Source organism: Triticum urartu, chromosome 5, assembly GCF_003073215.2.
Source record: "Triticum urartu cultivar G1812 chromosome 5, Tu2.1, whole genome shotgun sequence".
NCBI lineage: Eukaryota > Viridiplantae > Streptophyta > Magnoliopsida > Poales > Poaceae > Triticum > Triticum urartu.
Window position 1 is genome coordinate 128,459,399 of NC_053026.1, and position 72,089 is coordinate 128,531,487.

Sequence of the window (72,089 nt, forward strand, 5' to 3'; positions counted from 1 at the left end):
GGTGGTGGGTGGGCTTTGAATTTCTTCATCGTCCGTACCCCAACCTTGCTGACCGTAATCCGGCCATGGCTCTCCTGATAAAGAGAGAGACTTCAGTGACTTCAGGGTATCGCCGAGAGGCAAGTGCTGAAAGATGTCCGTGGCAGTGAACTCCATGATCGGCGCCCAATCGGATTCGATCGGCAGGGGCGCGGAGGGTTCAGAGTCCGGAGAGGAGTCCGGCTCCTTGGAGTCACGAGTCTCGCAGAGTACGGGGCTGGTGTTCGGCTCAACCGCCGTTGGGGTCGCAGCCCCCGAGGTGGCGTCCAACCGCCCATCCTCGATCGGCGCAGTTGGCTCCGAATTAAGGGTCGGAGCTGACGCGGGTGCGGCCTCCAGGGCACTGTTCGGCAGCAGAGCTAAATCATGCTCGTTGTGACAGTGCGGCGCGCTCGGCAGTGGCTCGAATCCGTCGAAGATCAAGTCCCCGCGGATGTCAGCCGTGTAGTTTAAACTTCCAAATCTGACCTGACAGCCGGGGGCGTAGCTTTCGATCTGCTCCAGACGGCCAAGCGAATTGGCCCGCAGTGCGAAGCTGCCGAAGACGAAGATCTGTCCGGGGAGGAAGGTCTCACCCTGGACTGCATCGCTATTGATGATCGTAGGAGCCATCGAGCCTGATGGCGACGACACAGAGGAACTCTCAATGAAAGCACCAATGTCGGTGTCAAAACCGGCGGATCTCGGTTAGGGTTTCCCGAACTGTGCGTCTAGGCCGGATGGTAACAGGAGACAAGGGACATGAAGTTTTACCCAGGTTCGGGTCCTCTCGATGGAGGTAAAACCCTACGTCCTGCTTGATTAATATTCATGATATGGGTAGTACAAGAGTAGATCTACCACGAGATCAAGGAGGCTAAACCCTAGAAGCTAGCCTATGGTATGATTGTTGATGTGTACGTTGTCCTATGGACTAAAACCCTCCGGTTTATATAGACACCGGAGAGGGTTAGGGTTACACAAAGTCGGTTATAATAGTAGGAGATCTTCATATCCATATCGCCAAGCTTGCCTTCCACGCCAAGGAAAGTCCCTTCCGGACACGGGACGGAGTCTTCAATCTTGTAACTTCATAGTCCAGGAGTCCGGCGGAAGGTATAGTCCGGCTATCCGAACACCCCCTAATCCAGGACTCCCTCACCTAGTTATACCACCTCCAACTGGATTAGGCTTTTACCTTCACCGCAAGGGGCCGAAACTCCTCGTGTCCTTTGTCCTGATTAACCCTTTTAAGCTAACCTCATCGCGATGGCTCCACGACTAAGTCCTCACACTACGACATCTGTCATGACAATTCCACGACAGTTGGCGCCCACCGTGGGGCTATCGCACGATAGTTTCAAGTTCTTAGAGGGCAACTTCGCAGGGATCAAGGGATACGCCATGGGCCGGATGACCAAGAGTCGTCGCAGCAAGCTCTACATCGACGACGCAGGATGGGGCCCTGTGGCCGGTTCAATTGAGTACGGGTACCGGGTCCCCTTCGGCGGAATTCACGTCTTCATCGGCAAGATTGGCTAACCGGGACCTGAGCCGGACATCTGCATCGACATCATCGAGACGGCTCAACGTGCGAGACCCGCCCGGGTTCAGCCTGCCATGAATCATATCTTCGTAGGATTTATCCATGGAGCGGAATCTGAGGATAGATCGACATTTGGTGGTGAGACGGTCGTTTATTCTGATGGTGAGTTGTCCACCGGTGAGACCGAGTCATTGTATCAGCTGCAAGACGGTCGGCTTGGGGGCTGTTCCGATGGCGAAAGTATTCCGGACCCCTACGAGCCGCCAAACCAGGTTGTGATCTTCATGGCTGGTACACAACCCGTGCAGCACTCGTTGACTGCGGCAGAGCTGGTTTTCGGGTCAGCAGCGCCAACGGCTGCCGGGGCAGGAGGCCTTGAACGCCCACCGGCTCAGGTTTTAACTGACTTGCTGGATAAGCTAACAAAATTGTTAACAGCTGTGGTTAACCCGGCAGATCAAGATCATCATAATGCGGCGATTGCAAAATGGCGTGATGAGATAGCACAGGCAAAGGAGGAGCTAAGCGTAGAAAACACCAGGATGGCCGAGGAGCGGGCTGCTTTGGATGCTCAGGCGTTATGGATTTAGTCGCAGTCTTACCGGCCCATGCTAGATCAGAACGCGTCAAACGAAGTCATGAGGAGGAGGCATCAGACTCGTCTGCCCTCGGGTTATGAGGCAAGAAATCTCTTTAATACGCCAGGAGCAGGAACCAGTAACCCGGTAGTGGTAAACCGGGTCGAAGCACCTGGGACGGGAACGCCGGTTTAGCCACGCACGACGGACCCGCCTTGTCAGAACAATAACCCGCCGTAGCACATGTCGACGCCACCGGGTCATTACTCTAACCCTTTGGATAACATGATCGCTGCGGCGTCACGATTGGCGGATCTCCCGGTCGAAGGCGAGTCACTGATGGCGGTTGAAACACGAAGGGCTAGAGAGCTCCTTCAGACATCACTGGTATAGCAGCAGGCTTATTCTTACAGTCATGATAGGATTCACTCCACCCCACGCCCGAGCCAGAGTTACAACAGGCATATCGATGAGCCGACTGTGTCAAGCAGTGGGCGGAATCATAACCCGCCTCGTGGGCATGACCCGGCAGGCGGTGGCGCTGATGCTCAGAATGTAGTGGATCAAGGTAGAGCACGTCGAGAGGCCGAGCTGGCGGCACAGTATGCGGCCCGTCAACCTACTCCGATTCATCCAACCACCTCTTTAGAGCCAGTGGTAACCTTCAGGAATTTGGGTGTGCCATGTTTAGTGTTGGCTCTATGTAATGAGCGTCTACCCAAGGATTTCAAGGGCCTCGCAAGGTGCCTAACTATACAGCTGATTTACCTCCTGAGGCATGGATTGAGAGTTATGAGATGGCCATGGAATTGCTAGATGTCAGCGATGCTGCATGTGCTAAATATTTCCCCTGATGTTGGAAGGAATGGCCCGCACTTGGTTGAAGGGGCTCCCTGCTAATTCCATTTGGTCATGAGCCGAGTTAAAAGCCCGGTTCATCCACAAGGATACATGTAAGCAGCCCATGTCAATTGTGGATTTAGCCTCCTGTGTCCAAGAAGAAGGTGAGTCGACAACCCATTGGGTGCGCCGGGTCTCAACAATCCTGCACTCGTCGGATCGCATCAATGCCGACTCAGCAGTATTGATGTTGGAGAACAATTGCCGTTTCATGCCCCTAAAGCAAAAGTTAGGGCGGCTCAAACGCCACTGCAATGACATGGGGACCCTGATGGCGGCTCTGGTTAAATATGCTGACTCTGATGGTACCAAGGACCCCGAGTATGATGATGAAATGCCGGGAAAGGGAAAGAAGAGCAGCAACGCCAAGGGGCAGCAGCATAACCCGACCAACCAGGGAGGCAACGGTAAGCGCCAAGCTGATAATAGTTTTGACTTTGTGGCTAACACCAATGCGCAGAACAATGGTCAGCGTCGTAAGGGTAAACCGCCCCCATGGACCGGAGGATCCGGCTTCAATCTTGAACAGATGCTAAATCAGCCCTGCCCAAAACATGGTACGCGAGAAAGACCATCCGGGCACCTGTTGAAGGATTGTTACATTATGAAGGAGTACAAGAATTCCAATATTTTTCAAGACAGTCATGGGCCAGGTGGCGGTTCAGGATCCGGCTCTCATGGACCAGGTTATGGCGGTGGTAGCTCTAACTCTGGATTCCAAGGAAATCAAGGTAATCACGCAACCAGGGTGGTTACAATCAGCAAAGTAGTCAGGAGAATCAACAGCAGCAACAGTCTGGTTATCAGCGCAACCCGAAGCAGTTGAATAGTGGACAATATGATGTCTTCACCACTAGCTTATGTAAGCATGACCAGAAGCTTCATAAGAGGGCAGTCAATGCCGTTGAGTCGGCGGTTCCTCGTTACTTGCGCTGGTCTGAGCAGCCCATTGTGTGGAGTCGGGAAGATCACCCACCCCGGGTTGATAATCCGGGTCTCTTGGCTTTGGTGGTCGCACCTCAGGTCGGAGGGTATAAGTTTACAAAGGTACTCATGGACGGAGGGAGCAGCATCAATATCCTTTATTATGAAACTTTCCATCGCATGGGACTGACTAATAAAAATCTTAAGCCGTCAAACACTGTTTTCCATGGCGTGGTGCCTGGTAAGTCGGCGTACCCAGTTGGTAAGATAGCTCTGGAAGTTGCTTTTGGAGATGATCATGACTCTAGGTCAGAGACATTGACCTTTGAAGTAGTCAAGATTCACAACCTGTATCACACTCTGTTTGGACGGCCGGCTTATGCCAAGTTCATGGCACGGCCTTGTTATGTTTATCTGTAGCTCAAGATGTCGGGTTACAAGGGGACCATTACAGTGCATGGGAGCCGTAAGATAGCTCTGGAATGCGAAGAAGGTGATGCGGCTTATGCTGAGTCGGTTTGCGCAACGGTGGAGTTATAATTCTATAAGGACAATGTTGATCCGGCGGATATGACATCTTTGAAAAAGCCAACTACAGAGCATGATCCGGTCTTAAAGTTTAAATCGACAGATGATACCAAGATGGTTGATTTTGTTCCTGGCAGTTCGTCCAAGCAGTTCAGTATCAATGCTAATCTAGATCCAAAATAGGAAAGCGCGCTCATCGAGTTCATCCATGAGAACTGGGACATCTTTGCATGGAAGCCTTCAGACATGCCGGGTGTATCGAGAGAACTCGCTGAGCACACTCTTAATATTGATCCAAAATTTAAGCCAGTTAAGTAGTTTCTCCGCCTTTTAATGAAGAGAGGCGGAAGGCCATTGGAGAGGAAGTGGCCCGGCTCTTGGCAGCCGGGTTTATCATTGAAGTTTTCCATCCTGAGTGGTTGGTTAACCTGGTGCTGGTACTTAAGAAGAACGGCACTTGGCGTACGTGTGTTGACTACACGGATTTAAACAAGGCTTGTCTGGCTGATCCTTTTGCTCTCCCTCGTATTGATCAGATTATCGAAGCTACGGCGGGTTGTGAGCATTTGAGTTTTTTGGATGCTTATTCTGGTTATCATCAGATCAAGATGGCGGTTAAGGACCAGGAGAAGACAGCTTTCATAACTCCCTTTGGAGCCTTCTGCTATGTGTCTATGCCTTTTGGGCTCAAGATTGCCCAGGCGACTTATCACAGATGTGTGAAAAATTGCCTTCATGATCAAATTGGGCGCAATGTTCATGCTTATGTGGACGATATTGTGGTGAAATCCAGAGAGAAAGAGACATTGATAGATGATTTGAAGGAAACCTTTGATAATCTCCGGGTTTATAAAATGATGCTTAACCCGACCAAGTGTGTTTTTGGTGTGTCCTCAGGCAAGCTCTTGGGATTTTTGGTTTCTAACAGGGGCATTGAAGCTAATCCAGAGAAGATCAAAGCCATGTGTCAATGATGTGCAACGTCTGGTGGGTCGTATTATGGTACTAAGCCGATTCATAAGCCGGTTGGGAGAGAAGGCCATCCCTCTGTATCAGATGATGAAAAAGACAGATAATTTTGTCTGGAGTGATCCCGCTAATGAAGCATTTGAGGACTTGAAGAAGCAGCTGGCTGAGCCGCCTATTCTGGCTGCTCCTGTTGATAAAGAGCCATTATTGTTGTACGTAGCAGCCAATGCCCGGGCCGTTGGCGTAGCTATTGTGGTGTAATGGAATGTCCGGTTGAAAGGCCGGTTTACTACATCAGCGAGGTGCTTATTGAGTCCAAGCAGAGATATCCACACTGGCAGAAGCTTGTATATGGAGTGTTCATGGCCAGTCGGAAGCTTAAGAAATATTTTTTGGGTCATCCCATCACTATGGTTAGTTCTGCTCCTTTAGGGGACATTATTCAGAACAGGGAAGCCACAGGTCGGGTAGCCAAGTGGGCCATTGTGCTTGGTCCTCATGGCTTGAAATATATGCCTCGTACAACCATCAAGTCTCAAGTGCTGGTGGACTTTATCAATGACTGGACAGAGCTGCAGATGCCCGGGGAAAAGCCAGATAACACATATTGGAGTATTCACTTTGATGGGTCCAGGAAATTGGAGGGCTCGGGGGCTGGAGTTGTGCTCGCTTCCCCTCGAGGTGATAAATTTTGTTATGTTCTCCGTTTGATGTTCCCTTGCACTACCAATACAGCTGAATATGAGGTCTTACTCCACAGTCTTCGGATGGCTAAGGAGATGAACTTAAGCCCGGTTTGGTGCTTTGGTGACTCAGATTTGGTGGCTCAGCAAGTCTCTGGTACTTGGGATTCTAAGGATCCACTCATGGCGGCTTATCGACGAGAGGTGGACATTATTGCTGGTCACTTCAAGGGTTATCAAGTTGAGCATGTTGATCGGCGGAAAAATGAAGCGGCGGATGCTTTAAGCTGGTTGGGTTCTCAACGTGAACCAGTGCCGCCTAATATCTTTCTTGACGTTTGTCATAACCCGTCGGTCAAGTTAGCTACAAAGGAGGATTTGGCTATTCCTGACCCGGAAGCTCAGTTGGTGGGGGCTCTTCATGTAATTCCGGATTGGACAGTCCCTTATTTGGCTTATATGACCCGGTGCGAGTTACCTGAGGATGAAACCTTAGCCAGGAAGATAACCCGGCGGTCTAAGTCAATGACAATTGTTAATGGAGAGCTACATCATCGCAGTGTCACAGGGGCGTTTCAACATTCTGTTTCTCCAGAAGAGGGCTATGAAATCCTACGTGAGATTCATGAAGGAGACTGTGGTCATCATGTCGGTTCAAAATCTCTCGTGGCTAAAGCTTTTTGTCATGGGTTTTATTGGCTAACAACTCATGCTGATGCGGAGGACTTGGTCAGCAGGTGTGATGGGTGTCAAAAAATTTCACAACGAGCTCATGTGCCGGCTCAAGAATTGAGGATAATTCCAATTACTTGGCCATTTGTAGTTTGGGGGCTTGATATGGTTGGACCTTTCAAATGATCCAAGGATAAGAAGACCCACCTTTTGGTGGCGGTTGATAAGTTCACTAAGTGGGTAGAGGCAGAGCCAGTCAGTAAGTGTGATGTAGCGATGGCGGTTCAATTCATGAAGAAGGTGATCTTCCGTTTTGGCTTTCCACACAACATCATAACAGACAATGGCACTAATCTCTCTAAACGTGCTATGGAAGAATTTTTTCAACGTGAGCATATTCGGCTTGATGTATCATCAGTGGTTCACCCCCGATCTAATGGTCAAGCTGAGAGAGCCAATCAAGAGATCTTGAGAGGCATTAAACCCCGGCTTATGGTTCCCCTGCAGAGGACGCCAGGTTGTTGGGTCAAGGAGTTACCTTCCGTGTTATGGAGCATTAATACCACCCTAATAGATCTACGTGATACACGCCTTTATTCATGGTTTACGGAGCAGAGGCGGTTCTCCCTAGTGACATCCGTCATGATTCACCTCATAAGGCGGCTTATGTTGAAGCTGACAATGAAAAAGCACGTCGGGAAGCACTTGACCTGTTAGATGAGGAATGTGACATAGCGGCGGCTCGTTCAGCGATTTACCAGCAAGATGTGCATCGTTACCATAGCCCCCGGGTGAAAACCAGAACTTTTCAAGAAAGCGATCTGGTGCTCCGGCTTATCCAGGATCAGACTAATATGCATAAGTTATCCCCACCTTGGGAAGGACCCTTTGTGGTCAGCAAGAATATGAACAACGGGTCATATTACCTTATCGATGCTCGAGACCACAAGGACTCATGCACGTCAGAGGAAGAGACCCGTCGGCCGTGGAATATTGCTCATCTTCGGCCTTACTACACTTGAGCCACTTGCTCTTATGATGTACATATTTTTGACAATGTATATATTATGATCAATATAATAAACTGGTATCCCTGCTAAAGCAGGGCCTCTCTCGCTTTTTTCTTTTAAAACAATGAATTTTTGATCACTTGGGGGCTTTTGCTTTATAGAGCGAAGTTACGATTACCCTTTGATCCGGCTTATTGGCCACACATAAAAAACTTGGGGGCGTTTACCCAAGTTAAAGGGACCAAAGAGAGTCTGTTGCAACAGCACAACTCAAACATAGGTGCCCCTTGAGCACAGCTCAAATTATTGCTTGGGGGCTCTTTTGTTCTAAAGAACAAAGAGTTTTTATAACCCTTGTAATAGGCTTAAAAGCCAGGCTTGGAAGCCAGGTGTATTCACCTAAATCCCCGGGTTATCCTGCCTTTTTAAGTAAGCCACTCCGCCCAGGTAATCCGGGAATGACCCACCGAACGTTTGACAAGTCAATCTTATGCAGACACTAAACTTGTCAAAGTTAAAACGACGATTGGTTATGTGAGGTCCATCTTATAAGGTTTGTATATAGCTTTAACTCAGTGGCTGTGCGGCCCGTGAAAGCACTCGATTTTTATTATTATAATCCTAGCCCATGAAAAGCCTCGTTTTTCATTTGTTTTTATTTGAAAGATTCTTTCTTTTTGAGGTTTATTTGTTAAGGCTTATAAATTTTTATGATTATAATTCAGCGGTGCTTATTAACCCGGTCTGGCTTCTGACTATAAGTCGCCAGTATGAGATGAGATAATATCCGGTGTTTATTGACCCGGCCTGGCTTTTGACTATAAGTTGCCAGTATAAGATGAGATAATATCCGGTGTTTATTAACCTGGTCTGGCTTTTGTTCATAAGCCAGCAATAAATGATAATTACTAGTGCTCAAATTTTGGGTTATCACCCTTATTACACTAGCTTGGTAAACCAACAACGTGATCCAATATCACAGGTATGTTATTTTCTTAACAGTTATCAGACCGGCCATGGTTATGGACTATTTGTCCCCATCGGTTTTTATAGGGTATCATGACCCGCCCGGCGGTAAGCCGCCAGGACCCTTGTGTTTTTTATTTGTGTGTAGGAGTACAATAAACATCTGCATCAGTCAAAAATTATCATACAAAGAGTGGTTATTTAAACTGGAGGATCATCAGTGTTACGGAACACAGAAAACATGCACGATGGCACGGCCAGTTCAAAGTTTTAACTACTCTATTACATAGCTCCATTGAGCCAACATAAGATCAAGTGTTTTATTACAACTATAAGTCTTTCAGCCGCCTGGCGGTTCAGTCTTCTTGACCTTGCTGACGGGAGGCTTCCGGATCATCCCTTGCCGGTTCTTCCTCCTCCTCCATCGTCTGGAATTTCGGTTTAGACCAGTAAAAGCCACGCAAGGCGAACAATTCAGCTTCATCATCAATCAGATTGGACGGGTCAATATCAGGGGCAAAAGTGTGCTTACGAATCAGTGGAATTAAGTCCATCACTTTATATGCAGGCGTATGCATCTTCTGATTATCCTCATCGTAAGCCGGCTGATATTTGGATAGATTGGTTTCTTCGGCGATGACTGTTGCATGAGGACGAATCTCTTTGACACAGGCAGCAAAGTCTTGTTGATCGAAGGGGGTTCCATCTTCCTTTAAGCTAGGATACCCGCTAGCTACATCTGCCGGGTCTAATTCTGGTACCCATGCTTCGGCACGGCTCAAAGCCGTTACAGCTTCGGCTCTAGCACAAGACCATTGGATTTCTTGAAACCTGGTAGGGAAGATGGACAGTTTCTTCAAAACATCACTTAACTGGTTTAGCCCTTGATTCATTGGGGAGATAGAGGCGAGAGTCCGTTGTGCTCCAGTGTATAATTGCTCAACAAGAGTATAAACCGCCTTCAGCTTCACCGGTGTGTCTTGGCTAAGGTTGCTGCTCCTTGGACCTGAGTAAGTTAAAGATTGGTTAAATGGCGGTTTACATGATAATGACAAATACTCACTTTGGATAAGTAACAAGGCGCCTCATCGAAGATAGCGGAAACCATCTGAGACACACGGTGTTTTAAACCGGAGTGCTCTGTGGTAACCTCCTGAAGAGCAACTTCTGCTTTCTCAGCATGCTGTATCAAGGCAGTTCTTTCTTCAGCCCAAGATTTTTTCTCCTCAGTAAAACTGGTCTTCAATTTCTCTGAGTCACACACACTAAATTGGAATTTTGATTCAGCTTTTCGGGTCTCATTTTCGCCAGCCGGGTCTTAGCATCGTTCAGTTGAGATTCCAATTCAGTGGTAGCAGCCTGCAGGCAGCACAGATTTATCAAACATATTTCAAGGTGGATTACAACAGTTAAGTCCCAAGCACTTTGCAAGGGAAACCACTTGGCACTTGGGGGCTAATGTCTGTCAACGCAATTTTTCAACGGAAATGGTTTTTCTAAAGTCCCAAGTGCTTTGCAAGCAACAACACTTGACACTTGGGGGCTAATGCATATTGCTTGTCTCTTCCTAAAGATGAGTCAGGTGAGCTGTCAACAGTTTCAGCCGACTCATGGGGGCTATACAGTTCAGTTATGTTCCTTTACAGTGATCAATAGGACCGGCTCATTCATACTAATTAAACCGGCCCTTGGGGACTACAGATGCAATGAACCAATTGCTAGTGAGTTTTGTGCACTAGATTAGCTTTATGAAGTTTTGCTTGAAATTCGTGAATTTGAAAATTGTGATGTAGTACTTTATGGAGTGATTCACGATGGATCTTTGAATAGAAAGCTTGATTGCAATGATGATAGTATAAACTCTATTAATGTCAATTGTGCTTATAATATGCAAAACCTCAAGCTTGGGGATGCTAGTTTTGCTATGACTACTATTTGTTGCAATGATCATGATTGGGGTGATACTTCTTTTGATCTTGAAAATTTATTTAAGCCCCATGATGAATATGAGATTGATAATGGTGTTTGCAATATTATTGGAAGTGGGTTTGGAAGAGCGTCAACTTTAGATCCCACATATTTGGAGAATGTTCAATCTTATGAAGTTTTTGATAAAAGTGGGTTTGGAGAGGTCATGACTTTAGTTAATGTTAATCCCACTATTTTGGAAGAGTGTCAGCTTTGGATACATGTGGATCTTGTTAAGAATATGTTTTGTGATAGCTATGTTGTTGAATTTTCTTGTGATCCTACATGTAATTATTATGATAGAGGAAAATATGGTTGTAGAAATTTTCATGTTACTAAATTGTCTCTTGTTATGTTGAGATTGCTATTGTTTCGTTCTGCTTCCTTGCATATGCTAGTTTTTGCTTGCCTTTATAATTTGTTTTCCTATAAGATGCCTATGCATAGGAAGTATGTTAGACTTAGATGTGCTTGTCACATGTTTTATGATGCTCTCTTTGTGCTTCAATTTTTGCCTTTCATGTGAGCATCATTGAAATCTTATGCCTAGCTATAAGGCTTTAAAGAAAAGCGCTTGTTGGGAGACAACCAATATTTTTTCTTGCTCTTATTCAATAAATAATTTATCTAGCCTCTGTTTTGGTTGTGTTTTTTTGTGTTTAATTAGTGTTTGTGCCAAGTAGAACCGTTGGGAAGACTTGGGGAAATTACTACAGACTATTCTGTTTTTGACAGATTCTGTTTTTCATGTGTTGTTTGCTTATTTTGATGAATCTATGGCTAGTAAAAGAGTTTATAAGCCATAAAGAAGTTGGAATACAGTAGGTTTAACACCAATATAAATCAAGAATGAGTTCATTACGGTACCTTGAAGTGGTGTTTTGTTTTCTTTCGCTAACGGAGCTCACGAGATTTTCTATTTAATTTTTGTGTTGTGAAGTTTTCAAGTTTTGGGTAAAGATTTGATGGATTATGGAACAAGGAGTGGCAAGAGCCTAAGCTTGGGGATGACCATGGAACTCCAAGTTAAAATTCAAGGACACCAAAAAGCCTAAGCTTGGGGATGCCCCGGAAGGCATCCCCTCTTTCTTCTTCATCTATCGGTAACTTTACTTGGAGCTATATTTTTATTCACCACATGATATGTGTTTTGCTTGGAGCGTCTTGTAAGATTTGAGTCTTTGCTTTTTAGTTTACCACAATCATCCTTGCTGTACACACCTTTTGAGAGAGACTCACATGATTTGAAGTTTATTAGAATACTCTATGTGCTTCACTTATATCTTTTGAGCTATATAGTTTTTGCTCTAGTGCTTCACTTATATCTTTTAGAGCACGGCGGTGGCTTTATTTTATATAAATAGTTGATCTCTCATGCTTCACTTATATTATTTTGAGAGTCCCTTAGAACAAAATGGAAATTTGCTTTTAGGAATAATATAAAAACTTTCATAGAAGTGCATTGAATACTATGAGAAGTTTGATAATTGATAATTGTTTTGAGATATGGAGATGGTGATATTAGAGTCATGCTAGTTGAGTAGTTGTGAATTTGGGAGATACTTGTGTTAAAGTTTGTGATTCCCGTAGCATGCACATATGGTGAACCGTTATGTGATGAAGTCGGAGCATGATTTATTTATTGATTGTGTTCCTTATGAGTGGTGGTCAGGGACGAGCGATGGTCTTTTCCTACCAATCTATCCCCCTAGAAGCATGCGCGTAGTACTTTGTTTCGATAACTAATAGATTTTTGCAATAAGTATGTGAGTTCTTTATGACTAATTTTGAGTCCATGGATTATACGCACTCTCACACTTCCACCATTGCTAGCCTCTCTAGTACCGCACAACTTTCGCCGGTACCATAAACTCACCATATACCTTCCTCAAAACAGCCACCATACCTACCTATTATGGCATTTCCATAGCCATTCTGAGATATATTGCGATGCAACTTTCCACCGTTCCGTTTGCTATGACATGCTTCATCATTGTCATATTGCTTGCATGATCATGTAGTTGACATCGTATTTGTGGCAAAGCCACCGTTCATAATTCTTCATACATGTCACTCATGCATCATTGCACATCCCGGTACACCGCCGGAGGCATTCACATAGAGTCATATTTTCTTCTAAGTATTGAGTTGTAATTCTTGAGTTGTAAGTAAATTAAAGTGTGATGATCATCATTATTAGAGCATTGTCCCAGTGAGGAATGGATGATGGAGACTATGATTCCCCCACAAGACGGGATGAGACTCCGGACGAAAAATAAAATAAGAAAATAGGCCAAAAAGAAAAAAGAAAGAAGGCCCAAATAAAAAATGAGAGAAAAAGAGAGAAGGGACAATGTTAATATCCTTTTTCCACGCTTGTGCTTCAAAGTAGCACCATGATCTTCATGATAGAGAGTCTCCTATGTTATCACTTTTATAAACTAGTCGGAATTTTACATTATAGAACTTGGCTTGTATATTCCAATGATGGGCTTCCTCAAATTGCCCTAGGTCTTCGTGAGCAAGCAAGTTGGATGCACACCCACTTAGTTCTTTTGTTGAGCTTTCATACACTTATAGCTCTAGTGCATCCGTTGCATGGCAATCCCTACTCATTCACATTGATATCTATTAATGGGCGTCTCCATAGCCCGTTGATACGCCTAGTTGATGTGAAACTATCTTCTCCCTTTTGTCTTCTCCACAACCACCATTCTATTCCACATATAGTGCTATTTCCATGGCTCATGCTCATATATTGTGTGAAGATTGAAAAAGTTTGAGAACATCAAAAGTATGAAACAATTGCTTGGCTTGTCATCGGGGTTGTGCATGATTTAAATATTTTGTGTGGTGAAGATAGAGCATAGCCAGACTATATGATTTTGTAGGGATAACTTTCTTTAGCCATGTTATTTTGAGAAGACATGATTGATTAGTTAGTATACTTGAAGTATTATTATTTTTATGTCAATATTAAACTTTTATCTTTAATCTTTCAGATCTGAACATTCATGCCACAATAAAGAAAAATTACATTGAAAAATATGTTAGAAAGCATTCCACATCAAAAATTCTTTTTTATCATTTACCTACTCGAGGACGAGTAGGAATTAAGCTTGGGGATGCTTGATACGTCTCCAACGTATCTAAAATTTTTGATTGCTCCATCCTATTATATTATCTGTTTTGGATGTTAATGGGCTTTATTTTACATTTTTGTATCATTTTTGGGACTAACCTATTAACCGGACGCCCAGCCCAAATTGCTGTTTTTTTGCCTATTCTAGTGTTTCACAACCTTCTAATTTTTGATGTTAATGGGCTTTATTTTACACTTTTGTATCATTTTTGGGACTAACCTATTAACTGGACGCCCAACCCAAATTGCTGTTTTTTTTGCCTTTTTATCATTTACCTACTCGAGGACGAGCAGGAATTAAGCTTGGGGATGCTTGATACGTCTCCAATGTATCTATAATTTTTGATTGCTCCATCCTATTATATTATCTGTTTTGGATGTTAATGGGCTTTATTTTACACTTTTGTATCATTTTTGGGACTAACCTATTAACTGGACGCCCAACCCAAATTGCTGTTTTTTGCCCACGAAAACCTAATTCCACCGCCGCAACCTTCTATACCCGAGAGATCCCATCTTGGGGCCTTTTCCGGAGCTCCGCCGGAGGGGGCATTGATCATGGAGGGCCTCTACATCAACTCCATGGCCTCTCCGGTGATGTGTGAGTAGTTTACTTTAGACCTTCGGGTCCATAGCTAGTAGCTAGATGGCTTCTTCTCTCTCTTTGGATCTCAATACAAAGTTCTCCTCAATTCTCTTGGAGATCTACTCGATGTAATCTTCTTTTGCGGTGTGTTTGTCGAGATTCGATAAATTGTGGGTTTATGATCCAGATTATCTATGAACAATATTTGAATCTTCTCTGAATTCTTTTATGTATGATTGGTTTATCTTTGCAAGTCTCTTCGAATTATCAGTTTGGTTTGGCCTACTAGATTGATCTTTCTTGCAATGGGATAATTGCTTAGGTTCGGGTTCAATCTTGCGGTGCTCGATCCCAGTGACAATAGGGGAAACGGCACGTATTGTATTGTTGCCATAGAGGATAAAAAGATGGGGTTTATATCATATTGCATGCGTTTATCCCTCTACATCATGTCATCTTGCTAAGGAGTTAGTCTGTTCTTATGAACTTAATACTCTATATGCATGCTGGATAGCGGTCGATGTGTGGAGTAATAGTAGTGGATGCAGAATCGTTTCGGTCTACTTGTCGCGGACGTGATGCCTATATACATGATCATTCCTAGATATTATCATAATTATTCGCTTTTCTATCAATTGCTCGACAGTAATTTGTTTACCCACCGTAATACTTATGCTATCTTGGGAGAAGCCACTAGTGAAACCTATGGCCTGGGGTCTATTTTCCATCATACAAGTTTCCAATCTATTTTATTTTGCAATCTTTACTTTCAATCTATATCATAAAAATACCAAAAATATCTTCTTATTATTATCTCTATCAGATCTCACTCTTGTAAGTGGCCGTGAAGGGAATGAAAACCCCTTTATCGCGTTGATTGCGAGGTTCTTATTTGTTTGTGTAGGTACGAGGTGACTCGCGCGTGGTCTCCTACTGGATTGATACCTTGGTTCTCAAAAATTGAGGGAAATACTTACGCTGCTTTACTACATCTCCCTTTCCTCTTCAAGGGAAAACCGACACAGTGCTCAAGAGGTAGCAAGCGTATATTCCAACTCCGAGATGCTTGCACTAGTCCATAAATGGATCACTCATGCTCACATACTTTGTTAGCATCTTTTGGATTGACAAAACCTTCTGGTTACATCATATACAACTCTTCTTTAAGAAATCCATTAAGGAATGCAGGTTTGACATCCATTTTCCAAATTTCATAAAATGCGGCAATTGCTAACATGATTCGAATAGAGTTTTAAGCATCGATACAAGTGAGAAAATCTCATTGTAGTCAACACCTTGAACTTGTTGAAAACACTTTTTGCGACAATTCGAGCTTTGTAGATAGTAACACTACTATCAGCGTCCGTCTTCCCCTTGAAGATCCATTTATTCTCTATGGCTTGCCGATCATTGGGCAAGTCAACCAAAGTCCATACTTTGTTTTCATACATGGATCCTATCTCAGATTTCATGGCCTCAAGCCATTTCGCGGAATCTGGGCTCATCATCGCTTCCTCATAGTTCGTAGGTTCGTTATGGTCAAGTAACATGACTTCCAGAATATGATTACCATACCACTCTGGTGCGGATCTTACTCTGGTTGACCTACGAGGTTCGGTAGTAACTTGATCAAAAGTTTCATGATCATCATCATTAGCTTCCTCACTTACTGGTGTAGGAATCAATGGAACTGATTTCATTCATGAACTACTTTCCAATAAGGGAGAAGGTACAATTACCTCGTCAAGTTCTACTTTCCTCCGACTCACTTCTTTCAAGAGAAACTCCTTCTCTAGAAAGGATCCATTCTTAGCAACGAATATCTTGCCTTCGGACCTGTGATAGAAGGTGTACCCAATAGTATCCTTTGGGTATCCTATGAAGACACATTTCTCCAATTTGGGTTCGAGCTTATCAGGTTGAAGATTTTTCACATAAGCATCGCAGCCCCAAACTTTAAGAAATGACAACTTAGGTTTCTTACCAAATCACAGTTCATAAGGTGTCGTCTCGACGGATTTAGATGGTGCCCTATTTAACGTGAATGCAGCTGTCTCTAATGCATAACCCCAAAACGACAGTGGTAAATCGGTAAGAGACATCATAGATCGCACCATATCTAATAAAGTGTGGTTACGACGTCCGGACACACCATTATGCTGTGGTGTTCCAGGTGGCGTGAGTTGCGAAACTATTCCGCATTGTTTCAAATGAAGACCAAACTCGTAACTCAAATATTCTCCTCCATGATCAGATCGTAGAAACTTTATTTTCTTTTTACGGTGATTTTCCACTTCACTCTGAAATTCTTTGAACTATTCAAATGTTTCAGACTTATGTTTCATCAAGTAGATATACCCATATCTGCTCAAATCATCTGTGAAGGTTAGAAAATAACGATACCCGCCACGAGAATCAACACTCATTGGACTGCATACATCAGTATGCATTATTTCCAACTAGTCTGTTGCTCGCTCCATAGTTCCGGAGAACGAAGTCTTAGTCATCTTGCCCATGAGGCATGGTTCGCAAGCATGAAGTGATTCATAATCAAGTGATTCCAAAAGCCCATCGGCATGGAGTTTCTTCATGCGCTTTACACCAATATGACCCAAACAGCAGTGCCACAAATAAGTTGCACTATCATTATTAACTTTGCATCTTTTGGCTTCAATATTATGAATATGTGTATCACTACGATCGAGATTCAATAAACCATTCACCTTGGGTGTATGACCTCAGAAGGTTTTATTCATGTAAACAGAATAACAATTATTCTTTGACTTGAATGAATAACCGTATTGCAATAAACATGATCCAATCATATTATGCTCAACGCAAACACCAAATAACATTTATTTTAGGTACAACACTAATCCCGAAGGTAAAGGGAGTGTGCGATGGTGATCTTATCAACCTTGGAATCACTTCCAACTCACATCATCACCTCGCCCTTAACTAGTCTCTGTTTATTTTGCAACTCCCGTTTCGAGTTACTACTCTTAGCAAATGAACTAGTATCAAATACCGAGGGGTTTCTATAAACACTAGTAAAGTACACATCAATAACATGTATGTCAAATATACTTTTTCCATCCTTCTTATCCGCCAAGTATCTAGGGCAGTTCCACTTCCAGTGACCATTTCCTTTGCAGTAGAAGCACTCATTTCCAGGCTTGGGTCTAGCTTTGGGCTTCTTCATGGGAGCAGCAACTTGCTTGCTATTCTTCTTTGAAGTTCCTCTTTCTTTCCCTTTGCCCTTTTTCTTGAAACTAGTGGTCTTGTTAACCATCAACACTTGATGCTATTTCTTGATTTCTACCTTCGCCGATTTCAGCATCGCGAAGAGCTTGGGAATTACTTTCGTCATCCCTTGCATATTATAGTTCATCAATGAGTTCTAGTAACTTGGTGATAGTGACTAGAGAACTTTGTCAATTACTATCTTATCTAGAAGATTAACTCCCATTTGATTCAAGAAATTGTAGTACCCAGACAATCTGAGCACATGCTCACTGGTTGAGCTATTCTCCTCCATCTTGTAGGAAAAGTACTGTCAGAGGTCTCCTACCTCTCGACACGGGAATGAGTATAAAATACCAATTTCAACTCATAGAACATCTTATATTCTCTGTGGCATTCAAAAACATTTTTGAAGTCTCGATTCTAAGCCATAAAGCATGGTGCACTAAACTATTAATTAGTCATCATGCCGAGCTTTGTCAAACATTCATAACGTCTGCATTTTCTCCTGCAATAGTTATGTCACCTACGGTGCATCAAGGACATAATTCTTCTGTGAAGTAATGAGGATAATCCTCAGAACACGGATCCAATCCGCATCATTGCTATCATCATATTTCTATTAGGACTAAGTTCATGATAACTTGAAGTTCAATTTAATCATATTACTTAAGAACTCCCACTTAGATAGACATCCCTCTAGCCATCTAAATGATCACGTGATCCAAATCAACTAAACCATGTCCGATCATCACGTGATATGGAGTAGTTTTCAATGGTGAACATCACTATGTTGATCATATCTACTATATGATTCACGCTCGACCTTTCGGTCTCCAGTGTCCCGAGGCCATATCTGCATATGCTAGGCTCGTCAAGTTTAACCCGAGTATTCTGCGTGTGCAAAACTGGCTTGCACCCGTTGTATGTGAATGTAGAGCTTATCACACCCGATCATCACGTGGTGTCTCGGCACGAAGAACTATTGCAACGGTGCATATTCAGGGAGAACACTCATACCTTGAAATTTTAGTAGGGGATCATCTTATAAAGCTATCGTCGAACTAAGAAAAATAAGATGTATAAAAGATAAGCATCACATGCAATCAAAAATATGTGACATGATATGGCCACCATCATCTTGTGCTTTTGATCTCCATCTCCAAAGTATTGGCATGATCTCCATTGTTACCAACATGACACCATGATCTCCATCATCTTGATCTTTTATCAACATGTCGTCGTATGGTCATCTCACCAGCTATTGCTTTTGCAACTATTGCTATCGCCCAGCGATAAAGTAAAGCAATTACATGGCACTTGCATCTTATGCAATAAAGAGACAACCATAAGACTCCTGCCAGTTGCCAATAACTTTAACAAAACATGATCATCTCATACAACAATTTATATCTCATCACGTCTTGACCATATCACATCACAACATGCCCTGCAAAAACAAGTTAGACGTTCTCTACTTTGTTGTTGCAAGTTTTACGTCGCTGCTACGGGCTGAACAAGAACCGTTCTTACCTACGCATCAAAAACCACAACGCGTTATAGTGATTGCTTTTTGATCTTCAAAAAGAACCCTGTTCATTGAATCCGATTCAACTAAAGTTGGAGAAATTGACACCCACCAGCCACCTGTGTGCGAAGCACGTCGGTAGAACCAGTCTCATGTAAGCATACGCGTAATGTCGGTCTGGGCCGCTTCATCCAACAATACCGCCGAATCAAGAAACAACTAGTGACGACAAGCAATATGTATATACCCATGCCCACAACTCCTTTGTGTTCTCCTCGTGCATATAACATCTACGCATAGACCTGGCTCGGATGCCATTGTTGGGGAACGCAGTAATTTCAAAAAAATTCCTACACACACGCAAGATCATGGTGATGCATAGCAACGAGAGGGGAGAGTATCGTCTACATACCCTCGTAGACCGTAAGCGGAAGCGTTATGACAACGCGGTTAATGTAGTCGTACGTCTTCACGATTGACCGATCTAGTACCGAAGTTACGACACCTCCGCGATCTGCACACATTCAGCCCGGTGACGTCCCGCAAACTCACGATCCAGTAGAGTTTCGAGGGAGAGCTTCATCAGCACGATGGCATGATGACGGTGATGATGTTGCTACCAGAACAGCGCTTCGCCTAAGCACCGCTATGATATTACCGAGGTGGATTATGATGGAGGGGGGCACCGCACACGGCTAAAGATCAATAATCAACTTGTTTGTCTATGGGGTGCCCCTTGGCCACGTATATAAAGGAGCAAGGGGAGGAGGCCGGCGGCCTCATAGGGTTCGCCCCAAGGAGGGAATCCTACTCCTACTAGGAGTAGGTTCCCCCTTTCCTAGTCCAACTAGGAGGGGAACGAAAGAGGAGGAGGGGAGAAGGAAAGAGGGGGCCGGCCCCCAAAGCCCTAAACCAATTCGGTTTGGGCCTAGGGGGCGCACCCCACACTTCCTTGCTTCCCTCTATTTCCACTAAGGCCCATGAAGTCCCATTGACCCTCCCGGCGAATTCCTGTAACTCTCCGGTACTCCGAAAAATACCGGAATCACTCGGAACCTTTCCGATGTCCGAATATAGTCTTCCAATATATCGATCTTTACATCTCAACCATTTCGAGACTCCTCGTCATGTCTGTGATCTCATACGGGACTCCGAACAACCTTCGGTACATCAAATCACATAACTCATAATACAAATCGTCATCGAACGTTAAGCGTGCGGACCCTACGGGTTCGAGAACTATGTAGACATGACCGATATTCATCTCCGGTCAATAACCAATAGCGGAACCTAGATGCTCATATTGGCTCTCACATATTCTACGAAGATCTTTATTGGTCAAACCGCATAACAACATACGTTGTTCCCTTTGTCATCGGTATGTTACTTGCCCGAGATTCGATCATCGGTATCTCAATACCTAGTTCAATCTCTTTACTGGCAAGTCTCTTTACTCGTTCCGTAATGCATCAACCCGCAACTAACTCATTAGTCACATTGCTTGCAAGGCTTATAGTGATGTGCATTACCAAGAGGGCCCAGCGATACCTCTCCGATACACGAAGTGACAAATCCTAATCTTGATCTATGCCAACTCAACAAACACCATCAGAGACACCTATAGAGCATATTTATAATCACCCAGTTACATTGTGATGTTTGATAGCACACAAGGTGTTCCTCTGGTATTCAGGAGTTGCATAATCTCATAGTCTGAGGAACATGTATAAGTCATGAAGAAAGCAGTAGCAATGAAACTATAACGATCATAATGCTAAGCTAATGAATGGGTCTTGTCCATCACATCATTCTCCTAATGATGTTATCCCGTTCATCAAATGACAACACATGTATATGGTTAGGAAACATAACCATCTTTAATAAACGAACTAGTCAAGTAGAGGCATACTAGGGACACTTTGTTTTGTCTATGTATTCACACATGTACTAAGTTTCCGGTTAATACAATTCTAGCATGAATAATAAACATTTATCATGAAATAAGGAAATAAATAATAACTTTATTATTGCCTCTAGGGCATATTTCCTTCACATCTCACATGGTAGCTCCATACAAAATGTTATGCTCGTTGAATCTCTTGGCTACAATTTACTTTATGTATCAAGACTTGCTGACTTTGCTTTCAATGTCCTATTTGCTGAGGTAGATTGCCAAGTGCTTTCATAGAGATAATCATAAAATGGTCTTTACCGGTATTCGTAGAGGTGATCTTTACATTGTTGACTTCACTAAAAGGGCTCAACGTAGAACTTGCTTAATTGCTAAATCCTCTAAAGGCTGGTTGTGGCATAGAAGGTTAGGTCATGTGGGCATGTGAAATCTTGATAAGCTTATTAAAGGTGATCATATCCTTGGAGTGAAAGATGTTATACTTGACCAGGATAGATTGTGCAGCGCTTGTCAAGCAGGAAAACAAGTTGGAGGAAGCCACCCTGTGAAGAACATCATGACCAGGAGAAGACCGCACGAGCTACTTCATATGGATATCTTTGGTCCCAATGCCTACGAAAGTCTCAGTGGAAACTCATTTGGTTTAGTTATAGTTGATGATTTTTCAAGATTTACGTGGGTGTTCTTTCTTGATGATAAATCGCAGGTCCAAAAGATCTTCAAGAACTTTGCTAGGAAGGCCCAAAATCAATTTGAAGTGAAAATCAAGAAGGTTCGCAGAGACAACGGAACGGAGTTCAAAAACACAAATGTGGATACCTTTCTTGACGAAGAAGGGATTTCACACGAGTTCTCGGCTACGTACACGCCTCAACAAATTGGAGTTGTTGAGAGGAAGAACCGGACTCTTATTGAGATGGCGAGAACAATGCTTGATGAGTACAAGACGCCAAAACACTTTTGGGCGTAAGCGGTTGAGATAGCTTGTCATGCAACAAATCGCTTGTATCTTCACAAGCTACTTAGCAGGACGGCATACGAGCTTCTCACCGGTAACAAACCCCAAGTTGGATACTTTCGGGTATTCAGCTCAAAGTGCTATATTCTTGATAAGCATCGTTGTTCTAAATTTGCTCCTAAATCTCATGAAGGTTTCCTACTTGGTTATGGCTCAAAATCTCACACTTACCATGTCTACAACAATTTAAACTGAAAGATTGAAGAGACGGTAGATGTGAAGTTTGATGACTCTAATGGCTCACAAGTAGAGCAATTGCCAATTGATGTAGGAGACAAAGACCCTTCGGAAGCAATCTAAGAATTGCCTATTGGCAATATTCGTCCAACGGAGGTGAAGGAGAGTACCTCTTCCATCCAAGTGGAAGCTTCTACCTCACGGCAAGGTGAACCAAGAGCTGACATGGAAGTATCCACAAGTGGGACATGCCAAGATGAAGAGAAAGAGGAAGTACACCAAGATGAACCTCATAAACCTCCTTCTCCGCCTAGACAAGATAACGACAACGTCAACAATGAAGAAGGCCAAGAAGAAGAACAAGATGATGAAGAAGATGCTCCACCCCGACCCAAACAAAAGCTCCCACAAGTTCGAGCAAGAGTTTCACGAGACCATCCTGTTGAACAAATCTTCAACGACATCCAAACCGGGGATATCACTTGCTCTAAAACTCGGTTGGCAAATTTTTGTGAACATTATTCATTCATCTCTAGCATTGAACCTATGAAGGTTGAAGAAGCATTAGAAGATCCGGATTGGATAAATGCCATGCATGAAGAGCTACACAACTTTGAGAGAAACCAAGTATGGACATTGGTCGAGAAGCCCGACAACAACCACAACATCATCGGTACCAAATGGGTGTTTCGCAACAAGAAAGACGAAGATGGACAAATCGTTTGCAACAAAGCACGTCTCATCGCCCAAGGCTACACTCAAGTCGAAGGTATGGACTATGGTGAGATATATGCCCCCGTTGCTAGACTTGAGTCCATCCGCATATTACTTGCCTATGCTAATCACCATGATATTACCTTATACCAACCAAATGGACATTAAAAGTGTTTTTCTAAATGGTGAAATTGAGGAGGAAGCTTATTTTAAACAACCTCCCAGCTTTGTTAATCCTAAGAAACCCGATCATGTTTACAAACTTCAGAAAGCCCTTTATGGTCTTAAACAAGCTCCTAGAGCATGGTATAAATGCTTGACCAAGTTCCTTATTGAAAAGGGCTTTGAGATTGGAAAGATAGATTCTACTATTTTTACTAAAAGGGTTAATGGTGAATTATTTGTGTGCCAAATTTATGTTGATGATATCATATTTGGTTCGACTAACCCTCATTTTAGTGAAAAGTTTGGAAAGCTAATGTCAAAGAAGTTTGAGATGTCTATGATGAGTGAACTCAAGTTCTTTCTTGGGCTGCAAATCAAGCATACCAAGGAGGGTACCTTTATTTCCCAAACAAAGTATACCAAGGACTTATTCAAGAAGTTCAACATGCAAGAATGCAAAGGTATGAATACGCCCATGCCTACTAGTGGACATCTTGACTTGACTAAGGACGGCAAACCGGTTGATCAAAAGGTTTATCGCTCTATGATTGGTTCATTGTTATATTTATGTGCCTCCTGTCCCGACATTATGCTAAGTGTGTGCATGTGTGCACGATATCAAGCGGCCCCCAAAGAATGTCATCTTAAGGCTGTGAAAAGGATAGTGAGATACTTAATTCATACGCCAACTTTTGGCATTTGGTATCCTAAGAGGTCTTCTTTTGATCTTGTTGGCTATTCTGACTTGGACTATCCCAGAGACAAGGTTGATAGAAAGTCCACTTTGGGTACTTGTCAATTTCTTGGTAGATCTCTTGTGTCTTGGTCCTCCAAGAAACAAAACTCGGTATCCTTATCCACCGCCGAAGCAGAATACATTGCCGCCAGTTCATGTTGTGCTCAATTACTTTGGATGACCCAAACTCTTAAAGTTTATGGGATATATGTGAAACATGTTCCATTGCTTTGTGACAATGAAAGTGCTATTAAGATTGCTCACAATCCCATGCAACATTCTCTAACTAAGCATATTGAGGTTCGTCATCATTTCATTCGAGATCATGTTGCTAAAGGGGACATTGATCTTAAGCATGTTTGTACTGATAAGCAATTGGCGGATATATTCACCAAACCGCTTGATGAGAATGTATTTTGCCATTTGAGAGGTGAATTGAACATCATTGATGCCTCAAACTTGCAGTAGAAACTCCATTTGGATACATGCAAGGCATGAGCCTTTGACTAATCCTTGATATTTCTCTTATGATGATGATCATATGTCTTGGATATATTTGTACCCTTGCATGCTATCTAACCCTTGTAGCTACTTGGGTAAGCCAAATTCTATGAGATTGCAAGTCAATCACATCTTGAGCAATCTCTACATCACCAAGTCTCTACAACATGGTGATTGAAAACAAGGAAGCATGACACCTTTCAACATATCCTTTGACAAAATCTTTATATCAAATTTCATTTGGTATCAAATTTCATGATTGTCATTTTGGATACACAAGTGCTTTTCTTTGCAAGACTAACCCATGTAGGTAGATGAACTCAAACTACAAGTGGTGCTCCCAATTCTTGATGAGCTACATCAACCTTGAGCATCCTACACAAGTTCAACTACATGATCAAATCAACACCACCACCCAAGGTATGTTATTCCATCTTAGAGAAGCTTTACCCCAAGTCACGGGTCAAAGCAGCTCAACAAGATGTGAATACATCAAAATGCTTAAATGAAAAATGGTAAGCCCATTTTGAGCTTAAACGATGAGTATGACCTACGATCAAGTGTTCTCACTTGACTCCTCAGTCAATATACTCTAACATAGGTGACTTTGTCGCCGACCAATTCTAGATGAAGTTCTCTAATGTTTCATCCAATTCATTGCAAATCCTTCAGTTAATTCCTTGCAGATATTTGTGAGATCTTGTTTGCCTAGTGAGCTGAGATGACAAGTGTTCTCTCTGTGTTAAACTCGGACACACCGGCTTGCCTCTTTCGGTCTTACCGAACCATCCCGGTGCTACCGAAGAAAACAACTCGGTGCTACCGATCTCAATGCTGAGAAGACACTTTGCCATTTGCATCCTGCATATTTTTTCCAGCTCCACTCAATGATTCTTGTCCTCTACCTGCATCACATTCTATATGCTTCTTTGCTATGTGACTCAAGGACCAAAGCCATTCGACTCAAACTCCAAAAGACCCTTCATGGAAATTGATGTGAAAGGGGGAGAGAGAGATCACATCAAAGCTTAATCACTTCCAAAGGAGGAGAATACTTCAAAGGGAGAGAGAGAGCCACAAATGCTTGGTGTTAAGGAGGAGAGAGGTCACATGTCTTTAAGAGGGGAAAGACGTGTTAGTTTGTGTTGTGATTAGTTTGCTCTGATTTGTCTTGCTCTGATTTCTTTTCCCTATACTCTCCCGTTATCCCATATAAGATTCAGGGGGAGAATGACTTCTAAGTGAAGGAAATCTTTGAATTCAATGCATATCTTTACCTTTGGGGACATGTCTATATCTAATAGGGGTACCTAGTACTCACTCTCTACATGTCATCCCAATCTTGGTACTCTTGTGGTTTGCTGTTTTTGCTCTGTTTAGTAGATGTTTCTGTGTTATCTAACCTTGTTTACTCAGGTTCATCTCTTCCAAAGCCAGCTCAAGACCACAAGGTAAGTATATTCATCACACTCATGTGCATGATGATCTCTTGCTAATGTACATATTGTTTGCAACAAGGACTCATGAACATGAAGGTATATTTCTTGTATCCACACCATTTGCTCTGATGCATATAGCCAAGATACATGTAACTCACTGCTTGCTCTGTCATGCTCATGCATTCACATGATTGCATACATTTAGGGGGAGCCTATGCATGTTACATGTCTTTCCAAAGCTTTACTTGCTTGTATTCATATATTTATCTAGAGCTTTGATGTATGTTGTTATCAATTACCAAAAAGGGGGAGATTGAAAGAACAAGTGTTCCCTGGGTGATTTTGGTAATTAATGTCAACATATCTCTTGTTGGACTAATACTTTTATCTAGTATATTTCATATAAGTTCAACAGTGGAGTGGTGTGGACAAAAGGATGTGGAAACCCCTTTGAGATGCTAAGGACAAAGATCAGTTCAAGCTCAAGACTCTACATTTTTATTTTAGTGATCCAAGATCACATTGAGTCCATAGGAAAAGCAAATACTATTAAAAGGGGATGAGGTGTTGCTTAATGACTTGCTTGCTCAAAGTGCTTAGTGATATGCTCCAAAGCCCTCAACCACTTTCTCATATCCACATATGTCCCAAACCAAAAGTCAAACTCGGCCCTACCAATTTGATCTACCCGGCACCACTGAGTTCTCTTGACATAGCCACTGCCAGAAACCGTAATCAATTCGGTCTCACTGATGGGATCCCGGTCTCACCGAGATGGGCTTGCAAACTCTCTAGTTCCTGTTGCAATAATTTTGGTCTCACCGAGATATGTAATCGGCCTCACCAAGTTTGCTTGACCAACTCTCTGGTTAGCTTATTCCAAAATCGGTCCCACCGAGTTTGTGTAATCGGTCAAACCGAGATGAGGTTTTACCCTAACCCTAGCTCATGGGTCCCACCGAGTTGATCATATCGGTCCCACTGAAAATCCTAATGTTCACATTTTGAACTAATCGGTCTGACCGAGTTTTATGATTCAGTCCCACCAAGTTTGGTAAATTATGTGTAACGGTTAGATTTTGTGTGGAGGCTATTTATACCCCTCCACCCACTCTTCATTAATAGAGAGAGCCATCAGAATGTGCCTAAACTTCTACCATTCATTTTCTGAGAGAGAACCACCTACTCATGTGTTAAGACCAAGATATTCCAATCCAACCATAAGAATCTTGATCTCTGGCCATTCCCAAGTTGCTTTCCACTCAAATCATCTTTCCACCAAATCCAAATCTTTGAGAGAGAGTTGAGTGTTGGGGAGACTATCATTTGAAGCACAAGAGCAAGGAGTTCATCATCAGCACACCTCTATTACCTTTTGGAGAGTGGTGTCTCCTAGATTGGTTAGGTGTCACTTGGGAGCCTCCATCAAGATTGTGGAGTTGAACCAAGGAGTTTGTAAGGGCAAGGAGATCGCCTACTTCATGAAGATCTACCCAAGTGAGGCAAGTCCTTTGTGGGGAATGGCCATGGTGGGATAGACAAGGTTGCTTCTTCGTGGACTCTTCGTGGGTGGAGCCCTCCGTGGACTCGCGTAACCGTTACCCTTCGTGGGTTGAAGTCTCCATCAACGTGGATGTATGATAGCACCACCTATCGGAACCACGCCAAAAATCTCCGTGTCTCCAATTACGTTTGCACACTCCAATCCCATCCCTTTACTTTCTAGCAAGTTGCATGCTTTACTTTTCGCTGCTCATATACTCTTGCCATGCTTGCTTGAAATGTATTGTGAATGTTTAAACTTGTGCTAAAACTCCACCTTAACTTAAAGAAATTAAAAACTGCTACTTTTCTTTGTTGAGGGTATAATCACCCCCCTCTAGACACCTCTTCTCGATCCTACAAAAATACTTAGATCTGAAAGTTTTTAAATAAAATAGAGTCCTCAAATAGTTACCAGGGAGGCTAAGTAAGCGACATTCACATCCCGTCAATGAAGCTCTTTTCTATGGAATTGCTCTTGTACTTCACTTATATCCTATGAGTAAATTGTTGAATAAAATGAATGTCATGAAGTTGAAATCATATCATGCCTAGTAGTAGCTTCACATTGGGTTTAGAAAGCGAAATCTTTTGAGGCTTGACAATCACAATATTGGTCATACAAGCAATTCACGAATAATTAGTATAAGGAAGAGAACTTTCACATGCAAATACACTATCATGGAAATCTTTTGTGATTGTGAGCCCCCATCAAAATATTATATGCCAAAATGGTTGACGTTGGACAAGGAAGACAACATAATGGTTTATGTTTGTTCATATTCACATAGAAGTTATATTGTCATAGATCCTTCAACATGTGGTGCTTGCCCCCGATCCTTGCTAGCCAAAAATTCTGTACCAAGTAGAGATACTACTTGTGCATCCAAAAACCCTTAAACCCAAATCTTATCTTCAAGAGTCCACCATACCTACCTAAGGATTGAGCAAGATCCTTCAAGTAAGTTGTCATCGGTGCAATAAGGCAATAAAAATTGCTTCTAAAAGTGTGAGATCATTTAGTGTAAGAGAAAATTGAGAGTTGTACGAACTTGTGATGGCAAAGAATAAAAGTGACATAATGCATAATAAAGGTTGCTATCATAAGGGGCAATATAACGTGATGTTATTTTTCACTAAGGGGTTGAGCATACAAACAAATAAGCGCATGGCAACCTCTACTTCCCTCTGCAAAGGGCATATCTTTAACTTTTCAGTATTTACTTTTATGCAAACAGTCAAAGTATTTCTCTCTATTCCTTTTTATTTTTCTCTTTTGGCAAGCATCATGTGGTGAGGAAAGATCTAGGCACATATATCCAGATGGATATGGGTAGCATGAGTTATTATTGTTGACATCACCCTTGAGGTAAATACGTTGGGAGGCAAAATTATAAGCCCCTATCTTTCTATGTGTCTGGTTGAAACATTTTGCTCATGTGTATGCGTGAGTGTTAGCAATCATAGAAGACTATAAGATGGTTGAGTATGTGGAGCTCTTACTTAAACCCTGTCGAATAAGTTGAATTGTAATTGCTTGATGACTGAGAACATAGGTTGTTGAGTTTCAAGAGAATTCATTGTTTGAACCTTAACATGTGAATTGGTTGCTACTTGAACATGAGAAAATTTTATGAGAAAATAATTGATGTCATGATGCTAGGAAAAGTGATTGAAATTGTCATTGATCAAACTTGTGCACTTTGCTAGCATTCACACTTCATAAATTATTTCTTTTACCATTTACCTACTTGAGGACGAGTAGGAATTAAGCTTGGGGATGCTGATACGTCTCCAACGTATCTATAATTTATGAAGTATTCATGCTAATATATTATCATTCTTGGATGTTTTACAATTATTTTATAGCAACTTTATATCATTTTTTGGGACTAACCTATTCACCCAGTGCCAGTTGCTGTTTTTTGCTTGTTTTTTACATCACAGGAAATCAATATCAAATGGAGTCCAAACACCGAGAAACTTTTTGGAGATTTTTTATGGACCAGAACACCCAAGATGGGCCAAAGAGCACCTGGGGGTGCCCCGAGGGGGGCACAACCCACCAGGGCGCGCCCAGGTGGGTTGTGCCCACCTCTGTGGCCTCCCGCACCCCCTCTTTACCCTATAAATTCACAAATATTCCAAAAACCCTGGGAGTTAACCTAGATCAGAAGTTCCGCCGCCACAGGCCTCTGTAGCCACCGAAAACCAATCTAGACCCCGTTCCTGCACCCTGCCGGAGGGGGGAATTATGTCTGGTGGGCATCTTCATCATCCCGGTGGCCACCATGATGAGGGGGGAGTAGTCCACCCTCGGGGCTGAGGGTTTGTACCAGTAGCAATCTCTTTAATCTCTCTCTCTCTCTCGTGTTCTTGAGATGTCACGATCTTGATGTATCGCGGGATTTGTTAATATAGTCGGATCATATGGTGTTTTCCATTCTCTATCTTGTTGTGGTCAATTGAGTTTTTCCCTTTGAGATTTCGTTGTTATCGGATTGAATACTTCAATGGATTTGAGAACACTTGATATATGTCTTGCAGTTGAATACTCATGGTGACAATGGGGTATCGTATTGATTCACTTGATATATGTTTTGGCACTCAACTCACGGATTCCCGAGGTGACATTGGGGCAATCTATGCATAGTGGTTGACGCACGTTCTTGTCTTTGTTTCTCCGGTAGAAATCTTGGGGCACTCTTTGAAATACTTTGTGTTGGATTGAATATTATAAATCTGAATTTGCTTTGGTGTTATTTTAGTACGAACTCTTGGTTAGATTGATCGGAAAGAATAGCTTCGTGTTATTTTAGTACAAACTCTAGGATAGATTGATCAGAAAGAATAGCTTTGAGGTTGTTTCGTACCCTACAAACAATTTCATCTTATGTTCTCCACTAGATAGGAACTTTGGAGTGATTCTTCTTTGCACGTTGAGGGATGGTTATATGATCCAATTATATTAGCATTGTTGAGAGGTTGCACTAGTGAAAGAACGGACCCTAGGCCTCATTTTCAAGCATTACAATACTGTTTTTGTGCCCGTTTACTATTTGCTAGCTTGCTGTTTTTATTTATTCAGATTATAAAAATATATTTCTACCATCTATGTTACACTTTTATCACCATCTCTTCGCCGAACTAGTGCACCTATACAATTTGCCATTGTATTGGGTGTGTTGGGGACACATGAGATTTCTTGTATTTGGTTGCAGGTTTGTTTAAGAGAGAGACCATCTTCATCCTACACCTCTCACGGATTGATAAACCTTAGGTCATCCACTTGAGGGAAAATTGCTACTGTCCTAGAAAACTCTGCTCTTGGAGGCCCAACATGTGTCTACAAGAATAAAGTTGCGTCGTAGACATCAGGCGGCAGTACCGCTGATAGCCTCAAGCGGTAGTACCGCTGTCTTGCAGTGGTAGTACCGCTCATGGCCATCAGCGGAAGTACTGCTCCAGTTCTGCACTAGTACCACCTCGATTCGAGACCGTCGCTTCTCGTGTTTGGTTGGGTAACAGTAGGAGCGGCAGTAGGCGCGGTAGTACCGCTTCCGAGCGGTAGTACCGTCCTAGCACCGCTACTAGTGCGGCTCGAGGGCTCTCTCTCCTCTTCCCCTTCTATCTACTCTTTGTGCGTAGCCCTAGCGGTACTACCGCTGGGCCAAGCGGCAGTACCGCTGCCTTGTGTGGTAGTACCGCTCTCTGCAGGCTAAGTTGTGGGATAATGGTTGGATTGGATTCCCCACTATAAAAGGAGGTCTTCTTCCCCAAGAAGACCCACCTCTTTTCTCCCAAACTCTATTGTTGCTCCAAAGCTCATTTTTGCTCAATCTCTCTGCCTAGCCAATCAAACTTGTTGATTTTCTAGGTATTGGTTAAGAAGGCCCGGATCTACACTTCCACCAAGAGAAATTTGATTCCCCCCCACTAATCCCTTGCGGATCTTGTTACTCTTGGGTGTTTGAGCACCCTAGACGGTTGAGGTCACCTCGGAGCCACATTCCATTGTGGTGAAGCTCTATGGTATCATTGGGAGGCTCCAATCAAGTTGTGGAGATTGCCCCAACCTTGTTTGTAAAGGTTCGGTCACCGCCTTCAAGGGCACCACTAGTGGAATCACGACATCCTGCATTGTGTGATGGCTTGAGGAGATTACGGTGGCCCTAGTGGCTTCTTGGGGAGCATTGTGCCTCCACACCACTCCAACCGAGACGTACTTCCCCAAAGGGAAGGAACTTCGGTAACACATCCTCGTCTCCACCGACTCCACTTGTGGTTATCTCTTCCATTTACTTTGTGCAAACTATTGTTGTGTTGTATCATTTGCTTGCACTTGTTGTTGTTGTGTTGTATCATTTGCTTGCACTTGTTGTTGTTGTTTGAATCATATAGGTTGCTCACCTAGTTGCACATCTAGACAACCTATTTGTTGCTAAATCTAATTTGTTAAGAAAAGATAGAAATTGGTAGTTGCCTATTCACCCCCCTCTAGTCAACCATATCGATCCTTTCAGCTCCCCAAAAAGGCACTAGGGCCACCGTAGTCTCCTCATGCCCTCACATAATGCAATATGTCGTGATTCCACTAAGGGACCTTTGAGGGCGGTCACCGAACCCGTACAATTGGAACCCTTGGGGGCGGCCACTGTTACCTGTACAAATTGCTTGGGGGAATCTCCACAACTTAATTGGAGACCAAGATGCTTGCCCGGAGCTTTATACCACAATGATTGAGATTCACAACACCAACCGACTAGGGAACCAAAGCACCCAAGAGGAACAAGCTCTAGGGTGCCCAAACACCCAAGAGTAGTAGGCTCCTCAACTTTCACTTACACGTATCACCATGGAGAACTCAAGCTGATGCACCAAATGCAATGGCAAGGGCACACGGAGTGCCCAAGTCCGTCACTCACAAGTCCTACCAAAACAACGAAAGCTATGGAGGAATATGAGAGGAAGAACAAGAAAGAGAACACAAAGAACTCCAAGATATAGATCCAAGGGGTTGTCCTCACATAGAGGAGAAAGTGATTGGTGGAAATGTAGATCTAGATCTCCTCTCTCTTTTCCCTCAAGAACTAGCAAGAATCATTGGAGGGATTGAGAGATAGCAAGCTCAAAGAAGGTCAACAATGGGGAGGCAAACACGAGCTCAAGAGATAAGGACCATTGGGGAAGAAGGCCCCCTAATAGGCCCTCAGGATCCAACCGTTATGCCCACAAGTCTTGATAGAGGCAAAGGTGTCCCGTCTTTCAATGAGATGATAACTATCGATTTGGTGGACTCGACTTTGACGATCTGACTAAAAACATGCATGACGTTGCGCCTTAGCAATCGTTAAACCAATCTCCTGAGGTTACTGACAATGCTGGAAGCACGATCAGCCTAACCACGAAGGTCTATTCCTTCACGCAATCGAAGAACAAGCAAGAATATGGTAAATGCAATCTGAATATTGCAAATATAGATGAAGTATTGATAAAGGTGGGGTTCTAAAAGCAGTCTTGGTTTGGTCGTTGAACACAAACGAAGTACACGAAGTTGCAGTAGTGGCTAACTTTTAACTAATTAAAACCCAAGCAAAAAGCTACTAGATTGATCTACTTATATAGGAGCAAGGGGTGGTAGCCAAGGAGGTGTGAGGACGTCCTAAGGCATCCTAAAATCAACCCTAGGTCATACAAGGCCCATGGGCCCAAGTGGAGGTGATGCAACACCTTTGGACTTGTAGTTTGACTCAGATTCTGCTACATCGTCAGATTGTTTCGTCAATATCTCAATGCTCCGGATGAATTTGATGGTGAATCCAATTGGGTTGAAAAGAGCACGAAATATACTTTCCAACAAAAAAGGAATCACCCAATTTGGAGTCCGGATGAAAGAGATCTTGGCATTTTGAATCAGGTATGTCTATGTAGTCTGAATCTGAGTCCAGAACATGATAAACTTGGACTCTATCTTCTCTTGGCCCAAAAGTGACGTGAGAGGACTTTTTGAACAGTACCTAAACTTCCCCTTTTCCCTTGTCTTCATATGTGGATTGTACAAATGTCCCATACACCTGTAATTAGACATGGTACAAAAGTCTGTGAAGTATTTTTGTCCTGGATAACATAAATAAATTATTGCATAGTTTGCATTAGAAATCACCTCGCAAATATGCATGTATGCAATATTTTTGGTCGTATCCAAGGTAGTCATGTCCTCCTCATCCTCCCTTCTTGAAAACAAAGCCGTCCTCGGTGTTGCTTAATCTGAAATGTGGCCAACAAAAAAGACAAGGTGTACATGTTGTATATGTATATGTCATCCATTTTTACTTCCCTTGGTTTTTGCACATATGACACATGTATATATGAGTAACTTTCATAGTTCATAAAATATAAAGCCAAAATATTATCACAAGAAGTAGAAGGCATGAAAATATTGCAGCTCGGTTTGCACATATAAGTGAAGCTCTTATTCATATCAAAAGATTGATAATGTTCATCATTAAACCATCCCAACATTGGTGAATAAACCTTATTTGCATCAAATTTACATGCTACAACATGCTTAAATAAGCAAAAATGCAATAAATCATTTGACACAGAATCATCACCAAGATTAGAGGTCATATCGAAATGATTAAACATTGGCACAATTATTTTCAAATGTATTTGATCCAAATATAATGTATTCCCTGATTCACATGGTTCTTTTGGATCAACAGTTAATTCAGTGGGTGCACTCAAAATTGTCGGTATTTCAGCTGTTTGATCACAAAATGCATTCATGACAGTAACATGATTCTCTAAAATAGGTGGTGTGCTCAAATCAATACATTACTCTATACATGATGTATTCAAGTTAACTAGGCATGCACCATTCTCGTGTGAAGTTATATCATCAATACCTTTACTGTTACCTTGTCCCAAAGAGGTAGTTGATGTAGGTGCAGACGATGACAATATACCATACACTTGAGATGATGTCGCGCTCACAATCGAAGGTGTGGCTGCTCTAGTAGGTGCAACGGTGGAGGAACCGACCGGTGGTGGTGAGCATGAACTGGAATAGTAGTTGTTGTAGTCACACAATGCATCCTCTTATATCTCTCTCTCAAAGGTACAAGCGCGGGCGTACATACCAGTAATGCAACGAGGAATATACTGAAATCTTGCGCGAATATCATGGTTCAAACCACCAAAAATCTATTCATTCTATCATCCTCAGATTCTTCTATGTCACAATGATGCATATAAGATCTGAAATCTTGGTAGTAAGCATGAACAATGTTGTTGCCTGGTTTTAATAGTTCCAATTTGCAAAGCAATTCACGATGATAGTAAGGAGGAAAAAATTGTTGTCTCATTATAGCTTTCAAATCTTTCCAAGTTGTGGGTTGGTTATCAATGTTTTTCTTACAATGCACACTCCACCAAACAGAAGCAAAACCACTAAATGCTCCAGTGGTAGCTCGTACTCTCTCAAGTTCAGAAAAACCATGGTGACTAAAAACTTGTTCTACTTCAATCTCCCGAGCTAGATAAATAGCAGGATTAAATCTACCCTCAAATGCTTGTGTGTGTTGTCGCACCTCTCATGGTGGTGAAGATGTGTCTGTCGTCCATGAACTTTTATCTGTGGAACCTGTCATTATTAGTAGAAACAAGAAACAAAATTCGAGAATAATGTTCCTATGAACTACTAGGATGTGGTGGTAAAGCGCTCATAGTAAAGCAAATATCAATATCTTACAAGTTCTTACCATGCAACAGGTGGTGACAGGCAACCAGCGGTGTCAAATAACTCTGAAGATTGAGTAAAGCGATTGCTAGGGGAACATATGTATACACGGTGTACAAATATGTGGAGCATGGAAGGCTTAAATATATGGTAGCAAAAGATTAGCAATAATCAATTCAGAGATGCAATGTTGAATAAACGCTCAACGATGGTACTGTGCTGGTCCTAGGCTAGGTCGTCCCAGAGACGCGAGCGTAGAACACTAATGTGGTCACGGCGTAGCACAACTAGCATCAATAAAGGATATGAAGTAGCTCTGGACATCAAAATATAAGTGAAGATCACAATGGTAGTAGAGATAATGATGAGAAACAACTGCCAAGCAGGATATACCGATACTCTCTGTCCAACTTTTCTCTACAGAAGTTTGTGCCAATTTTCTGATGATTTTTCTACAGAATGCTACTGACTCAAGCTTTCCAATGCAAAAAGAATCACTCAATTTGAGTTGATATGAGGAGTCAAAAAATTCTAAAAGTGGAACAAGCTGCGTTTGCAAACTTTAGAGGGCAAAAAGACCTATTTCTAAGCCGATTTTGAGCCAAGAGAAGATAGAGTCCAAGTCTCCCACATTCTGGACTCAAGTTCGGGCTGCACATACATACCTGACTCAAAATGCCAAGATCTCTTTCATTCGGACTCCAAATTGGGTGATTCTTTTTTTTGGAAAGTAGATTTCGTGCTCTCCAGCCCAATTGGATTCACCTACAAATTCGTACGAAGCGTTCAGATACTGATGAAACAATCTGACGCTGCAGTAGAATCCGAGTCAAACTACAAGTCCAATGGTGTTGCATTACCTCCACTTGGGTCCATGTGCCTTGTACGACCTAGGGTTGGTCTTAGGATGCCTTGGGACGTCCTCCCACCTCCTTGGCTGCCACCCCTTACTCCTATATAAGTAGATCAATCTAGTAGCTTTTTGCTTGGGTTTTAATTAGTTAAAAGTTAGCCACTGCTGCAACTTGGTGTACTTTGTTTGTGTCCAACGACCAGACCAAGACCGCTTTTAGAACCCCACCTTTTTCAGTAATCCATCAATATTCAGATTGCATTTACCATATTCTTGCGTGTTCTTCTATTGCGTGAAGGAATAGACCTTCATGGTCAGGCTGATCGTGCTTCCAGCATCGTCAGTAGCCTCAGGAGATTGGTTTAGAGATTGCTAAGGCACAATATCGCGCACGTTTGTAGTCGGATCGTCAAAGTCGACTCCACCAACGAAATGATAATGGTGCAGCGGTGGCGTGACTAATGTGAACAGAACTCGGCACTCTAAACGAACTAGACACGAAGACCAGGAACTCAACACAATGATGCAACCGATAATTCAACTATGCGAGCAATGAAAATAAGATTGCAAAGGCTCAGACTGGCTTGGAAAAAGGAGTAATAGATCTAACTTTTTTGTGCCTTCTTCTTGGACAATAGGTAAGAAAATAAAACTAATATAGTATAACTAGAAATTCTCACCAAGCAACCTGAAAACTAATACCACTTCATAGAGGCAAAGGTGTCCCGTCTTTCGATGAGATGATAACTATCGATTTGGTGGAGTCACTTTGACGATCCGACTACAAATTTGCACGACATTGCGCCTTAGCAATCGCTGAACCAATCTCCTGAGGTTATGGACGATGCTGGAAGCACGATCAGCCTAACCACGAAGGTCTATTCCTGCACGCAATCAAAGAACAAGCAAGAATATGGTAAATGCAATCTGAATATTGCAGATATAGATGAAGTATTGATAAAGGTGGGGGTTCTAAAAGCGGTCTTGGTCTGTTCGTTGGACACAAGCGAAGTACACGAAGTTGCAGCAGTGGCTAACTTTTGAAACCCAAGCAAATAGCTACTAGATTAGTCTACTTATATAGGAGCAAGGGGTGGAAGCCAAGGTGGTGAGAGGACGTCCCAAGGCATCCTAAAACCAACCCTAGGTCGTACAAGGCCCATGGGCCCAAGTGGAGGTGATGCAACACCTTTGGACTTGTAGTTTGACTTAGATTTTGCTGCAGCATCAGATTGTTTCATCAATATCTCAATGCTCCGAACAAATTTGAAGGTGAATCCAATTGGGTTGGAAATAGCATGAAATTTACTTTTCGGCAAAAAAGAATCACCTAATTTGGAGTCCGGGTGAAAGAGATCTCGGTGTTTTGAGTCAGGTATGTCTGTGAAGTCCGAATCTGAGTCCAGAACGTGAGAGACTTGGACTCTCTCTTCTCTTGGCCCAAAAGTGACATGGGAGGACTTTTTGAACAATACCCAAACTTATTTTTTTCCTTATCTTCATATGTGGATTGTACAAATGTCCCATCCACCTTCAATTAGACATGGCACAAAAGTTTGTGAAGTTTTTTGTCATGGATAACATTAATAAATTGTTGCATAGTTTGCATTAGAAATCACCTCACAAGTATGCATGTATGCAATTGATACGTCTCTGTCATATCTATAATTTTTGATTATTCCATGCCAATATTATACAACTTTCACATATTTTTGGCAACATTTTATTTGTTTCAGTTCTTGTTTTTGCCAACAATTATTCCATGATTTATTGGACTAACCTATTTATCTAGTGCCCAGTGTCAGTTCTTGTTTTTGCGTGTTATTTGTTTCGCGGAATATCCATATCAAACGAAGTCCAAATGCAATGAATTTTACGAAGAATTATTTTGGAGTATATGTGAGTTTTGGGACTTGGAATCAATGCAAACGGGGGCCCACAGCCCCCACAAGACACCAGGGCGCGCCCCAGGGGCCAGGCGCAGTGGTGGGTTGTGCTCACCTTGTATGTCGGTTGGGGATCTACTTCGGGCGCAAGGAAGCTTATATCCAGAAGAAAAATCATGTTAAAATCTTAGCGCAATCGGAGTTACAGATCTCCAGGAATATAAGAAACGGTTTTTGGCCAAATCTGCGGAACGCAAAACAGAAGAGAACGGAGAGGGAGATCCAATCTCGGAGGGGCTCCCGCCCCTCCACTGCCATGGAGGCCATGGACCAGAGGGGGAACTCTCCTCCCATCTAGGGGGGAGGCCAAGGAAGAAGAAGAAGGAGGGGGGCTTCATAACCCACAAGTATAGGGGATCGCAACAGTTTTCGAGGGTAGAGTATTCAACCCAAATTTATTGATTCGACACAAGGGGAGCCAAAGAATATTCTCGAGTATTAGAAGCTGAGTTGTCAATTCAACCACACCTGGAAACTTAATATCTGCAGCAAAGTATTTAGTAGCAAAGTACTATGATAGTAGTGATAACGTTAGCAAAAGGTAATAGTAGTAAAAGCAATGTTTTTGGTATTTTGTAGTGATGATAGCAATAGCAACGGAAAAGTAAATAAGCGAAGAACAATATATGGAAAGCTCATAGGCAATGGATCGGCGATGGAGAATTATGCCGGATGCGGTTCATCATGTAACACTCATAACCTAGGGTGACACAGAACTAGCTACAGTTCATTGATATAATGTAGGCATGTATTCCGAACATAGTCATACGTGCTTATGGAAAAGAACTGGCATGACATCTTTTGTCCTACCCTCCCGTGGCAGCGGGGTCCTTACGGAAACTAAGGGATATTAAGGCCTCCTTTTAATAGAGAACCGGAACAAAGCATTAACACATAGTGAATACATTAACTCCTCAAACTACGGTCATCACCGGTAAGTATCCCGATTATTGTCACTTCGGGGTTAACGGATCATAACACATAATAGGTGACTATAGACTTGCAAGATAGGATCAAGAACACTCATATATTGATGAAAACATAATAGGTTCACATCTGAAATCATGGCACTCGGGCCCTAGTGACAAGCATTAAGCATAGCAAAGTCATAGCAACATCAATCTCAGAACATAGTGGACGCTAGGGATCAAACCCTAACAAAACTAACTCGATTATATGATAGATCCCATCCAACCCATCACCGTCCAGCAAGCCTACGATGGAATTACTCACGCACGGCGGTGAGCATCATGAAATTGGTGATGGAGGATGGTTGATGATGACGATGGCGACGGATTCCCCTCTCCAGAGCCCCGAAGGGACTCCCGATCAGCCCTCCTGAGAGGTTTTAGGGCTTGGCGGTGCCTCCGTATCGTAAAATGCGATGATTTCTTCTCTCTGCTTTTTTTTCTCATCGAAACTCAATATATGGAGGTGGAGTTGGAGTCGGAGAGGCAATAGGGGGCCCACGAGGTAGGGGGCATGCCCTAGGGGGGCAGGCGCGCCCCCACCCTTGTGGCAAGACGGTGGGCCCCTTGGCCTTCATCTTTGGCAGGTATTTTTCTTATTTTCTGAAAAGTGTCTCCGTGAAGTTTCAGGTCATTCCGAGAACGTTTGTTCCTGCACATAAATACCACCATGGTAGTTCTGCTGAAAACATCGTCAGTCCGGGTTAGTTCCGTTCAAATCATGCAAGTTAGAGTCCAAAACAAGGGCAAAAGTGTTTGGAAAAGTAGATACGTTGGAGACGTATCAACTCTCCCAAGCTTAAACCTATGCTTGTCCTCCAGCAATTCAGTTGACAAACTGAAAGTGATAAAGAAAAACTTTTACAAACTCTGTTTGCTCTTGTTGTTGTAAATATGTAAAGCTAGCATTCAAGTTTTCAGCAAAGATTATAACTAACCACATTCGCAATAACGCATAGGTCTCAAGTTACTCATATCAATAGCATAATCAACTAGCGAGCCATAATAATAAAACTCGGATGACAACACTTTCTCAAAACAATCATAATATGATATAAGAGGATGGTATCTCGCTAGCCCTTTCTGAGACCGCAAAACATAAATGCAGAGCACCTTTAGAGACCAAGGACTGACTAGACATTGTAATTCATGGTAAAAGAGATCCAGTCAAGTCATACTCAATGTAAACTAACAATAATGAATGCAAATGACAACAGTGCTCTCCAACTGGTGATTTTTAATAAGAGGATGATGACTCAGCATAAAAGTAAATAGATAGGCCCTTCGCATAGGGAAGTAGGGATTTGTGGAGGTGCCAGAGCTTGGTTTTGAAACAGAGGTGAATAATATTTTGAGCGGTATACTTTCATTATCAACATAACAACCAAGAGATGGCGATATCTTCCATGCTACACACATTATAGGCGGTTCCCAAACAGAATGGTAAAGTTTATGCTCCCCCTTCCACCACAAGCATCAATCCATGGCTTGCTCGAAACAACGAGTGCCTCCAACTAACAAGAGTCCCAGGGGGAGTTTTGTTTGCAATTATTTTGATTTAGTTTGCATAAACCATGGGACTGGGCATCCCGGTGACCATCCGTTTATCTCGTGAATGAGGAGCGGAGTCCACTCCTCTTGAGAATAACCCGCCTAACATGGAAGATACAGACAGCCCTAGTTGATTAATGAGCTATTCGAGCATACAAAACATGATATTTATTTAAAGGTTTAGAGTCTAGCACATACAAATTTACTTGGAACGGCGGGTAGATACCATATATAGGTAGGTATAGTGGACTCATGTGGAATAACTTTGGGGTTTAAGGAGTTTGGATGGACAAGCAGTATTCCCGCTTAGTACAAGTTATGGCTAGCAAAAGACTGGGAAGCGGCCAGCTAGAGAGCGACAACAGTCATGAACATGCATTAAAATTAATCAACACCGAATGCAAGCATGAGTAGGATATAATCCACCATGAACATAAATATCGTGAAGGCTATGTTGATTTTGTTTCAACTACATGCGTGAACATGCGCCAAGTCAAGTCACTTAAATCATTCAGAGGAGGATACCACCCTGTTATACCACATCACAACCATTTTAATAGCATGTTGGCACGCAAGGTAAACCATTATAACTCATAGCTAATCAAGCATGGCACAAGAAACTATGATCTCTAGTTGTCATTGCAAACATGTTTATTCATAATAGGCCGAATCAGGAACGATGAACTAATCATATTTACAAAAACAAAAGAGGTCGAGTTCATACCAGCTTTTCTCATCTCAGCCAGTCCATCATATATCATCATAATTGCCCTTCACTTGCACGACCGAATGATGTGAATAATAATAATAGTGCACGTGCATTGGACTAAGCTAGAATCTGCAGGCATTCAATAAATAGGAGAAGACAAGGCAATATGGGCTCTTTTGTCAGATCAACAATAATGCATATAAGAGCCACTTCAACAATTTAATCATGGTCTTCTCCTATCAACCCCCAAAGAAAAGAAATAAAACTATTTACACGGGAAAGCTCCCAACAAGCAAAAGAAGAACAAGAAATCTTTTTGGGTTTTCTTTTTAATTACTACTACAAGCATGGAAAGTAAACTAATTAAAAGCTACAACTATTTGTTTTTGGTTTTTCTTAAGGTTTATTAAACACACAAGAAGAAAGCATAAAAATGAAAATAAACTAGCATGGATAATACAATAAAAAAGTATGAGCACCGACATCTAGCAATGAGTGTGTGAACATGAATGTAATGTCGGTGGGAAATACGTACTCCCCCAAGCTTTGGCTTTTGGCCTAAGTTGGTCTATGGCCATGGCTGGCCTGGCTGATATCCATAATAATAGTTGTTGGGGTCGTACTGTGATGCAGCAGCTATCGCCTGCTGAGCTGTAGCATGGCGACGGGCGGCCTCCTCTCTCCTCTCGTACTCATCTGCCTCCTCTCTGGTAATAGTATATCCTCCTCTTGCCTGATAATCAAAGAAAGCAGGAGCAGGGAGAGTAATACGGACAACACGGCGTCTGTCAAAGATTAGTCGATACTGGAGAGGTGATTCATTCCTCTCAACAAACTGGTGGTGAACAATAGCATTAGAATCTAGATAGGGAGGAGGTAATTCAATATCGTCTTCGCGTACATCTATACCAAGAAAATTAGCTATGCGGGTTGCATAAATTCCACCAAAGAAATCTCCATTACGTCTATTAAGATGCAACCTACGTGCAACAATGGCTCCCAAATTATATGATTTGTCTCCTAACACAGCACTCCTAAGAATACTAAGATCGGGGACACACATGTGACATGCCTCATCTTTACCATTTATGCATCTACCTATGAAGAGAGCAAAATAATGTATAGCAGGAAAGTGAATGCTCCCTATGGTAGCTTGTGTGATATCTCTAGATTCTCCCACAGTTATATTAGCAAGAAAATATCTAAATTCATATTTGCGAGGATCCTTTATACTAGCCCATTGTGGAAGTTTGCATGCAGTGGTAAAACCCTCTAAGTCCATGGTATAAGATTTATTATAAAGATCAAACAGGACAGTTGGAGAATTACGTGAAGTTGAAAATTCAAACCTCCTCACAAAGGAGCTAGTGAGCTCATGATACTGACTGCACTTCTCTTCCTCGAAGCTCACGAGATCAGCGTTACGCAAATATGCATTGAATTCTTATTTTATTCCTGCTTGATCCATAAAATTTTCAGAAGGCCACTTGTCGGTGTCAAAACCGGCGGATCTCGGATAGGGGGTCCCGAACTGTGCGTCTAAGGCATATGGTAACAGGAGGCAGGGGACACGATGTTTTACCCAGGTTCGGGCCCTCTTGATGGAGGTAAAACCCTACGTCCTGCTTGATTAATATTGATGATATGGGTAGTACAAGAGTAGATCTACCACGAGATCAGAGAGGCTAAACCCTAGAAGCTAGCCTATGGTATGATTGTATGTTGTCCTACGGACTAAAACCCTCCGGTTTATATAGACACCGGAAAGGGCTAGGGTTACACAAGGCCAGTTACAAAGGAGGAGATACACATATCCGTATGCCTAGCTTGCCTTCCACGCCAAGTAGAGTCCCATACGGACACGAGACGAAGTCTTCAATCTTGTATCTTCATAGTCTAACAGTCCGGCCAATGGATATAGTCCGGCTGTCCGGAGTCCCCCTAATCCAGGACTCCCTCAGTAGCCCCTGAACCAGGCTTTCAATGACAATGAGTCCGGCGTGTAGTATTGTCTTCAGCATTGCAAGGCGGGTTCCTCCTCCGAATACACCATGGAAGAATTTGAATACAAGGATAGTGTCCGACCCTCCAAAATAAGTTCCACATACCACCGTAGAGAGAATAACATTTCCACAAATCCAATTTTCTGACTTGTTTTGGCAATACGACATTATGCCATGGCCCGGCAATTATTCGAACCGTTTCCTTTAACTAGCCCCGCACATAATGCGAGGCAGTTTTTTGACACGTCTTGTCAAAGCAAAGATCATGTCCCCTTATCACGGGATTCTCATCAATACGGGCGTGGGTAACCGAACCGCATCTAGGACTCCTAGATTATAGGCAAGTCCCAAATGGCCACGGAGAGGACGCTTGATATTCACCCTCTTTATAAAGGGACAAGGCTTTTACTTTTTTCCCTCCCGTACTCAATCGAATCCTTCCCCCGCCTCGAGTTCTAACACCCAAAGCCCAGGTCAGGTGCTCCGGATCTTCAATCATGTCCGGATCCAGCCTTCAAGGCCGATGGATGCCCTCCTCCATTACGGAAGAGGATATCAAGAAGTTGAGGGAGGCCAGATACCTGATCGTCGAGGTTTCGCATCGGCTGCCTGACTGAGGGTAGGTCGTCCCTACTCCTGAACCCAACGAAGACGTCGTGTTCATCTCCCACTTCTCCGAGGTCTAGGCCTCGGTCTGGATCCCTTCGTAAGGGGTCTGATGTTCTATTACGGGCTAGACTTCCATGATCTAGCCCCGAACTCCTTTCTCCACATCTCGGCATTTATTGTTGTGTGTGAGGTTTTCCTCCGCATTACCCCTCACTTCGGCCTGTGGCTCAAGACCTTTGACGTGAAGCCAAAGACGGTCGAAGGGCAGCATGTAGCATGCGGAGGCGCATTAATAAGCAAGATCGCTGGAGCTCCATGGCCAAAGGGTTCCTTTCCAGAGGTGTCCGGATTATGGCAACGGGAGTGGTTTTACATCATGGCTCCTAGAAGTGCCAAGTGGGCGGCTGCCCCTGTTTTCCGCTCGGGCCCTCCACCACAACTGATGTCATGGATTAGCAGAGGGCTGAGCTGGGGTCCAGCCAAGGACGTGCCTGTACTGCAGAGCCGCATTCAAGATCTCTTCGAAGGAGATTTTAGTCTGGTCATGGTGGTGCAACTTATGCTAGTTCGACGAATCCAGCCATGCAAGCGCCGACCCATCCGCATGTGGGAGTTCAACCCAGAAGGACCGCGCTCTATTCAGAATTTCCTCGGCCTGATGCACAAGGAGATGTATGAATCATTCTTCGGACCCCAAATAGAGTGTCCGGATACTACCGAGTACGTGGGCCTGGGCAGCAACCGCACCGCCGAACAGGTAAAAATCCTCTAGCCGAACACGCCTTCTTTTATTTATCATGAAGTCATTCTGAGAAATTGCTCTTTGACCAGGACTAGCTAACAAAGGCGAAGATGATTCGGTGTTCGGCCCCCCTTCCTGAGGGTTTGGAAAATCCGGTACTGAAAAGATGCTCGAGCTGGCACCTTGCCCGGAGCCCTCAAAGGAAGATAAAGGGGGAATAACGAGGGCGAGAGCGGGCCCCCATCGCTACCAATTCCAACCAAGGGAATGAGTGCCTCCGTGCAGGAGGATAACCAAGGGGAAGAATCCGACCTTCTCTCGCTTCGGGGAAGGAAGAGGACTGCCTCTGAAGATCCGGAAACTAATGTTTCCAAACGGGAGAAGAAATCTCCACCAGAGGGTCCTGCCTTGGAGGGTGCTCTTGCCGCACAAAGTCCGCGTGGGGGTCAGCCCTCCAACGAGCTGTAAGTAATCAAAAAGTACTTTAATAGTGAAGATATACTATCTTGCCTCTAAGGAACATAACCGAAGCCTTTATCTTGTAGTTCGGACTTTAGCCCCTCTCAGCAGAGCTCGTCTTCGGGGGATCTTCTTCCGGAGATGATGGAGAGCGAAACGCCTCCCCCGGACTCCCTCGCTCAAGAAGCGGGCGGCCTTGAAGTGTCGTCACGGAGGACCTCTCTGGATTCGATGAGGCCAGAAGATAATCCTATAGTCACCCGAAGTCCCCAGCGTCCGGCTCTCGAAGAGAGCAAACAAAAGAGTTCGGCACCATCTAGTATGCGGTCGGACGTACTGAGGGAGCTGTTGGAGCGAGCGGCCATCTCAGAAGAACACCGTACGTTGATGGGTACGGTGATGGAAAGAATTTCGTCCGCCGAAATAGGATTACATGAAGCCTTTATGAGTCTACTGACGGGCTTTGAGGTACGTGAAATGATATACTTTTTGATAGTACCGCACATGTTTAGGTGTGCCCTGTGTAGATAGTAGCCCCTGAGACTCTGGTTGTCATCAAGAACGGCGGCAAACAGAGGATCATAGTCCCTGGTAATAACTAGACTGCCTTTATGTGCAGGTGGTGGAAGCTCCGGTGGCTAGCCAGAGAGGATCATAGTCCCTGGTAATAACTAGACTGCCTTTATGTGCAGGTGGTGGAAGCTCCGGTGGCTAGCCAGACTAATGAGTTTGCCGAACTAAAGCGGCAACTGGATGCGGCAGACGCCGACATCGAGCTTGTTAACAAGTGGCTTGACGAGTCACATGGTAAGTAATGTTTTCTGGTGAATGTCACATAGTAAGAGCAGCATGATGCCAGTATCTTTAATATGTTGTGACTGCAGACGGAGCTGCTTTGCCCGAGCCAAGGAACAAGCAAGAGTTAAGAATGCGTCTGCTTTGAAGGCGGCCGAAGAGTTAAGAGCTGAGAAGGCCGCGCATTGCGAAAGCAAAGAGAAGATGGCCAAGATGGCCGTAAAATTAAAAGACACTGCCGACCATTGCCGTTCCTTGAAGAAGAGAACCGAGTGAAGGCAGCGGACCTTGAAAAGGCCACGGTGGCGACCAAAGACACCGCTCTGCTATGAGGGCGAAGAAGGAGGAGCTGCGTGAAGCCGGAGGGATATTGCGGCTGGGAAGCCCTTTCTTGCAGAGGAAGTTCAGAGATCCGGTATGCCCCGATCGGCGGTGGAGTTCGGCAGATGCATATATGGACTTGGCAGCGAGCGCTGTCGATGCGGTCGAATACTTTCGAGATCAGACAGGTCGTGAAGTGGACAAGCTGTTCTAGTCGCAATTTAACGTTCCAGAGCGTCCGCTTCCCTTGACTGATCAGCTAGCCAAATGGGCCGAACTTAATAGATTGTCTCAGCTTAGTTCAGCAGTTCCTTGGTGCGGTGCCGCGCATCAATGCAATGAAGAGTTCAGCATGCATAGAAGGCTCGCGGATGGCCTTTGCCCGTGTCAAAGCATACTGGGCGGAGATGGATGCTACCACTATTGCGGTGCAGGGTTTGGCCATAGGCCGTGTGGCTGCCGAGCACTATTTTGAAGTAGTTCTTGAGGGTGCTCGTTTGATAGAGGCCCAGTGCTTGAAGAATATTATGTTTGAGTGACATGTATTCCCATTGTAAACACAATGTTTTTATGAAATGTATTAAGGCTGTATTTATACTTTTGCCTGAAAGTAATATGATGCCTCCTGTGCGGCCGTTTATGTATATATGTATAAAACCTGAAAGATTGCAGTCGTCGGCTTCAACCCCCACGCATATAATGCGGAGGTGCTCGCAGAAGACGCGTGTTCACACTTAACCCAATGTCTTGGTCCTATTAAGGAGGTGATAGCGCAGCGAACGAGGCAACCGGACTATAATGCTTTAACACTTTCACTTAGCCATAGAAGTTTGACGATGGGGCTACTATATAGCCCCTGGTGGCTCCGCACTCTCCCGAACTCGGGGTGCGTATATGCCTAGCCGGGAAACGGCCCTTCATTAAAGTGGAGGAATTCTAACATTCCGATAGGTCATCGGGTGGTTGACCAGTCTCGCGCTATGTCATGACAGTCAGTTTTCGGCTTTCTCTACTGAGGTGCTCGTCCGGATGAACCAGGGCACAATCGCAGTAGTTCTCCTGGTGCTGCCTTAGCCGATAGAGCAGAATGTAAGGCACCAAAACACAGGAGCCGGTCAAACCCAACATTTAACCAAAGACATGATTCGGAGCTGATGCATATAAGGCCAAACTCGCGACGCCGAACACTCCCTAAGGTATTCGGTCTTTATGGTATAAACCGGGCCTAAATAGTTCCCTTTGTAAGAAGCCCCTTGTGTCCAGGTACGTGCATTATTCTGACGTGGCCACATGCCAAGACGTCAGCATCCTTCTCAACTGTACTGAGAATCCGAGGGATGTGTATCAACAAGAGACAGTAAAAAAGGTTTACACAGGGTCTTAATCTAAAAAGAATCCTTGGAACGGGTCCCTGTTGCACGTCTGTGCCTGTGTCTCCGTTGTGCCATATCCTGGACGGGTGTAGCACCATGGTCATCTGTAAAAGAGAGGAACTTAGGTGAAAATTTGTCGTGAAAAAAGGTAGTTTTAAAGAAACCATGTATAATACAAAATGAGTAAAAATTGACACTTGTCTGCGTGCGTTGAGCCCCTTGTATTTGTAATAGGGGTGTGGCCATCAATCCTATATGAATTACATATAGCTGCGCCGGACTCGTCTAACCGTGTCTGTGGTCTTGACGACCTATCAAATGCTTTAGTTGGTGAGGACGTTTTTAGTGTGCGGCTGCCAAGGCAGTTGCACTCTCTTTGGCGCGCAAAGATCGCTCAATATTTCCATTCACTGTAATGATGCCACGTGGACCGGGCATCTTGAGTGTGAGGAAAGCGTAATGCGGTATTGCATTAAAGCGAGTGAAAGCTTCGCGTCCAAGTAGTGCTTGATAGCCACTTTGGAACGGAGCAATGTTCAAGGTTAAATGTTCGCTACGGAAGTTATCGGGGAAGCCGAATATAACCTCTAGTAGCAGGGAGCCCGTGTAATGAGCCCCTGGGCCTGGCGTTACTCCTTTAAAGGTAGTATTGATGTGGCAAATTTTCGTTGGGTCTATCCCCATTTTGCGGATTGTGTCCTGGTATATCAGGTTTAGACTGCTGCCACCGTCCATCAGGACTCGTGTGAAGTGGTATTCGTCAATTATTGGGTCTAATACCAAGGCAGCCCATCCTGCACGCCGAATACTTACTGAGTAATCCCGATGGTCGAAAGTGATCGGTTGAGACGACCAGTGGTAGGTCTCCGCGGTGATAGGCCCTTGGGCATATTTCTCTGGGGGTGCCGCTTTGTTTCTCCCCTTGATCACGTGTAACACGCTTACTGTTTTGACTTCTGGTGGAAATTTCTTTTGTTCCCCAGTGTCTTGCTTGAGAGGCTCATCCTCATCTTCACTTGGTGTATCCTCCCCCTTGTGTACGGCGTTGAGCTTGCCGGACTGCTTGAAGACCCAACATTGTCTGTGGGTATGATTAGCGGGTTTACCAGGGGTGCTATGGATCTGACATATTTGGTCCAGAATTTTGTTTAGGCTGGACAGTTCATCTCTGGCGCCTTTAGAGGGCGGCTTTTGCTGACCTGGCCGAGAGCTTCTTAATCCGGCGTTTACTGTCGTGCTCTTCGGACCGTCTTCTTTATTCCGGCGTTTATTATTGTTGCTGCACTGTGATTTCCCATTTCCATCTCTAACTTCGGATGTACTGGGGTCGCTGGTGCTGCATCTGGCTAGCCAGCTATCCTCACCCGCGCAAAAGCGGGTCATGAGGCTTGTTAATGCTGCCATTGTTCTCGGCTTTTCTTGGCCGAGGTGTCTGGCAAGCCATTCGTCACGGACGCTATGCTTAAAAGCTGCCAAGGCTTCGGCGTCCGGGTTCGTTAATGCGGCCATCGTTCTTGGCTTATTTTGGCCGAGGTGTCTGGTGAGCCATTCGTCACGGACGCTATGCTTAAAAGCTGCCAAGGCTTCGGCGTCCGAACAATCTGGTTCTTTTTAGTAAGAAACATGTTCCAAAGCTTTCGGGCTGACTCTCCGGGCTGTTGAGTTATATGACTCAAATCGTCCGCATCCGGAGGTCGGACATAAGTCCCTTGAAAATTTGCCCGAAAATCGTCTTCGAGCTCTTCCCAGCTTCCAATGGAGCCTTCGGGGAGGCCTTTAAGCCAGTGCCGAGCTGGCCCTTTGAGTTTGAGGGGTAAATACTTAATGGCGTGGAGATCATCTCCTCGAGCCATATGGATATGGAGGATATAGTCCTCAATCCAGACCCCAGGGTCTGTTGTTCCGTCGTATGTCTCTATGTTTACGGGTTTGAATCCCTCTGGAAATTCATGGTCCAACACCTCATCGGTGAAACATAGGGGGTGTGCGGCACCCCTGTATCTCGGTGTACCACGTTGTTCGGATGTTTGTTGTGTTGCATCGTATGCTGGAGCACACTTGCGTGGTCCATAGAAGGATCTGGCTCCGCCGTCCTTTTGATGCGAGCCCTCGCGTGGATCGCGTATTGGCTTATGTGCGGCGTTGTTTGCCGCTCTATGTTGGCCGTGAGGTCGTCTATCTGGCCAGACGGCTGTTTGAATTTTTGGTTGTGGGGGATCTAAGGCCCCCTCATCGAATTCAGGTAGCAACTTCCGTTTTGGGAAGCTCCTGGTGGGACGATTACCGCCGTACTTCGCTGCTGTGTTGAGTACTTTACTCCATCTGATTTGGAGTGTGTCTTGCGCAGCCTTGAGCCTTTGCTTCTGCTTTTTTAGACTCCTCGCGGTGGCGACGAGCCTTTGATGGGCATTCTGTTGCTCCGGGTGTCTGTATGGTGTGATGTCGTCTGGACTATTATCTTTGACAGAGTCGGGTTGTTCGGTTTGATTCTCTGTGTTGCCGTGGTCCGGGTTCACCCTGCTCTAACGCTTGGTCTGTATGATTGTTGTTTCTACCGAGGCGGGATTTGGGGTAGCTCTTACGCCGCTGCTTTGACTACTTCTCGAGGGGACAACCCTTCGTTGCGTCCTTCCGTTCCTTGTCGTCGTTTTCTTTTGGTGTGTCCACCATGTATACGTCATGTGGGGAAGTGGGCGTCCAGTGCCCTGTGGGCAGTGGTTCCTGTTCGTGTCCTGCATCGTCGTCCATACCATCGATGTCTTCGGAGTCGGAGTCGAGCATGTCGGTTAAGTCATCGATAGTGGCTACTAAGGGGGTGGTGGGTGGGCAGCGAATTTCTTCGTCATCCGCATCCCAGTCCTGCCGGGCATAGTTCGGCCAGGACTCTCCTGACAAGGAGAGAGATTTTAATGAATTCAGTATGTCGCTGAAGGGTGAGTGCTGAAAGATATCCGCGGAGGTAAACTCCATGATCGGTGCCCAACCGGATTCGATAGGAACGGGCGCACACGGTTTGGAGTCCGTGGCCGGAGAAGTATCCGGTGGTTTAACAACACGGCTCTTGTGAAGGGTAAGGTCGATATTCGGCTCGATCGCCGCTGAGGATACGGCCTCCGTGACGGGGTCTATCCACCCGTCCATGGATGGTGCAACTGGCTCTGAATTGAGGCTCGGAGCGGCTGCCGGTGCGATCTCCTGAATACGGTCCGATGGTAGAGCTAAATCGTACTCATCTTGACTGTGTGGCGCATAAGGCAGGGGCTCGAATCCATCGAAGATCAAGTCTCCGCGGATATCGGCCGTGTAATTTAAGCTTCTAAACCTGACCCGACGGCCAGGGGCGCAACTTTCGATCTGCTCAAGATGGCCAAGCGAGTTGGCCCGCAGTGAGAAGCCGCCGAACACAAAGATCTGTCCAGGGAGAAAAGTCTCACCCTGGACTGCATCGCTATCGATGATAGAAGGAGCCATCAAGCCTAACGGCGACGACATAGAGGAACTCTCAATGAAAGCACCAATGTCGGTGTCAAAACCGGCGGATCTCGGGTAGGGGGTCCCGAACTGTGCGTCTAAGGCGGATGGTAACAGGAGGCAGGGGACACGATGTTTTATCCAGGTTTGGGCCCTCTTGATGGAGGTAAAACCCTACGTCCTCCTTGATTAATATTGATGATATGGGTAGTACAAGAGTAGATCTACCACGAGATCAGAGAGGCTAAACCCTAGAAGCTAGCCTATGGTATGATTGTATGTTGTCCTACGGACTAAAACCCTCTGGTTTATGTAGACACCGGAAAGGGCTAGGGTTACACAAGGTCGGTTACAAAGGAGGATATACACATATCCGTATTGCCTAGCTTGCCTTCCACGCCAAGTAGAGTCCCATCCGGACACGAGACAAAGTCTTCAATCTTGTATCTTCATAGTCTAATAGTCCGGCCAATGGATATAGTCCGGCTGTCTCGAGACCCCTTAATCCAGGACTACCTCACCACTCACAAGGACGCATTGGAGCGTCTCTTGGTGGCTCTTCGTCAGCATCACGCATTGCAAGCCTGGGTCCTTGCTTCTTTGAAGAACCACCTTGGAACATTTTCCTAAGCATTTTTCTTCCTCTGAAAAATTCTGAAATTTTTTAGTAACTTCAAAATAAAAGTAAACCAAACTCAATAATATTGATAGCAACTACTCCTACAAGTGCCTAGGGCCAATATCATGCATCAAAACTACTTTTGACCATATAAATTTGACATGCAAGCTCAAGAACAGGGTCACCTAAGAAGCAAAAATTTGCAATGAATAAAGCATTAGAACAAAAACTAATTGGACCAATGGAGGAGTCACATACCAAGGAACAATCTCCCCAAGCAGTTTTGTGAGAGGTGCTTTGAGCAAGGAGATCGAAAATGGCAGCAAAGTGAGCTAGAACTCGTGCTTGAGCTGGATATTCGTGTTTGTGGGAGGAAGAAGGAGTGTATGGGTGCAGGAATAAATGGAGGAGGGCCACCATGGGCCCACGAGGCAGGGGGGCGCGCCCCTGGTGTGTTCTTAGTTCCATAAATCCTCAAATATTATAGAAAAAATCATATTTAATTTTCAGGGCATTTGGAGCACTTTTATTTTTGAGGTATTTTTATATTGCACGGATAATCGGATAACAGACAGAAAAAAATTATTTTTATTTTATTTAATGTAAATAATAGAAAGTAAAAGTGGGCTACATAAGGTTGTGCTTTCTAGTTTCATCCATCTCATGATCATCAAAAGGAATCCACTAAAAAGGTTGATCAAGTCTTGTTAACGAACTCATTCCGAATAACATGGAACCGGAGAAATTTCGAATAACACTATGTTACCTCAACGGGGATATGCACATCCCCAATAGTAAGAATATCATATTTCTTCTTGATAGTAGGAAGAGGAAATTCAAAACCTCCAAATATAATCGATGGAATTTTTCCAATAGAGTTGATACTATGAAATTGAGGTTGTTTCCTCGGAAAGTGTACCGTATGCTCATTACCATTAACATGAAAAGTGACATTGCCTTTAGTGCAATCAATAACAGCCCCTGCAGTATTCAAAAAGGGTCTTCCAAGAATAATAGACATACTATCGTCCTCGGGAATATCAAGAATAACAAAGTCCGTTAAAATAGTAACGTTTGTAACTACAACAGGCACATCCTCACAAATACCGACAGGTATAGCAGTTGATTTATCAGCCATTTGCAAAGATATTTCAGTAGGTGTCAACTTAGTCAAATCAAGTCTACGATATAAAGAGAGAGAGGCATAACACTAACACCGGCTCCAAGATCACATAAAGCAGTTTTAACATAGTTTCTTTTAATGGAGCATGGTATAGTTGGTACACCGGGATCTCCAAGTTTCTTTGGTATTCCACCCTTAAAAGTATTAGCAAGCATGGTGGAAATTTAAGCTTCCGGTATATTTCTCTTATTTGTAATAATATCTTTCATATACTTAGCATAAGGATTGGTTTTGAGCATATCAGTTAATCGCATACGCAAAAAGATAGGTCTAATCATTTCAGCAAAGCGCTCAAAATCCTCATCATCCTTTTTCTTGGATGGTTTGGGAGGAAAAGGCATGGGTTTCTGAACCCATGGCTCTCTTTCTTTACCATGTTTCCTAGCAACAAAATCTTTCTTATCATAATGTTGATTCTTTGATTGTGGGTTATCAAGATCAATTTCTATGTCATTATCATTACTAGGTTGAGCATCATCATGAACATTATCATTAACATTATCACTAGTTTCAGTTTCATTACTAGGTTGTGTTTCAGCATCAAAAATAGAAATATCATTTGGATTCTCAGGTGTTTCAACAATAGGATCACTAGAAGCATGCAAAGTCCTATCATTTTTCTTTTTCTTCTTTTTAGAAGAGCTAGGTGCATCTAAATTATTTCTCTGTGAATCTTGCTCAATTCTCTTAGCATGGCCTTTAGGATACAAAGGTTCCCGAGTCATTCTACCAGTTCTAGTAGCCACTCTAACAACATTATCATTATTCTTACTGTTAAATTCATTGAGCAAATCATTCTGAGCTTTAAGTACTTGTTCTACTTGAGTGGTAACCATAGAAGCATGTTTACTAATAAGTTTAAGTTCACCTTTAACATTAGCCATATAATCACCCAAGTGTCCAAGCATATTTGAATTGTATTTCAAATGTCTACCAAAATAAGCATTTAAATCTTCTTGCTTAGCCATAAACTTATCAAACTCATCTAAGCATGGGCTAGCAATTTTAGTAAATGGGATTACAGCTTTATCATATCTATAGAGAGAATTTACCTTTACTACCTGTGTCGGGTTATCAAGACCATGAGTTTCTTCAATAGGTAAAGGACTAAGATTATATGTTTCTTCAATAGGCGGTAAACTAAGACCATGTATTTCTTCAATAGGAGGTAAATTCTTAACATCTTCAGCTTTAATACCTTTTTCTTTCATAGATTTCTTTGCCTCTTGCATATCTTCAGGACTGAGAAATAGAATACCCCTCTTCTTCGGAGTTGGTTTAGGAATAGGCTCAGGAATTGGCTCCGGAGGTGTCCAATTATTTTCATTGTTCAACATATTATTCAATAGAATTTCAGCTTCATCCGGTGTTCTTTCCCCAAAAACAGAACCAGCACAACTATCCAGGTAATCTCTGGAGGCATCGGTTAGTCCATTATAAAAGATATCAAGTATTTCATTTTTCTTAAGAGGATGATCAGGAAAAGCATTAAGTAATTGGAGAAGCCTCCCCCAAGCTTATGGGAGACTCTCTTCTTCAATTTGCACAAAATTATATATATCCCTTAAAGCAGCTTGTTTCTTATGAGCAGGGAAATATTTAGTAGAGAAGTAATAAATCATATCCTGGGGACTACGCACACAATCAGGATCAAGAGAATTAAACCATATCTTAGCATCGCCCTTTAATGAGAATGGAAATATTTTAAGGATATAAAAGTAACGAGTTCTCTCATCTTTAGTGAACAGGGTAGCTATATCATTCAATTTAGTAAGATGTGCCACAACAGTTTCAGATTCATAACCATGAAAAGGATTAGATTCAACCAAAGTAATTATATCAGGATCAACAAAGAATTCATAATCCTTATCAGTAACAAAGATAGGTGAAGTAGCAAAAGCAGGGTCAGGTTTCATTCTATCATTTAGGGATTGCTTACTCCATTTAGCTAATAATTGTTTAAGTTCAGTTCTATTTTTGCAAGCTAAAATGGCTAAAGAAGCATCTTGATCAAATACATAACCCTTAGTAATAGCAAGTGGTTCTTCATCATCACTTTCATCAGTATCATCAGATTCAATATTTTCAATTTCTCTAGCCCTAGCAAGTTGTTCATCAAGAAAAGCACTAAGTGGCATAGTAGTATCAGGTATAGAGGTAGTTTCATCATAAGTATCATGCATAGCAGAAGTGGCATCATCAATGACATGCGACATATCAGGACGAATAGCAGAAGCAGGTGTAGGTGTCGCAAACGTACTCATAACAAAAGGTGAATCAAGTGTAGAGCTAGATGGCAGTTCCTTACCTCCCCTCATAGTTGAGGGATAAATCTTGGTTTTTGGATCTCTCAAGTTCTTCATAATGATAAGCAGATATATATCCCAAGTGACTCTAAGAATAGAGCTATGCTCCCCGGCAACGGCGCCAGAAAATGGTCTTGATAACCCACAAGTATAGGGGATCGCAACAGTTTTTGAGGGTAGAGTATTCAACCCAAATTTATTGATTCGACACAGGGGAGCCATAGAATATTCTCAAGTATTAGCAACTGAGTTGTCAATTCAAGCACACCTTGAAACTTAATATCTGCAGAAAAGTATTTAGTAGCAAAGTACTATGATAGTAGTGATAACGGTAGCAAAAGGTAACAGTAGTAAAAGCAATGTTTTTGGTATTTTGTAGTGATGATAGCAATAGCAATGGAAAAGTAAATAAGCGAAGAACAATATATGGAAAGCTCGTAGGCAATGGATCGGTGATGGAGAATTATGTCGGATGCGGTTCATCATGTAACAATCATAACCTAGGGTGACACAGAACTAGCTCCAGTTCATTGATATAATGTAGGCATGTATTCCGAACATAGTCATACGTGCTTATGGAAAAGAACTTGCATGACATCTTTTGTCCTACCCTCCCGTGGTAGCAGGGTCCTTACGGAAACTAAGGGATATTAAGGCCTCCTTTTAATAGAGAACCGGAACAAAGCATTAACAGATAGTGAATACATGAACTCCTCAAACTACGGTCATCACCGGTAAGTATCCCGATTATTGTCACTTCGGGGTTAACGGATCAAAACACATAATAGGTGACTGTAGATTTGCAAGATAGGATCAAGAACACTCATATATTGATGAAAACATAATAGGTTTAGATCTGAAATCATGGCACTCGGGCCCTAGTGACAAGCATTAAGCATAGCAAAGTCATAGCAACATCAATCTCAGAACATAGTGGACACTAGGGATCAAACCCTAACAAAACTAAATCGATTACATGATAGATCCCATCCAACCCATCACCGTCCAGCAAGCCTACGATGGAATTACTCACGCACGGTAGTGAGCATCATGAAATTGGTGATGGAGGATGGTTGATGATGACGATGGCGACAGATTCCCCTCTCCAGAGCCCCGAACGGACTCCAGATCAGCCCTCCCGAGAGGTTTTAGGGCTTGGCAGCGGCTCCGTATCGTAAAACGTGATGATTTCTTCTCTCTGATTTTTTTTCTCATCGAAACTCAATATATGGAGGTGGAGTTGGAGTCGGAGAGGCAACAGGGGGCCCACGAGGTCGAGGGCGCGCCCTAGGGGGGCAGGCGTGCCCCCACCCTCATGGCAAGACGGTGGGCCCCCTGGCCTTCATCTTTGGAGGTATTTTTCTTATTTTCTGAAAAGTGTCTCCGTGAAGTTTCAGGTCATTCCGAGAATGTTTGCTCCTGCACATAAATAACACCATGGTAGTTCTGCTGAAAACAGTGTCAGTCCGGGTTAGTTCCATTCGAATCATGCAAGTTAGAGTCCAAAACAAGGGCAAAAGTGTTTGGAAAAGTAGATACGTTGGAGACGTATCAGGGCTCTCTCCCCCTCTCTCCCGGTGGCGCTGGAGTGCCGTCGGGGCAAGGATCATGATGGCGATCTACATCAACAATCTTGCTAGCGTCAACACCAACTTTCTCCCCCTCTACGCAACAGCGTAACACATCTTCTCCCTGTTGTAACCTCTACTTAAAAATGGTTCTCAACACTATATATTATTTCCCAATGATATGTGGTTATCCTATGATGTTTGAGTAGATTCGTTTTGTCTTGTGGGCTAATCATGATCTTGGATGGTATTGTTGTATATTTTATTTATTGTGTTACCCTACGGTGCCCTCCGTGTCACGCAAACGTGAGGGGTCCCTGCTGTAGGGTGTTACAATATGTTCATGATTCGCTTATTGTCGGTTGCAGGAGTGACATAAGCCTAAACACGGATAAGTGGGTGATAACCCACAAGTATAGGGGATCAATTGTAGCCTTTCTCGATAAGTAACAGTGTTGGACACAATTATGAGCTAAAGGTAGAACAAATATTCCCTCAAGTTCTATCGACCACCGATACAACTCTAGGCACGCTTAATGTTCACTTTACCTAAAACAAATATGAAACTAGAATTACTTTGTAGGTGTGATAGGATAGGTTTGCAAGATAATAAAGACCACATAAATAAAATCTAGGGGATGTTTAGATAGAGAAATAACTAAGTTAGTTTTAGTAGAGAGGTTTTTGTCACAAGAAAGTTATTTGTCCCTGGGCAATCTATAACTAGACCGGTAATCATTATGGCAATTTTGTTTGAGGGAGAGGCATAAGCTAACATACTTTCTCTACTTGGATCATATGCACTTATGATTGGAACTCTAGAAAACATCCATAACTACTAAAGATCATTAAGGTAAAACCCAACCATAGCATTAATGTATCAAGTCCTCTTTACTCCTATACACAAACAACCTACTTACTCAGGTCTGTGTTTCTATCACTCACGCCACCCACCATAAGAAAATCATGAGCATATTGCAAACCCTACAATGGGGATCCCTCATGCTTGCGCGACACGGGGAGCCCCATAGGAGAACACCAATAATAAAACATGCAACTCAAACCAATCATGATCATCAATCAACCCATAGGACAAAATGGATCTACTCAAACATCATAGGATAGCCATACATTATTGGGAAATAATATATAGCATTGAGCACCATGTTTAAGTAGAGATTACAACGGGAAGAAGAGGTGTTACACTGTTGAATAGAGGGAGAGAGATTTGGTGATGACGGCGGCGAAGTTGTTCGTGTAGATCGCCGTCATGATGATGGCCCCGACGGCATTTCGACGCCACCGGGAGAGAGAGGGGGAGAGCCCCCCTCCTTCTTCTTCCTTGACCTCCCTTTCAGTGTCAAAACCGGCCGATCTCGGGTAGGGGGTTCCGAACTATGCGTCTGAGGATCGAAGGTAACAAGGGACAAAGGGAACGCGATGTTTACCCAGGTTCGGGCCCTTTTAATGGAGGTAAAACCCTATGTCCTGCTTGATTGTATTTGATGAGTATAGGGGTTACAAGAGTTGATCTACCTCGAGATCTTAATGGCTAAACCATAGATGTCTAGCCTATGAGAATTCTGATGGCATCTACGGACTAAACCCTCCGGTTTATATACACACCGGAGGGGCCTAGGGTTGTACAGAGCCGGTTTGTAGAGGAAGGAAATTACATATCCGGACACCAATATTGCCATCCACACATAGGAGAGTCCTACCCGAACACGGGGGAAGGTCTTCTGCCTTGTATCTTCAAGGCCCATTAGTCCGGCCCATATCACATAGCCCGGACACCCAAGGATCCCCTAATCCAGGACTCCCTCAGTATCCCTTGAACTAGTCTTCAATGATGATATGTTCGGCACGTGGATTGTCTTCGGCATTGTAAGGCGGGTTCCTCCTCCTGAGTACTTCAAAGCAATCTTCGAACAAAAGAATGGTATCCGGCTCTGTATAGTTGTTACAACCCTTAGCCGTGAAGGCAAGATATCAATCAAAACAGTGTCTTTTCGCTGACAACTTTTTTCGGCGAAATGTCACGTCTGGCCTCTTAACATTTCGAACCGTTCTATGCCCCCCGCTTCGCGTTTCGAGGCACAACCTATATTGGCACGCCTTGTCAAAACATAGATCGTGTCCACCCATCACGGGATCCTCATCAATACTTTTTTGGGTAATCCAACCGTGCCATTCGCACGACCCCTTGGGAACAGGTGAGTTTTAAGGCCGAAGGGGGCGTTTGATATTCACTGCCTATATAAGAGGATAAAGATTCCTCTTTTCCCCCACGCCATCTTCCTTCTCCTGCGTTCCCATCTTCAAGCTCCAACGCCCAATCTCCAATCTTTCCCACCGCCACCAGCCTCCCCAGCCATGTCAGGATCTGGTTCAAAGGGCAAGTGGGAGGCCTCCTTCGTCACTGAGAAGGACGTCAAGGAGCTCCGGGAGGCAGGATATCTGTCTGCGAACATTGTGCACAGGCTCCTTGCCAAGGATCAAGTCATCCCCACTCTGGAGCCCGGCGAAAGGGTGGTATTCATCCCCCACTTCCTCCGTGGGCTAGGGTTTCCCCCTCCATCCCTTCGTCCGGGCCTTATGTTCTACTACGGGCTAGATTTCCATGATGTAGCCCCGAATTCTTTCCTTCACATCTCGGCGTTCATCGTCGTGTGCGAGGCGCTACTCCGCATCCCCCCACACTTCAGCCTATGGCTCAAGGTCTTCAATCTGAAGCCGAAGGTGGTCGACGGGCAACATGCGGACTGCGGCGACGCCATGGTGAGCAAACTCCTCAACGTTGTTTGGCCTAAGGGGGCCTTCGTGGAGATTGTCAAGGTGTGGCAGCAGGAGTGGTTCTATATCACGGAACCCCGCAACGCCAAGTGGGCGGCCACTCCTGAGTTTAGATCCAGACCCCCTAGGCGGCTTACCTCATGGACCACTAAGGGTCTAGGCTGGGGATCTACGGTGGAAGTACTGATGCTGCAAAAGCGCATCACAAACATGATAGGCAAGAACACCAGTCTCACTAACGTGATTAAGGTGATGTTCTTCCACCGGATTCTTCCCTACCAACTCCGGCCATCTCACAAGTGGTAGTTCAATCCGGAAGATCCATGGACCTTGAAGCACTTCTTCGGCACAACGCACGAAGACATCTGGAAGCTGGTCTTCAAGGCCCAAAAAGCATGGCTGAAGAAGACCGAAGACATCGATCTTGACAGAGAGAATCCGGACACACCGGTAAGTATGATTTTCTCGAATATATATTCAGTCAATAATTTTTTAGACATAATAAGTTTACTGTCCTTCGTACAGGGCTGGATAGCAAAGGCGAAACGGATTAAATGTCCGGCACCGCTGCTTGGAGAACTGGACACACCCCAGCTGACAAAGATGTTGGTCCGAGCGCCCTATCAGGTGCCGGAGAAGAGGGCCAAGAAGAAGAAGAGCAAGGAGGCCAGAGGCGGCCTCCACCATAAGGGTACTTCGGACGCAGTGTCCGGAGAGACCGAAGTCCCCTCCTCCCATGAGGGAGAAGAGGAGGAGGAGGCGGAAAGAGACTCCCCTCTTAGGGGGGAGAAGAAGGCGACCTCCATAGACCCGGAGGAGGAGGCGCCCAAGACGAGGAAGATGGCCCTCTCAGATGGTTCGGATTCGGAAGCCAAACCCATCCCCAAGAGACTCCCAGGGTGAAGCCCCTGGCCGAATCGTAAGTATCAAAGGATTTATTATATATCTTCGGTCCATTATGTTTTTATAATACAACATATTACACTGTGTATCTATCAACCCTGCTCGGGACCTCCCCAGCCCTTTGCTATCTGAGGGGAGTTCTCTGACGCCCAAGATGGCAGAGAGCGAGACGCATCCGTGAGCCCTTTCGCCAATCACCGCGGATGACACTGAGGTGTTGTCCCGAAGGACCTCTCTAGGCTACGGAGGGGTGAGCGAGGCTGCCGAGATGGCGCCTGAGGGAGTCCTGGATTAGGGGGTGTCCGGATGGCCGGACTATACCTTCAGCCGGACTCCTGGACTATGAAGATACAAGATTGAAGACTTCGTCCCATGTCCGGAAGGGACTTTCCTTGGCGTGGAAGGCAAGCTTGGCGATACGGATATACAGATCTCCTACCATTGTAACCGACTCTATGTAACCCTAACCCTACCCGGTGTCTATATAAACCGGAGGGTTTTAGTCCGTAGACAACATACACATCAACAATCATACCATAGGCTAGCTTCTAGGGTTTAGCCTCCTCGATCTCGTGGTAGATCTACTCTTGTACTACCCATATCATCAATATTAATCAAGTAGGATGTAGGGTTTTACCTCCATCGAGAGGGCCCGAACCTGGGTAAAACTTCGTGTCCCTTGTCTCTTGCTACCATCCGGCCTAGACGCACAGTTCGGGCCCCCCTACCCGAGATCCGCCGGTTTTGACACCGACATTGGTGCTTTCATTGAGAGTTCCTCTATTTCGTCGCCGTTAAGCTCGATGGCTCCAACGATCATCAACAGCGATGCAGTCCAGGGTGAGACCTTCCTCCCCGGACAGATCTTCGTCTTCGGCGGCTTCACACTGCGGGCCAATTCACTTGGCCATCTGGAGCAGATCGAAAGCTATGCCCCTGGCCGTCAGGTCAGATTTGGAAGTTTAAACTACACGACTGACATCCGCGGGGACTTGATCTTCGACGGATTCGAGCCACTACCGAGCGTGCCGCACTGTCACGACGAGCATGATCTAGCTCTGCTGCCTAACAGTGCCCTGAAGGCCGCACCCGCATCGGCTTCGACCCTTCATTCGGAGCCAACTACGCCGACCGAGGATGGGTGGTTGGACGCTGCCTCGGGGGCTGCGATCCCAACGACGATTGAGCCGAACACCCGCCCCGCACTCCGCGAGACTTTTGACTCCAAGGAGCCGGACTCTTCTCCGGACTCCGAACCCTCCGCGCCCCTGCCGATCGAATCCGATTGGGCGCCGATCATGGAGTTTACTACCGCGGACATCTTTCAGCACTCGCCTTTCAGCGATATTCTGAAGACACTGAAGTCTCTCTCTTTATCAGGAGAGCCCTGGCCAGACTAAGGTCAGCAAGGTTGGGATTCGGACGATGAAGAAATTCAAAGCCCACCCACCACCCACTTTGTAGCCACTATCGACGATTTAACCGACATGCTTGACTTCGACTCCGAAGACATCGATGATATGGACGCCGATGAAGGAGACGATAAAGAACCAGCGCCTATTGGGCCCTGGAACGCCACCTCGTCATATGACGTATACATGGTGGACGCACCAAAAGATGACGTCAAGGAGCGGAAGGACGCACCGAAGGCTTGTTCCCTCGAAAAGTAGTCAAAGCGGCAACGCAAGCGCCGCCCCAAATCCCGCCTCGACAGAAATAGCGATCACACAGACCCAGCGCTGGAGCAGGGCGAACCGCTGCCGGACAACGACAATCCGGATAATCAAACCGAACAAACAAATCCTATGAAGGATAATGGTCCGGACAACGTAATGCCGGACAGGCACCCGGAGCAGCAGACTGCCCGTAAAAGGCTTGTTGCCACCGCGAGGAGTCTGAAAAAGCAGAAGCAAAGGCTCAAGGCTGCGCAAGACACACTCCACTTCAGATGGAGCAAAATACTCAACACAGCAGCGAGGTACGGCGACAATCGCCCCTCCAAGAGCTACCCAAAACGGAAGCTGCTACCCGAATTCGATGAGGAGGCCTCAGACCCCCACAACCAAATATCAAAACAGCCACCTGGTCGGATAGACGACCCCTCTACCAACACAGAGAGGCATACAACGCCGCTCACAATACAATACGCGACCCATGCGAGGGCTCGCACCCAAAGGACGGCGCAACAAGATCCATCTATGGACCACGCAAGCGCGCCCCAGCATACAATGCAACACAAACATCCGAACAACGCGGTACACCCAGCTACAGGGGTGCCGCACACCCCCTATGTTTCACCGATGAGGTACTGGACCATGAATTTCCAGAGGGATTCAAGCCCGTAAACATAGAGGCATACGACGAAACAACAGACCCTGGGGTCTGGATTGAGGACTACATCCTCCATATCCATATGGCTCGAGGAGATGATCTCCACGCCATCAAGTATTTACCCCTCAAGCTCAAAGGGCCAGCTCGTCACTGGCTCAAAGGCCTCCCCGAAAGCTCCATTCGAAGTTGGGAGGAGCTCGAAGACGCCTTTCGGGCAAATTTTCAAGGGACTTATGTCCGACCTCCGGATGCGGACGATTTGAGTCATATAACTCAACAGCCCGGAGAGTCAGCCCGAAAGCTTTGGAACATGTTTCTTACTAAAAAGAACCAGATTGTTCGGACGCCGAAGCCTTGGCAGCTTTTAAGCATAGCGTCCGTGACGAATGGCTCACCAGACACCTCGGCCAAAATAAGCCAAGAACGATGGCCGCATTAACGAACCTCATGACCCGCTTTTGCGCGGGTGAGGACAGCTGGCTAGCCAGATGCAGCACCAGCGACCCCAGTACATCTGAAGTTAGAGATGGAAACAGGAAATCACGGCGCAACAGCAATAACAAACGCCGGAATAAAGAGGACAGCACGAAGGGCACAACAGTAAATGCCGGATTCAAAAGCTCTCGGCCAGGTCAAAAGCCGCCCCCTAAAGGCACCAGGGATGAACTGTCCAGCCTCAACAAAATTCTGGACCAAGTATGCCAGATCCATAGTACCCCTGGTAAACCCGCTAATCATACCCACAGAGAATGTTGGGTCTTCAAGCAGTCCGGCAAGCTCAACGCCGTACACAAGGGGGAGGATACACCAAGTGAAGACGAGGACGGGCCCCCCAAGGAAGACACAGGGGAACAAAAGAAATTTCCATCCGAAGTCAAAACGGTAAACGTGTTACACGTGATCAAGGGAAAACACAACGCGGCACTCCCAGGAAAATATACACAAGTGCCTGTCACCGCGGAGTCCTGCCACTGGTCGTCTCAACCAATCACTTTCGACCATCGCGATTACTGAGCAAGTATCCGACACGCAGGATGGGCTGCCCTGGTATTAGACCCAGTAATTGGCGGATATCACTTCACACGAGTCTTGATGGACGACGGCAGTAGCCTAAACCTAATATATCAGGATACAATCCGCGGGATGGGGTTAGACCCAACACAAATTCGCCATAGCAATACTACCTTTAAAGGAGTAACGCCAGGCCCAGGGGCTCGTTGTACGGGCTCCCTCCTACTACAAGTTATATTCGGCTCCCCCGATAACTTCCGTCGCGAGCATTTAACTTCCCACATCGCTCCGTTTCAAAGTGGCTATCAAGCACTGCTCGGACGCGAAGCTTTCGCTCGCTTTAATGCAATACCACACTACGCCTCCCTCACACTCAATATGCCCGGTCCATGTGGCATCATTACAGTGCACGGAAATATCAAGCGATCTCTGCACGCCGAAGAGAGTGAGGCTGCCTTGGCAGCTGCACATTAAAGGCGCCCGGACCAACGAAAGCATCCAATAGGTCGTCAAGACCTCAGACACAACCAATCGAGTCCGGTGTTGCTACTTATACCGAATAAATGGTTACACCCCTATTTGTCAATACAAGGGGCTCAACACGCGCAGACAACTGGCAATTTCTTGTCATCTTGAATTATACATGGTTTCTTTAACAAACTATCTTTTTGCACGACAACTTTTTCACCTAAATTCCTCTCTTTTACAGACGATCATCGTGCTACACCCGTCCAAGATATGGCACAACGGAGACACAGGCGCAGACGTGCAGCAGGGACCCGCTCCAAGGATTCTTTTTAGATTAAGACCCTGCGTAAACCTTTTTTACTGTCTCTTGTTGATACATATCCACCGTTGAGAAGGATGCTGACGTCTTGGCATGTGGCCACGCCAGAACAATGCACGCACCCGGACACAAGGGGCTTCTTACAAAGGCCATTATTTAGGCCCGGTTTATACCACAAAGACCGAATACCTTAGGGAGTGTTCGGCGTCGCGAGTTTGGCCCTATATGCATCAGCTCTGAATCATTGTCTTTGGTCAAATGTTGGGTTTGCCCGGCTCTTGTGTTTTGGTGCCTTACGTTCCGCTTTACCGGCTAAGGTAGCACCAGGAGAACTACTGCGATTGTGCCCTGGTTCATCCGGACGAGCACCTCAGTAGAGAAAGCCGAAAACTGACTGTTATGATATAGCGTGAGACTGGTCAACCACTCGATGACCTGTGGGAATGTTAGAATTCCTCCGTCTTAACGAAGGGCCATTTTCCGGCCAGGCATGTACGCACCCCGAGATCGGGAGAGTGCGGAGCCACCAGGGGCTATCTAGTAGCCCCACTGTCAAACTCCTATGGCTAAGTGAAAGTGTTAAAGCATTATAGTCCGGTTGCCTCGCTCGCTCCGCTATCACCTCCTTAATAGGACCAAGACATTGGGTTAAGTGTGAACGCGTGTTTTTGCGAAGCACCTCCGCATTATATGCGTGGGGGTTGAAGCCGACGACTGCAATCTTTCAGGTTATACACATGTATACAAAAACGGCCGCCCAGGAGGCATCATATTACTTTTAGGCAAAAGTATAAAAATAGCCTTATAAACATTTATAAAAGCATTTCGCTTACAATGAGATTACATATCACTCAAACATAATATTTTTTGAGCACTGGGTCTCTACCAAACGGGCACCCTCAAGAACTTCTTCAAAGTAGTGCTCAGAAGCCTTTCGACCTATGGACGAATCCCGCGCTGCAACATTGGTAGCATCCATATCCGCCCAGTATGCCTTGACACGGGAAAAGGCCATTCGTGCGCCCCCTATGCACGCCGACCTCTTCATCGCAGCAATGTGCGGCACCACATCAAGTAATTGCTGCACCAAGCTGAAATAGCTGTTCGGTTTTGACCCTTCTGGCCATAACCGATCCACAACAGACCTCATGGAGAGTCCGGATAACCTATTTAGTTCGGCCCATTCGGCTAATTGGTTAGTCAATGAAAGCGGACGCTCGGGAGAATGGAATTGTCTCCAAAACAGCTGATCTACTTCACGGTCCGTCTGACCCTGGAAGTACTTGGCCGCATCGGCAGCGCTCGCCGCCAAATCCATATACACATCCTCCGAACTCCACAGCCGATCCAGAGGGGCATACCGTGGATCTCCGAACTTCCTCCGCAACATAAAGGATTTCCCAGCTACAATATCCCCGGCTTCCCGCAGCTCCTCCTTCTTTGCCCTCATAGCAGAGCGGAGGTCTTTTCTCGTCGCAGCAGCCTTCTCAAGGTCTGATGCCTTCGCCTGGTTTTCCTTTTCAAGAACCCGGCAATGGTCGGCGGCGGCTTTTAATTCTATGGCCATCTTGGCCATCTTGTCTCGGCTCTCGCCATGTGTGGCCTTCTCGGCTGTCGCCATGTGCGGCCTTCTCGGCTTGCAACTCTTCAGCCGCCTTCAAAGCAGCCGCATTACCCAACCTCGCTTGTTCCTTGGCCCGGGCAAGTTCTGCCCGCAAGGCTTCAACAGTGGCAGCTCCATCTGCAGTCACAACATATTAAAGATGCTGGCACCATACTGCTCTTCCTATTGTGGCGTTTACCAGATAATGACACTTACCCTGTGCCTCATCAAGCCTTTTGTAAACAAGCTCGATGTCGGCGTCTGCCGCATCCAACTGCCATTCTAAATGGGTAAACTTGCTAGTCCGGCTAGCCACCGGAGCTTCCATCACCTGCACATAGAGGCAGTATGGTTATTACCTGGGAATATGATCCTATGTTCGTCGTCGTTTCCGACGACAACCAGAGTCTCAGGGGCTACTATCTACACAGGGCACACCTAGCATGTGCATGACTATCATACATTCTTTTACGTGCCTCAAAGCCTGTCAGTAGACTCATAAAAGCTTCATGCAATCCGCTTTTGGCGGACGATATTCTCTCCATCACCGTATTCATCAGCACACGGTGTTCATCTGAGATGGCCGCTCGCCCCACCAACTCTCTCAGAACATCCGATCGCACACTAGACGGTGCCGGACTCTTTTGTCTGATCTCTTCGGGAGCCGGACACTGGGAGCTTCGGGGGTCAATGGGATTATCTTCTGGCCTCAGCGGACTCAGAGAGGCCCTCCGCGACGACACTTCAGGGTCGCCCGCTTTCGGAGCGGAGGAGTCCAGAGGAGGCGTTTCGCTCTCCATCCTCTCTGGAAGAAGATCCCCCGAAGACGAGCTCATTTGAGAGGGGCTAAGGCCCGAACTGCAAAAATATATGCGGTGGTTATCTTCTCAAAAGAAAAAGATGACATATCTGTACTATTAAAGTATTTTAGGTCACTTACGACTCGCAGGAGAATTGATCCCCCCGCGGATTTTGTGCGGCAACGGCACCCCCCAAGGTAGGACCCTCTGTGGGAGACTTCTTCTCCCGTTTGGAAAGTTCGGCTTCCGAATCCCCAGGCGCAGTCCTTTTCCTCTTTTGGCCGTCTTCCTTCATGGAGACGCTCGCTCCCTCAGCTAGAATGGGCATCGTTGGGGGCCCGCGTCCGCCCGCATTATCCTCCACAGTATCTTCCTTCAAGGGCTCCGGGCAAGGTGCGGTCTAGAGCATCTTTTCTATTACCGGATTTTCCAAACCCTCAGGGAGGGGGGCCGAACACCGAATCAACTTCGCCTTTGTTAGCCAGTCCTGGTCAAAAAGCAAACTCTCAGAAATAACTTCGTAACAAAGGAGAGATAGTATGTTCGGCCGGAAGATGCCTTACCTGTTCGGCGGCGCGGTTACATCTCCACCTAAGGTCCAAAGAATGACTTATACATCTCCTCGTGCCTCAAGCCGAGAAAATTTTGAATGACACGCGGTCCCTCGGGATTGAACTCCCATAGGCAAAGAGGCCGGCGTTTGCAATGCTGGACTTGACAAACCAGCATAACTTGTATTACCGCAACCAAACTAAAATCTCCATTGAAGAGATTTCGAATGCGGCTTTGCAGTATAGGCACGTCCTTGGCTGGCCCCCAGCTCAGACCTCTGCTGATTCATGACATCAGTTGTGGTGGAGGGCCCGAGCGGAAAACAGGGGCGGCCGCCCACTTGCCACTTCTAAGAGCCGTGTTGTAGAACCACTCCTGTTTCCACAATTCAGACACCTCTGGGATGGAACCTTTGGGCCACGGAGCTCCCATCATCTTGCGTATTGAGGCACCTCCACATGCCGCATGTTTCCCCTCGATCATCTTCGGCTTCACTTCAAAGGTCTTGAGCCAGAGGCCAAAGTGAGGGGTAACCCGGAGGAAGGCCTCGCACACGACAATAAATGTCGTGATATGAAGAAAAGAGTCCGGAGCTAGATCATGGAAGTCTAGCCCATAATAAAACATCAGACCCCTGACGAAAGGAACCAGAGCAAGGCCTAGACCTTGGAGGAAGTGGGAGATGAACATGACATTCTCGTTGGGTTTGGGCGTGGGCACGGCCTGCCCTCGGGGAGGCAGCCGATGCAAGATCTAGGCGGTCAGATATCCGGCCTCCCTCAACTTTTTGATGTCTTCTTCCGTGATGGAGGAAGGCGCCCATCAGCCTCGAAGGCTAGATCCGGACATGATTGAAGGTTCGGAGCACCTGACCTAAACTTTGGGCGCTTGAGCTTAAGGTGGGGGAAGGATTCGATTAAGCACGGGAGGAAAAAATAAAAGCCTTGTCCCTTTATAAAGAGGGTGAATGTCAAGCGTCCTCTCCGTGTCCGTTTGGACTTTCCTATAATCTAGGAGTCCTAGAAGCGGTTGGGTTACCCACGCCCGTATTGATGAGAATCCCGGAATAAGGGGACACGATCTCTGCTTTAACAAGACGTGCCAAGGAAACCGCCTCGCACGACACACTGAGGTGGGATAATGAAATGACTCGGATAAAGGCTTGGCCGTGGTGTGTCACACTACGGAATACGTCGGTAGATTAGATTTGTGTAAATATTATTCTGTCTATGGCAATATGTGGAAACTTATTTTGCAGAGCCGTACACTATCTTTGTGTTCAAAATCTTCTATGAAGTACTTGGAGGAGGAACCCGCCTTGCAATGCCGAAGACAATCTGCGCGCTGGACTCGTCGTCATTGAAGCCTGGTTTAGGGGCTACTGAGGGAGTCCTGGATTAGGGGGTGTCCGGATGGCCGGACTATACCTTCAGCCGGACTCCTGGACTATGAAGATACAAGATTGAAGACTTCGTCAAGTGTCCGGAAGGGACTTTCCTTGGCGTGGAAGGCAAGCTTGGCGATACGGATATACAGATCTCCTACCATTGTAATCGACTCTATATAACCCTAACCCTACCCGGTGTCTATATAAACCGGAGGGTTTTAGTCCGTAGGACAACATACACATCAACAATCATACCATAGGCTAGCTTCTAGGGTTTAGCCTCCTTGATCTCGAGGTAGATCTACTCTTGTACTACCCATATCATCAATATTAATCAAGCATGACGTAGGGTTTTACCTCCATCGAGAGGGCCCAAACCTGGGTAAAACTTCGTGTCCCTTGTCTCCTGTTACCATCCGGCCTAGACGCAGAGTTTGGGACCCCCTACCCAAGATCCGCCGGTTTTGACACCGACAGCGCCCGAGGGTGATACCTTGGCTGCTGAAGACATGGGGGTGCGACCCCCATGGTGACCGATGGCGGGGGCCCTGATCAATCTGACCCCCAGCCGGACATCATTCCGGAGACCAACGTGGCTCCGAAATCGGGCGAGAAACCCCCTTTGAAGGAGGGGGAGCATCAGCTCCGACGATGACCACCACTAAGCTGGAGGCACCGAATACTCTTGTGGAAGCACTACAACGTGATTCCATCATGGAGGAGCACCGAACCCTGATGGGTGCGGTGGTAGAGAAGGTTCAATCCACCAAGAGCGGGCTGAACGAAGCCTTCACTAGCCTATTGATATGCTTCAAGGTATGCGACCTAATGCTCTAGAAGCTTTCTTATAAAGGAATATACCTATGTATAGATAGTAGCCCCTAAAACTCTGTCCGGTTTTGAAAAGCTGGACAGAGGATCACATAGTATTCGGAAGAGCTAACATACTTTTCTATTTTATAACAAGCTTCCCTGTTGGCAGCAATCGCCAAGGCCGCTGAAGTTTCTGAACTCAATTGGAAACTGAAGCTGGCTCATGATGAAATAGACTACATCAACAAGCGATTCGACGAGACGCAAGGTATGAGTGTATTTTAAAGAGTTTGATCATATATCTAAAGTGATATGTAAAGTCAAAGTTTAACTCATGTACTGTTGTGGTTGTGAGCGCAGTTGGCGCGGCCGAGGTCGAGACCCTCAAGAGCGCCCTTGCCCAGGCCAAGGAGGAGGAGAAGGCAAATAGAGCAGTCGCTGACAAAGCGGCTGCGGAACTAAAGACCAAACAGGTCTCCCGCCGCCAGCACGAAGAGAGGGTGGCTGAAGTGGAGCAAGAGCTGAAGGACGCCATTGGCAAGTGCGAGGCCCTGGAGGAGAAGACTCCGGCCCAAGCGACCAAACTCACCAAAGCCCTCCAAGAGGCTAAAGAGGCGCGGACTGAGTCCCGGAGTGCTCGTGAAGAGATCTGGTAGGCCGAATAGATAGCGGCTGGTAAGCCCTTTCTCTTGCAGAGTATATTTGGGGGTCAAAGATATGCCTTGCTTACTCGACTGTGGAGTTCCCCAGATGCCTTTGCGGATCTTCCGAGGAGTGCGTTGATGCCACACAGTTCTTCCAAGCCTAGGAGGGGAACTCGACAGAGAAGCTGTTTGGCCACAGTTCCTGGCGCCGGCGCATTCGACGCTGTTGAACAACCAGATGAAGCAGTTGTTAGAGCTGCATAGGATGTTCGGCTTGTCCATGAAGGATCTCATAGTCCGGCTTTGGGAAGCCGAACCAATTCCTAGCAGCTACTTCAGCTTGATGAGGCGCCTCATCAATGCACTGCCCCAAGTTGAAGCTGTTAAGCGCTCGGCGTGCATAGAGGGTGCGCAGATGGCCTTTTCCCATGTCAAGATGCACTGGGAGAAGATGAAGGCCACAGATGTGGCGACCGCAGGCCCGCCTGAAGGCAAGGACCACCGCAGGCCGGAGAGATACTTTCAAGATGTCCTAGCGGATGCCCGAATAGTAGATGGCCAATTCTCAAAGGACGTTATATTTGAGTAAATGTATCCGGGCTATAAAAAACTTTGTTTTGTGAACCAAGGCTTGTCATGTATTTATGCCTTTATCCTGAGTTATTTTCCTCCTGTGCAGCCATTTTAATTTTGAAAGTTTGCCAGTTGTCGGCTTCAGCCCCCTAGTAGATGCTACGGGGGTGTTCGGGATAGCACATGATCACACTTTATCCAATGTCTTGGTCTGTGAAGGAGGTGTCCGAACAGTGAATCAGGCAATTAGACTATGCGACTTTATTACTTTCACTTAGCCATAGGAGTTTGACGGTGGGGCTAAGTACTAGCCCCTAGTGCGTATGCGGCAATCCGAACTAGGATGCCTTTGTCGCATGACTGGGAAAAGACCAGCCCTTCATACAACACGAAGTAAATCACTAGTGATTTGTAGTATGTCGCTGAATCGCCAACCAGCTCTCGCCACATCATGACAGTCAGTTTTCGGCTTTCTCTACTGAGGTATTTGACCGGACGAACCAGAAATACAATCGCATTAGTTCTCCCTTTACTACCTTAGCCGAACTGACGGAACGTAAGGTGGTAATCACAGGAGCTGGGCAATCCAACTATATAACAAAGACATGATTTGGAGCTGATGCATATAATGCAATATTCAGGACGCCGAACAGTAACCTATAAGTGTTCGGACTTTTGAAAATATGCATAGCCGAATAGAGCCCCCAGCATTTAGGCCGGACCAAGGCATATGTGGCAATCTGGAGCGCGGAGGGAATACATATGGTAAAATAGACCGATACCGAACATAAGTTGGTGATCAACTGTTTCCTTTATAATCTGATCAATACTTCAAGACGTGCTATTACAGATAATGTCATGAACATCAAGGTTATTTTACATGCCGAGAATTTGTACATAACGAGAAGCCATATACAGGGGCTAAAAGAAAAGGTAGTCTTGAAGATCCCAGTTATGCCCCGTCGCACGTCTGCGTCGTTTCTCCTTGGCAAAACATCCTTTGTCGATGGTCGTCTATACGAAAGGGGGCCTGAAAAAGAGCTCGTGCACGAATGTAGGGTAGGCAAGTTTTTAGTGAACCTGTAGTACGAAAGAGGAAGGACAAAGAAAGAAGGAGAAAAAAAGTTAAGGTCCTAATCGGGTCAAGCCGCACTATAGACCTTTTCCGCAGTGTGCCTCCATCGCTGCCCAAGGTATTTTGAGTGTG